Here is a 72,089-nt window from a genome sequence, read left to right as displayed (position 1 = left end):
ACCACAGCAAGTTGTGAAGCCCAGTAATAAGTTTGAAGGTGGGGCACCCCTATCCCGCCCTCCCAGATCGATCTTTGGAGCGTGGTCAGTGCTATACGTGGTTGGCCTCCCCCCCATATGAGTTCCCTGAGGAGGGTCTCTACCCGGTCAAATTCGGAGTGTGGGATCTTGAGTGGGGCATTCTAAAAGACATAAAGGAATCTTGGAAGGGTCATCTTAAAGAGTGCAGCTCTACCCAGGAGTGTCAGGGGGAGAAGTTTCCAGTGATGAGCATCTCTGACGAAACGGTCTATGACCGGTTGGAGATTGTGCGTTACATAGTTGGTGAGGTCTGCTGTTATCCAGATTCCCAGATACCGAAAGCCATGTTGCTCCACTCAGTACGGGCAGTCCTGTGGGTTAACCAGCCCTCCACCCTTCACCGGAAAAAAGACGGATTTCCCCCAGTTAATTCCTAGTCCGCTGAACTCACCAGCGGGTGAGCATCTGTGTTACTATAGGGGTAGTCCGGGCTGGGTCGCCCAGGTATATCAGGAGATCGTCTGCATATAGGGAAGTTCCTCATGCCCCTCGGGCCATCTAAATCCCATCCAGGCTGTGCCCTGGCAGAGCCAAAGGGCAAGTGGCTCAATCGCGAGGACGAAGAGGAGGGGAGAGAGAGGACATCCCTGCCACGTACCCCTGCCAAGAGGGGAGGGCCACCCGTTAACCTTGACTTCTGCCCGGATGTTCATGTAGAGTAATTTTACCCATCCCAGGAAGCCGTCCCCGAAACCCTATGCGTCTCATGACTTCCAGAGGCTGTCCCACCGGATTGAGTCGAAGGCCTTTTCAAAATAAATTGCCAAAAGGGAAAGTGGTGTGTCTATGACGGGAGCGTGTTCCAGTGCCAGGTGAAGCCGACGCAGATTCATTCGAGTTGACTTGTATGGCATAAAGCCACATTGGTCTGGGTGGATCAGGGTGTGAGCAACCGGTTGCAGTCGGTTAGCTTGGAGCTTGGCAAGGATCTTGGCTTCACCATTAATTAGCGAGATCAGCCTATAGGAGGCACATCTCTCTGGGGGTTTGTCAGGTTTAGGGATAACTACGATGGTAGCCTTGCACAGGTCTGGTGGGAGGGTGCCCTCTTCACGGGCAACAGAGAGCATTTTATAGAGGGGGGGCCGCCAGATTGTTCCCGCCTAATTTTTGCCAAACTTCGTCCGGGAACCCGCTAGGGCCTGGTGTTTTCCCTGCCTGCAGTTGTGTTAGGGCTTCAACTATTTCTGCTTCTGAGAGATCAGAGTCTAGTTGTGCTTTCTGTTGTGCTGACAGAGATGGGAGTGTTATATCATCTAACAGGGTTGGGTCCCGTGACGAGGTTGGAGCTTGACATAATTCGGCATAGAGTTGGACGAAGGCTTCCACTATCTCGGCGTCCGATTGGCACCTCTCATTCTGCAAGGTGACAATCTCCCGGACACAGCGTCGTCCCCCAGCCCTCCTCTCCAGCCAAGCTAACATTGTCCCCGCTTTGTCCCCAAGCTCGTATATTCTCACTCTGGAATCCCAATGGGCTTGTTTGGCGTTGTCCAGCGTCAAGTTTCGGAGGCGCTCAGTGGCTTGTTTAAGGGACCCCTGAGTCTGAGGGGTTGTGCTAGTGTATCTTGACAAATCTGAGGGGATTCAACAATCAGAGACTGTGAAATTTTTGGGGGTGCATGATGGCCTATTCCCTTCCCTGACTCGGACTCATTCTACAAGAATTCATGGCCGATCGACTAGGGCAATAGCCACTTCTTGGTGGTCCCCATACAGGACACAATAGATTGTACTTGCATGCACACAACTCTGATGGCTTTCATATTGGGGCTGAATGCAGGGTTATGAACACTTTTCTGCATGCCAGTCACAATAAATTGATATTGGCAGGTGTGCATTACATTTGTTTAGTGTGTTGCTGTCTTTGCTCGCCCTACCATTCTTAAGTTGGTATTTCTCACACCCAGGTACTGTGACGTGGAAGAGAAAGGTGAAGGTAATGCCCAGATTACTCACTGTTAAGTTTCACTATTTCTAGTCATGCTCTACCTCGTCATAGTCAGAGTACTCATGTTCCCCCTTCGCCAGCCAGGCATGGATGGAATGGGCCATAGGAGTGGTCAGTAACTGTTGGATGCCAGGGTATTGTACTCCCAAGGGAGGGGCGGTGCATACAGCAAAACAGAAAGTGAGAAGGGGTTCGTGCAGGAAAGGTGGGTCACTCACACAGACATTCTGTGACCAGGAAGAGCATGACTACGAGTAATGAAGATTATCAGCAAGTAATCCGGACATCAGCCCTGCCTCAAACACAAGTTGCCTGCTGGAGTACATTAAAATATCAAAAGGCCACATCTAAATCAAAATACATGAAAATAGACACTGCAACAAACTAGTTCAGCCACATATCAATAACAATTATGATGTCCTTTAAAAGGGAAATTTTCGAGGTAGACATCATTGAGTAAACTCCAGCACGCAGTAAGAAAATACGCTGAGGCGAGTGAACAGTTGCATAGTGCTGTGCTGAAAAATGGAACTGAGGCAACGGGCGCGGTGCGTGCCATTTATACTCAACGCTGATGTCATAGTCGAGAGCGGACAGAGGCCGGCAATGATGCACAGCGCCCACTGCTGTGAAAGGTTTCTCAAGCTGCAAACAGGATATCGGAGTACACCAAAGATGAGCAATACATGAGAGGAAACAATGCATTCAAAATGTACCTTCGCGTGGGATTCCTGGTAGATACTGTGGCGCATCGGAGCAGCTCCACCGCAAAACTGACAAACGTTGGTTATGAAACATCTGCTATCAAGGCAAAACATGGCATACAGTTACTACATTAGATACTTTGCATGCAAGGACATCGTTTCACAGCACTTAACTTTCCTCATGAAAATGATTATCACATTACCTTTTGACAATGCCCCAATAGCGATTGCATATGGTGCTCATCAAGAAAGGGCTGCAGCATGAACCCCAAGTCAGTTCAACACCAACTCTCCTATGGGGATCATGTTGCCGATTTGGAGACAGTTGATTGACTGGGTAAAGGAGGGGTGAGCGTGCGGTTGGGGGCCCCCAGGTAAGCAAGGGTTCAGTCTTCTTTCCTGGAACATGAGAGGGGTGAGCTGACTGTTGGAAGACCTGATGTGGAGTGGCTTTATTCAAGGTTACAATGTAATTGTCGGAAAGCGGCTGAGAGCATTCTGAGATTCAGTGCAGCTTGACACACGTTAATCTGCATTCACTGTGCCTTTCCTCTAGTGCTTTTTGTGCCTGACCAGAAGTCCGCTGAGCATGGCTGAAAAAACCTGCATGGCTGGAAAAACCCGGGGCTCGGGTCGAGGGCTTAATCTGGCGGTACTGACCTCTTTGGTTCAGGGGGACCAGGAGCCTGGCGATGTGGAAGCGTCCTGAGAGACGATCAGGAGAGTTATAAGCTGATATTCGCCCCGGGTTCCCTGCGTAGGAAGGCCCAGCCCCCCGGTATTTCAATGAGCACTCTGACACAGGTCTGCTTGCTACGAGTTCCTGGCGGCTACTGCCGAGCACGGGCTCCCCTTTATTGAACGCGCATGCGTGACCCTCGACCAGGCGTCGCACATGCATACATAACACTTCACTCGTAACATACCTCCTTTTTCATAACAAACAAACATAGTCATAACTTAACTTAACGTGAGATGTCAATGTGACATGCAAATCAGTACACAGTATATAGCTTAATATAGAGCCCAAAGTGGGTGGTTACCGTCCCATCTGGCCCTCAGGGATTTGGGTCCAGAATGTAGTCCTTGAACCTGGTTGGACATCTTCGGCCTTCGCTGGGGGGTAGCGCCCCTCCTCTCTGCCCAAGTCACGGTGAGATTCCTCTGGTGCGGGGTCCCCAGGGTCTTCTTCGAGCCCCGGTGCTGCGCTGGAGGTGTGAGTCGGTGTCCCCACTTGCGAGGTTCATCACGGGTATCCCGGGTGTCGACCTTCTTAAAGAGACAAGAGTTGCTCGTGATCATTCCTCTTCTGTCGGACACTGTCACCATCGACCCGTTGACATGAGTCACGCCCATGGGGGTGGGCTCATAGTTGAGGAACAGCTTCCCTTTGGGGTGCCGGTTGTGTACAAGGACAGTGTCCCTCCACTGTGATGCTTGTCGGCTTAGGATGTCCCCGGGTGTTTTCACACTCATTGCTCACTCGCCTTTGTTCCAGGGTCCTTTGGTCCTCAATGACCCCGGGAGGTCGTCCCTCGGTTTTCGGTATCAAACCTCTCGGGCACTGGTTAAACAGGGCCTCCGCTGGGGCCACCCCTGTGGACTGATGGGGTGTGGATCGATACTCGTGGAGGAATTGGTACAGATTTCTTCTCAATTCCCCCCCTTGCCCAGAGTGATCCGGAACACCTTATTGAGAGTCTGTATGAAGCGGTCCACCTCCCCATTGGCTCTTGGCCAACCTGGAGTTACCTTCCTGTGTGTGATCCCACATTTTTCCATGAAGGCGGCAAACTGGCAGCCATGAAATGGGGGACCATTGTCCAAACACAACTCCCGGGGAAACCGATGGGTTGCGAAGATCTTGTCCATCGCCTGAATGGTTGGGTCACTGGATGTGGACTCCACCAGCTCCATCTCTGGGTAGCAGGACCACTGGTCAATGAGGATTAGAAAGTACATGCCCCTACCGATGGATCCAAAGTTTGCATGTACAGTACCCCAGGGCCTGTCGCTCCTTTCCATAGACTCGATGCATGGTTCTTTGACCACTGGTGCGGCTGCTTGACACCAGAGGCAGCAGTGTACATACTAGTCGACCCTCCTTTCGAGATCTGGGAACCAGACTTTGGCTCTCATATGCGCCTTCGTCTTGGTCGTGCCCTGATGGCCGCTGTGGGCAAGTTCCAACACCATCTCCACCAGTGCTCGCAGGATCACGATCTGCCTCCCCCTCAGTAACAGGCCCCCGTCGGACACGTACAGCTTGTGAAACGCACGCCACAGCGCCTGTAGGCCCTGCTGAGCGTCTTTTCCTTTCCGGGACATGTCCGCCAGGGCCGACTTCCAGTACCGCTGCCCATGGCGGTTTGGATCAGCTGAAGGCACCCATGGGCCTCTGAGGCTTTGGCCAATTCCTCCAGGTTTAGACCTATCGGCATGGCTGCCTCCACCACACGCCGAATGACCACGGCACAGTCCTCTCCCGACTGCCCTGACTGCGAGCTGCTGCCCCTGGGATGGCGGGACAGGTAGTCCGCCGGGTTGTGTGTACCCGGCCTGTACTGCACTTCACCCCATATTCCATGAGAGTGAGCATGCACCTCTCTATCCTCGGTGGTGGTTTGGAGGATGCCCCTGTCATGATGGGGATGAGAGGCTTGTGGTCCGTGATGACTGAGACTGGTTTGCCTAGGATGTAAATTCAAAAGCGCTTGCAGCCCCACAGTATGACCAGTGCTTCCCTTTCAATTTGAGAATACCTTGGCTCGGTGTCCATTAGAGCTTTACTGGCATATGCGATGGGCCGCATCTGTCCTTGGAGATCAGGTTGGAGTAGCACCGCACTGAGTCCCATAGGGCTGGCATCTACGACCAGCTCAGACTCCTTCTTTGGGTCCACAAAGGCCATGGTTTCATCACTGGTGAGTGTGGCCTCGATGGTATCAAAGGCAATCTGCTCCTCTGCTGACCATGTCCAGGCGGCGTCCTTTTTCGTGAGAGACCTGAGTGGTTCTGAGAAGGAGGCCAGGTTCTTGATTAACCTCCCACAGTAATTCACCATTCCCAGGAAGCTGCGCACCTCAGAGGGAGTGTCTGAAGGCCTGGCGTCCCGAATGTCTTTCACTTTCTGTGGGTATGGTGAGATCCCTCCGGAGTGGAAAATGAATCCAAAGAACTCAATGCTCCCCTTCAGAAATTCGGATTTCTCACGATGCAGGGTCAACCCCAGATCATGGATCCTCTCCAATGCCTTCATCAGACTGATCATGTTTTCCGTTTCAGAGGTGGCATAAACCAGGATGTCATTGCTTAGGTTGATTACTCCTTTCAGTCCAGCGAGGGCACCCCTGATCACATTCTGAAACACCTCTTAGCCTTTTGTACTGGTACAGGCCGTTATGCGTGGTAAAAGTGGTGATGTACCGGGAGTCCGATGCAGCTCCAGCTGGTGGTACCCCGAGCGCAGGTCTAGCTTCGAGAATACTTTGGCACCCTGCACCTCCCCTAACACATCAACTAGCGTTGGCGTCAGGTGGTGTTCCCTCTTGATGGACAGGTTGGGCAGCTTCATGTCTATGCAAATGCGTAAAGCCCCCGGCTACTTGGGTTTGGTTGCCACAACTATGGGAGATACCCACAGAGTAGGGCCCTCCACTCTCTCGATAATGTCTAGATCTACAAGGTTTTGAAGTTCTTGCTCCACCTGCGCCCGTAGGTGAAAGGGTATGCGTCGGTGCTTCAATGCCGTTGGTCTCACCGACTCGATATGTAGGTGGATGGGTCCCCCTTTCAGCTTGCCCACTCCTTCGAAAAGGTCCGCAAATCATTTGGTGATGCCTTGGATGTCGGCTTGGCACATGAGAGTGCAAAGTGTACTATGTCCAGTGCCTCAGACGCGGCGCAACACAGGAGCAAATGCGGGCTGACATTGGTCACAAAGAACGTCACCTTGATTGAGCAGTTGGCGTGTGTGATGGATGTTGTGAACACACCTTGGAGTAGAAGTGGATGATCACCCCCTAATGAGTATATTCTAGCTTCGGTTTCAGCTAGTGCTGGTGTAACGCTCACCTGGTATCCACGGGGACGCCACCCAATCTGGCTGGACTGCTTCCGACCTTGGACCCACTCCCATGGAATCTTGTTCGGCTGAGGACCAGGTTTGAAAACACAGGAGTTTAGGTTTTAGCTTATAGTCTCTTTAGCCCAGAGCCCACCTCCCTTGCAGGCCCAACAACCCCTTAGTGCTCTACTCACCTTGGTTTTTGGTATGGTGTGCTCTCCGTCCTGCTGTTCTGTGCAGGGGTGCATTGTGGATGGGTGAATCGCAACCTAGTTGCTTCATTGGTGCGGGCCCCTCAGAGTCCAGACCTGCTGCGACTCAGTTCGTCAGGAAAGTCTGCTGTTTTGACAGCTTGTCCTTTATTTGTAACTGCCCCTATTAATGTCTTTCCTACTTTTTTAGGTGCGGGAGGAGTTCTGGTGATGCCATGCTGGCTGGGGCTGTGCACGAGATGGTAAGTGAAAGCACGGAGTGTGGCGCTATGTGCTTTTCTTGTGCTAACCTGTTTGTTGTCCCTTCCTTTCAGGCCACCGTGAAGTTCCGGACTGTATGTTGCCGAGAAGATGGAGAGAGGTGAGTAAGGTGTTGTTCGAACCGCCTTTTAGCACTTATGCATGTTGAACAGCCTTGTCTTTCTTCTTCCAATGGCTCCAGGACTGACTCTAAGAGTCTCGGGGGACATGATGGGGCCCTTTGGGCCATGATGGAAGACCGTGGTGCAGCCCAGATGGCCTGACTGCCAGGGCCAGGGGCAGGGGTCATGACAGCTGGTGGTCCGGGCAGTGCCTCGTAGTGTTACGTTGCCATTACACACACCGAGGCACCCGTATCGATTAATACCGGGGTGGGGGTCTCACAGATGTCCACCACACACGTGGGCTGCCTGCACTTCTTGGAGATGGAATTGATGTTCAATATGAAAAATACTTCCTCCTCCTCTTCAGCAATGTCTAGCTCCTGGAGGTCCTGTTTCATGGCGGCCACACTTTTCTGTTTGCGCAGGCCACTACTGTTGGATCTGCTCGGATCTCGTGAGATGGTTACTGGATTTGCCGCCCGGCACATTCTGGCAAAATGGCCTGCGGTCCCACAGCGCCCACATACTCTCGCTTTTGCGGGGCAGTCGCTGGCGTGCAGCATGTCGTACCCACATTTCTGACATTGCTGTGGCGAGTCCGTTTTCTGTGGTGAGTCCGTTTTTCTTTGGGTCCATCTCGGGCGTTGGGGCCCATTGTTCGCTGTCTGCCTAACAGCATAGTCCTCCTCACTCTTCCCTGACCTAGCTGCTGCATCCATTCTGGTGGCACGGCTGTCAGCCAGTTCATAAAACCTGCCCATATCGAGGATCTGTGTCGGTGTAAGCCCTGGATTGCGGAGTACATGGCGGCAGAGCTTCCCCAAACTGCAGCCTTGGATGAGCTGGTTCTGGACCATCCCCTCTTCATTCGCCCACTGGTATGTGCTCGCCAGGTGTCTCAGTCTCCCACAGAAATTATCAAGTGACTCGTCCTCATGTTGCCTCTCGCTGCACATGACGAAGCAATCAAAGTCCTGGTTGGCCAAGGGAAGGAACCGTTCCTTGAGGGTGTCCTTCACAGCCTGGTACATGATAGCAGGAGAGTTCAACGATCCAAACCCCCGTTGGGCTTCAGAGCCAGCTGCATATAGCAGCGTTGCTACCTTCGCCTCGTCTTCCGTCTCCCCAGTGGCCCAGAAGTACATCTCCAGCTTCTTGACCCACAAGAGCCACTTCAGGCCCAGTTTCGATGAAGGGCCCGACATATCAAATTCTGACATGGGAGCCAGCATGCACTGCTGCCTGGGAATCAGCCTGACAGGAGGCTGCGCAACAACTGGAGGTGGGGCCCCAACCCCTTGGGCGCCACCAGCATTGTAAACCATGGCTGCGGAGCACACAGGCTCCTCACACGTCCTCAGAGGCCGCAAGTCAGCAGCGGCGAAGGTGTCCAGAAGCAGCAGCAAGTCCTGGCGTAGTTGTCCGCACTAGGCCCAGTGCGAGGCATGCCTCACCCTTGACTTGGCGCACAAGGATGATGACGCAGAAAAATATCCCTATACCAGGGAAAAGGACATTCACAGGCCTCCCCCCACCATCTAGGCCTGCAGATGACCCAACTCGCCCAGGAAGACAATGGACAAACGTGAAAAGAGAGCACCAAATTGTCATTTGTATCCTGGTGGTATATGAAATTCACAAGTACCAATGAACTTGCTGAAAACCCCTTCAAGGACTCGACAATGTCAGAGTGAAGGGAAAAATTGCCCTTTTCCACTTGAATCTGCACAAAGTACACGAAAATGTTAATTAAATGCCTGCAAAGGCTCCAAAAATTGCCCTAGATGGCGCACGAGCACCCCGTGAGGGGCCGCAACCGTCAGGCTCACAAGATGGCGGTCACACGTGCATCGCGCAGGTGACGCATCTAGTGGGAGCTGAGAAAATGCTCAGGAATCGAGTCGTTCAACTCTGAGCATCTCTCCCCACTCAGCGGCGTCCTCGTCACCACTGTTATAAGGTGATATTCGCCCCGGGTCCCCTCCATAGTAAGGCCCAGCACCCCGTACCTCAATGAGCACTCGGACACAAGTCTGCTTGCTACGGGTTCCCGGTGGCTACTGTCGAGCACAGGCTTGCCTTTATTGAACGCGCATGCGCGACCCTCGCCCAGGCGTCGCGCATGCGTCCTTAACACTTGTTGAGGGTCAGCTGCCGTTGTAACGTCGAATTCTGCTCATCGTCGAAAAATGCTTAGGCTGCTACTGCGCATGCGTGAATTTCGATGGCAAAGCAAAATCCGACAGTACTGTAACATCAGATTTTGCTTACCCGTCAGAAAATGCTTTCTGGTCTACGGGGCAGCGGGGCAGGGGCAGGTGCAGCGGGGCAAGGGGCAGGGGCAGCTGTACATTAACGCTATTAACCCTATGTTTCCACAGGGCATATTATTTATTTTAACCCTATGTTGTGCAGGGCAGTGCATTAACCCGTCAGAAAATGCTTTCTGCTGTCAGAAAATGCTTTCTGGTCTACGGGGCAGCGGGGCAAGGGGCAGCTGTACATTAACCCTATTAACCCTATGTTTCCACAGGGCATATTATTTATTTTAACCCTATGTTGTGCAGGGCAGTGCATTAACCCGTCAGAAAATGCTTTCTGCTGTCAGAAAATGCTTTCTGGTCTACGGGGCAGCGGGGCAAGGGGCAGGGGCAGCTGTACATTAACCCTATTAACCCTGTTTCCACAGGGCATATTATTTATTTTAACCCTATGTTGTGCAGGGCAGTGCATTAACCAGTCAGAAAATGCTTTCTGCTGTCAGAAAATGCTTTCTGGTCTACGGGGCAGCGGGGCAAGAGGCAGGGGCAGCTGTACATTAACCCTATTAACCCTATGTTTCCACAGGGCATATTATTTATTTTAACCCTATGTTGTGCAGGGCAGCGCATTAACCCATCAGAAAATGCTTTCTGCTCTCAGAAAATGCTTTCTGGTCTACCGGGCAGGGGCAGCGGGGCAAGGGGCAGGGGCAGCTGTTCATTAACCCTATTAACCCTATGTTTCCACAGGGCATATTATTTATTTTAACCCTATGTTGTGCAGGGCAGTGCATTAACCCGTCAGAAAATGCTTTCTGCTGTCAGAAAATGCTTTCTGGTCTACGGGGCAGGGGCAGCGGGGCAAGAGGCAGGGGCAGCTGTACATTAACCCTATTAACCCTATGTTTCCACAGGGCATATTATTTATTTTAACCCTATGTTGTGCAGGGCAGTGCATTAACCCGTCAGAAAATGCTTTCTGCTTTCAGAAAATGCTTTCTGGACTACGGGGCAGGGACAGCGGGGCAAGGGGCAGGGGCAGCTGTACATTAACCCTATTAACCCTATGTTTCCACAGGGCATATTATTTATTTTAACCCTATGTTGTGCAGGGCAGTGCATTAACCCGTCAGAAAATGCTTTCTGCCGTCAGAAAATGCTTTCTGGTCTACGGGGCAAGGGGCAAGGGGCAGGGGGCAGGGGCAGCTGTACATTAACCCTATGTTTCCACAGGGCATATTATTTATTTTAACCCTATGTTGTGCAGGGCAGTGCATTAACCCGTCATAAAATGCTTTCTGTTGTCAGAAAATGCTTTCTGGACTACGGGGCAGGGGCAGCGGGGCAAGGGACAGGGGCAGCTGTACATTAACCCTATTAAGCCTATGTTTATGTTTCCACAGGGCATATTATTTATTTTAACCCTATGTTGTGCATGGCAGTGCATTAACCTGTCAGAAAATGCTTTCTGCTGTCAGAAAATGCTTTCTGGTCTACGGGGCAGGGGCTGGGGCAGCAGGGCAAGGGGCAGGGGCAGCTGTACATTAACCCTATTAACCCTATGTTTCCGCAGGGCATATTATTTATTTTAACCCTATGTTGTGCAGGGCAGTGCATTAACCCGTCAGAAAATGCTTTCTGCTTTCAGAAAATGCTTTCTGGACTACGGGGCAGGGGCAGCGGGGCAAGGGGCAGGGGCAGCTGTACATTAACCCTATTAACCCTATGTTTCCACAGGGCATATTATTTATTTTAACCCTATGTTGTGCAGGGCAGTGCATTAACCCGTCAGAAAATGCTTTCTGCTGTCAGAAAATGCTTTCTGGTCTACGGGGCAGGGGCAGCGGGGCAAGGGGCAGGGACAGCTGTACATTAACCCTATTAACCCTATGTTTCCACAGGGCATATTATTTATTTTAACCCTATGTTGTGCAGGGCAGTGCATTAACCCGTCAGAAAATGCTTTCTGCTGTCAGAAAATGCTTTCTGGTCTACGGGGCAGGGGCAGCGGGGCAAGGGGCAGGGGCAGCTGTACATTAACCCTATTAACCCTATGTTTCCACAGGGCATATTATTTATTTTAACCCTATGTTGTGCAGGGCAGTGCATTAACCCGTCAGAAAATGCTTTCCGCTTTCAGAAAATGCTTTCTGGACTACGGGGCAGGGGCAGCGGGGCAAGGGGCAGGGGCAGCTGTACATTAACCCTATTAACCCTATGTTTCCACAGGGCATATTATTTATTTTAACCCTATGTTGTGCAGGGCAGTGCATTAACCCGTCAGAAAATGCTTTCTGCCGTCAGAAAATGCTTTCTGGTCTACGGGGCAGGGGCAGCGGGGACAGAGGTAGGGGCAGCTGTACATTAACCCTATTAACCCTATGTTTCCACAGGGCATATTATTTATTTTAACCCTATGTTGTGTTGGGCAGTGCATTAACCCATCAGAAAATGCTTTCTGCTGTCAGAAAATGCTTTCTGGTCTACGGGGCAGGGGCAGCGGGGCAAGGGGCAGGGGCAGCTGTACATTAACCCTATTAACCCTATGTTTCCACAGGGCATATTATTTATTTTAACCCTATGTTGTGCAGGGCAGTGCATTAACCCATCAGAAAATGCTTTCTGGTCTACGGGGCAAGGGGCAGGGGCAGCTGTACATTAACCCTATTAACCCTATGTTTCCACAGGGCATATTATTTATTTTAACCCTATGTTGTGCATGGCAGTGCATTAACCCGTCAGAAAATGCTTTCTGCTGTCAGAAAATGCTTTCTGGTCTACGGGGCAGGGGCAGCGGGGCAAGGGGCAGGGGCAGCTGTACATTAACCCTATTAACCCTATGTTTCCACAGGGCATATTATTTATTTTAACCCTATGTTGTGCAGGGCAGTGCATTAACCCGTCAGAAAATGCTTTCTGCTGTCAGAAAATGCTTTCTGGACTACGGGGCAGGGGCAGCAGGGCAAGGGGCAGGGGCAGCTGTACATTAACCCTATTAACCCTATGCTTATGTTTCCACAGGGCATATTTATTTTAACCCTATGTTGTGCAGGGCAGTGCATTAACCCGTCAGAAAATGCTTTCTGCTATCAGAAAATGCTTTCTGGTCTACGGGGCAGGGGCAGGGGCAGCGGGACAAGGGGCAGGGGCAGCTGTACATTAACCCTATTAACCCTATGTTTCCACAGGGCATATTATTTATTTTAACCCTATGTTGTGCAGGGCAGTGCATTAACCCGTCAGAAAATGCTTTCTGCTGTCAGAAAATGCTTTCTGGTCTACGGGGCAGGGGCAGCGGGGCAAGGGGCAGGGGCAGCTGTACATTAACCCTATTAACCCTATGTTTCCACAGGGCATATTATTTATTTTAACCCTATGTTGTGCAGGGTAGTGCATTAACCCGTCAGAAAATGCTTTCTGGTCTACGGGGCAAGGGGCAGGGGCAGCTGTACATTAACCCTATGTTTCCACAGGGCATATTATTTATTTTAACCCTATGTTGTGCAGGGCAGTGCATTAACCCGTCAGAAAATGCTTTCTGCTGTCAGAAAATGCTTTCTGGTATACGGGGCAGGGGCAGCGGGGCAAGGGGCAGGGGCAGCTGTACATTAACGCTATGTTTCCACAGGGCATATTTATTTTAACCCTATGTTGTGCAGGGCAGTGCATTAACCCGTCAGAAAATGCTTTCTGCTGTCAGAAAATGCTTTCTGGACTACGGGGCAGCGGGGCAAGGGGCAGGGGCAGCTGTACATTAACCCTATTAACCATATGTTTATGTTTCCACAGGGCATATTATTTAGTTTAACCCTATGTTGTGCATGGCAGTGCATTAACCCGTCAGAAAATGCTTTCTGCTGTCAGAAAATGCTTTCTGGTCTACGGGGCAGGGGCTGGGGCAGCGGGGCAAGGGACAGGGGCAGCTGTACATTAACCCTATTAACCCTATGTTTCCACAGGGCATATTATTTATTTTAACCCTATGTTGTGCAGGGCAGTGCATTAACCCGTCAGAAAATGCTTTCTGCTGTCAGAAAATGCTTTCTGGACTACGGGGCAGGGGCAGCGGGGCAAGGGGCAGGGGCAGCTGTACATTAACCCTATTAACCCTATGTTTATGTTTCCACAGGGTATATTATTTATTTTAACCCTATGTTGTGCATGGCAGTGCATTAACCCGTCAGAAAATGCTTTCTGCTGTCAGAAAATGCTTTCTGGTCTACGGGGCAGGGGCAGCGGGGCAAGGGGCAGGGGCAGCTGTACATTAACCCTATTAACCCTATGTTTCCACAGGGCACATTTATTTATTTTAACCCTATGTTGTGCAGGGCAGTGCATTAACCCGTCAGAAAATGCTTTCTGCTGTCAGAAAATGCTTTCTGGACTACGGGGCAGGGGCAGCAGGGCAAGGGGCAGGGGCAGCTGTACATTAACCCTATTAACCCTATGCTTATGTTTCCACAGGGCATATTATTTATTTTAACCCTATGTTGTGCATGGCAGTGCATTAACCCGTCAGAAAATGCTTTCTGCTGTCAGAAAATGCTTTCTAGTCTACGGGGCAGGGGCAGCGGGGCAAGGGGCAGGGGCAACTGTACATTAACCCTATTAACCCTATGTTTCCACAGGGCATATTATTTATTTTAACCCTATGTTGTGCAGGGCAGTGCATTAACCCGTCAGAAAATGCTTTCTGCTGTCAGAAAATGCTTTCTGGTCTACGGCGCAGGGGCAGCGGGGCAAGGGGCAGGGGCAGCTGTACATTAACCCTATTAACCCTATGTTTCCACAGGGCATATTATTTATTTTAACCCTATGTTGTGCAGGGCAGTGCATTAACCCATCAGAAAATGCTTTCTGCTGTCAGAAAATGCTTTCTGGTCTACGGGGCAGGGGCAGCGGGGCAAGGGGCAGGGGCAGCTGTACATTAACCCTATTAACCCTATGTTTCCCAGGGCATATTATTTATTTTAACCCTATGTTGTGCAGGGCAGTGCATTAACCCGTCAGAAAATGCTTTCTGCTTTCAGAAAATGCTTTCTGGACTACGGGGCAGGGGCAGCGGGGCAAGGGGCAGGGGCAGCTGTACATTAACCCTATTAACCCTATGTTTCCACAGGGCATATTATTTATTTTAACCCTATGTTGTGCAGGGCAGTGCATTAACCCGTCAGAAAATGCTTTCTGCCATAAGAAAATGCTTTCTGGTCTACGGGGCAGGGGCAGGGGCAGCGGGGACAGGGGCAGGGGCAGCTGTACATTAACCCTATTAACCCTATGTTTTGGTTCCACAGGGCATATTATTTATTTTAACCCTATGTTGTGCAGGGCAGTGCATTAACCCGTCAGAAAATGCTTTCTGCCGTCAGAAAATGCTTTCTGGTCTACGGGGCAGGGGCAGCGGGGCAAGGGGCAGGGGCAGCTGTACATTAACCCTATTAACCCTATGTTTCCGCAGGGCATATTATCTATTTTAACCCTATGTTGTGCAGGGCAGTGCAGCATAGCATTAACCCGTCAGAAAATGCGTTCTGATCTACGGGGCAGGGGCAGTGATAAAGTAACCCTATGTTTCCACAGGGCATATTATCTATTTTAATCCTATTTTGTGCAGGGCAGGGCAGCCTAGCATTAACCCGTCAGAAAATGCTTGCAATGGCATTTTTTGACAGTGTTTTTTGTAGCCAACCATATGTTGTACGGAGCAGTCAGCATTAACCCTATGTTAGCAATTTGTGTTATCAATTTTAAACCTGTGTTGTACAGGGCAGTGCAGCATTAACCCTATGGTGGCAATTTTGTACCATATGTTACATCATTTATGGTGAGATTGCAAAATCAGACGGCAGCCTAAGCAAATTCTGACGGCACATAAGATGCAATTTTCTGCTGCCCTGCAAAGCCGCCTGTGAGGAATTGTGCCAATATAACCCTATGGTGGCTTGGCGCCGTCCTTCCCGGGCAACTGGAGCTGTGCCTCAGCATTTTTAACCCCATGTTGCATCGTTTCGCCAGTTTAAACAAATTCTGGTGGCGAATCCGCTGTGGAATCGCGGGTATTGAGTCCTTTCATTTTTTCTTTTGTTCTTTTAGAGTATTAAGGCTGTTTTTGCTTAGATTAGAAGTTTACACATTTTACTGTTAATGTGATGATTGTTTGCAAAGGTAAATTTTAACCAAACACAATAAAAAATGTTTTTTTTAAAAAAAATTGAGTCTTTTCCTTTCCCCAGCTGTACAACCTGCAGGCTTGTCTGGGCCCATTTTTAATTCCAAGGCCCCCCCCCACCCCTTTTGGTGTTATCTATTGTGGCGGTTGCCCTCCCCGGGCTTTCATTTTGCCTTAAAGTTTAGCCTCCCTGGTGATTTTATTCTGGTTCTGGGCCTCTCGGACCCCTCTAGCCTCATGGGGGGGAGGGGGGAAAACCCCTTTATGTAATGTCTTTGAGGCCCGGTCTTGTGGTGATGAGGTGCTGGTGGGTCCCACTCCTTCTCAACCGGGCCTCCTTTTGTGGGACCTATTTTCTGCAGCTACTTGGGGATTCTCTCCTCGTGGAGGTCATGGGGCTATACCTGGCGGGTTGTCTCTCCTGGACCAGGTCTGCAGGGCCCCTAGTCCTTTACATCCCCCGCTTTTAGGGGGAAATGTCTCCCAGCGACCCCCCTGCCTGAGGTGTCCGCTTTGCCCCTCTTGATATTAGAGGCTTCATCTCCTGTGGTTGCCACAGTTTGTCTGGTTAGGCATGCCTGCCCCCACCCGCCTCCCCCCGGAAGCTCCACCTTAGCTCCTTTATCCTGCTCTGGGGAACCGTGGTGTCTGGCATCACTCTTGTGGGCCCTTGACCGGATTTCGCCAGGGCCTCCACGGTGCGGTGCCTTGGCCCTTCCTGGCCTCAATCTTCTCCTGGATGGTTGGTGTGGTGGAGGTTGTGAGGTAGTCCTCTTTGTATAGCTGACTGCTCTGTGGTCCGGAGCCTCCTCCCTCCCTTGCTATGTCCTACGGTATCTTCCTCTGTGTGTTTGCATTAATAGAGGTGCCTCACCTGTTGCACTCGTCAGGGTTGCACTTGTCGGGATCCTTATGAGGCTCCACGGGTGCTCCTGCTATCCCCCTGTTGCTCTCCTCTATGCTTGCCCCTTCAAGGCTCCTGCTGTCCCCCTGCTGCTTTCCTCTACGCTGGCCCCTTTAAGGCTTCTGCTGTCCCCGTGTTGCTCTCCTCTAAGCTTGCCCATTCAAGGCTCCTGCTGTCCCCCTGTTCTCCTCTACGCTTGCCCCTTCAAGGCTCCTGCTGTCCCCCTGTTGCTCTTATCTACGCTTGCCCCTTCCAGGCTCCTGCTGTCCCCCTGCTGCTTTCCTCTACGCTGGCCCCTTTAAGGCTTCTGCTGTCCCCCTGTTGCTCTCCTCTATGCTTGCCCCTTCAAGGCTCCTGCTATCCCCCTGTTGCTTTCCTCTATGCTTGTCCCTTCAAGGCTCAGGGCTGGCTCCGGCTGCTTTCCCACTCATAAGGCACTGGATGGACAGAGAGGCTATTTGCAACAAAACTAGCTGCTTGGGTGCTGTAGGCAGATGAAAGTGTCTGAATTGCCTGGGCCTCCCTTTCACGGCCCGACAGAGGAGATGAGTAGTGCCTTTGAAGGGTTAGTCTTGCCCAAACTATGTAATGGGATGCTAATGAACCTGCTAATAAAACAACTATCCTTTTGTGAGGGTCCAATAATAAATGATATTGAGCATTGATTTCTAATACTTTAAGGAATGAAGCAAGCACACTGTGTTGTGATATGCACTTAGTTAGCAGGCCACACCATTTTTAAAATGTTCGTAGGTAGGCCACCCCCATCAGGTAGTAGACCATGGCCATCATGCAAGACACCCCCCCAAATGAGCCCCCACCACCTTACTTTCTTACCCCACTTAACGCCCTGGGAGTACTTGAAGCATATATGGGTAACATATAAAACATTCTTGCAGAGGGCTGGTTGTGGGTTCTCCGGATTCGAAGCACCAAACTCAACGCGGGTCTTGGATAGTCTTTCACTGAAGGAAAATCGTAAAGTACATGTACCCATAGTAAGTCTGCATAGCACCATGGATGACACGGTGACTGTGTAGACCTCTAATGATCTACCATCGCCAAAGCCTGAGATACCCATAACCTTACCTGCCATTGCCCCTCAAGGTAGGGGTATATTCAATCTTGCCCCACAAGGGAGGAGTACACCCAATTTTGATCAATCCAAGCATTCGGCTCTCCTCCAAATGGCCCGACCTTATGGCCAACATTGCTAAAGAGCTACTACTTTCTAAGGACCCATTTGACCATGGCTTTTTGTCGGGTGCATTAAACGATTGGGTAGCAGACCTATGGGTGCCGAAATTGAACTCTGCATCCCAGACACATGGGCATGCTAGCGCTGATGCTACAGGCAGCAAGGGTAAACAATGCCAGCCAAACTCTTTCACAAAGGGAAAGGACAGATCAAGCCACTCAAACTGACCTCTGTATTGAGGAATCCCTGAGTTCTATCGGGCCAATATTGGCATGCGATGAAAAGGCAAAAATCCCTAGTGTAGACTTATTACAGGAAACTGTTCCTTCCTTATCTCTGCATGAGCTGAGTGCTGGCCATAAAGAGGTTAAACATCCCACAGTCATGAATGCCAAATTGAAAAGCACTTCCCTATGAAATCTGCCAGTAAAAAAAAAAAAAAAAAAAAAATCACATATGCCTAAGATAATGGACTCGAACACTCATGACTTTGTAATGGATCAAAGATATTTCATTATAACGAACATTCAGAAAACTAAAGAAAAAGAGCCCAAAGAAGCCCTGCGCAATAAGGTTCTCGCTTGGTTGTGCCACAGAACTGTCCCAGGAGTAGTCGGACTCAAGGACTTAATGATCATTCGGAGGATAGATCTGAGTGACTGGTGTCTGCTACCCAATTGTGACTGCATTTTGGTGGGCTGTGGGGCCAGCACCTTGCCTGCTTTTCTCAGACGATGCAAATATCTACCCAAAGGGACCTCAAACTGTAACATTATTCTTAGAATTTAGATCTTCAGAGAGTTTCTTATGGTTCTTCCTCTTCCTGATTATTGTTAACATGCTTACTCTGATTTTCTCAATACTTGAATTGCAGTTACTAAGTGGATGGTGATTGTTATGTTTTGCCCATTTTGCTCTTATCTTGTTATCGACCCTTATATGTATTTATGTTGTTTGTCTTGTCTGCGCCCTTAAGCCTCCGGGTTCTCAGGTGCGCAATACAAATTCAATAAAGTAAAGTAAAAGTGCTCAAACACCGCCTGGGGACTGTATGGGAACCTGACGCATAAAGTGTTGCTAAGTATCACACACCAGGTGAAAAGTGCGGCTTCTCTCTCGTGCAATTATCACACCATTGACGAGAAGTCCTGTCCCGCCTCCCCTCACTGAAACAATTACACTCATTCTGAAAACAACACTACAACTGACTGCACACTACACATCCCATCTCGAAAAACCGCAGCTATCTGGACAATTGGAGACACTCTCTGTTACGCTCACCTGACTCCCACGGAGGCGCTGGCCAGGATCGTGCTGCTGTGACCTCTTCTAAGGTGTTGCGCGGGGCTCAGAAGATGGACTGGACCGGACTCCCAACTCCTGCTTGTCCGGCTTGCAAAAGTATCCTTCTGTAGGCGAGAATAAGGGATTAACTGTCTGCGGGGAATGCTACCAGCCTCCCCCTTTCCCCTCTCACCCTCCTCAAAACCCTTCTGTGCTTCCCGTGGCGTCTCACCTTAGGGTCTTGAAGGGCGAGCTCTCCTTCCTGCTTCTGATGCAGGGGCGCGTTGGTATCCAGTTACTTCCCTGGATTCTTGGTTTTATGAGAACCAAACTTGCTTGGCTTCCAGGTAAGTTCCTGAAAGGTTCCCCTTTTGTCCTTGCATCAATATGCTAATGTCAATGTCTTTTTCCCCATAGGGGCCGGGGTACGGAATGCCGGGGAAAAGGCACCGACCCGAGATGCGAGGTGCAATCCCTGTAGAAATCAGGTAAGTCTTGATGAGCGTTTTTGGGTAATGTCTTTTCATTCGCTCATTGACGCTAATGTCTTTTTCCCCATAGGGGGCAGGGTCCGGAAACGCCGGGATGCGGCACGAACCCGAAATGAAGAGGGAATGACCCAACAGGTAAGTCTTAACATGGAGGTTTAGGTTTCCTCCTTCCCTTCTCTCTCTCACCTTTACTCTTGTCTTTTTCTCCCTAGGCGTGGAAGCGTGGCTGCGAATCCGGGTGATCGCTGCTGAACATGGAGGCGCCCTGTGAAGGTGAGTGGAATGCGGCGCTGCGGCGGTCGATGCGATGTGCTTTTAAATTAAGTGTCTTCCTTTGCAGGATCGTCGGCGAGCTGACTCCGGAATGCGGATCTTGCAGGTAAAGTCTTTTCCTTCTCCTATTCTCTCTTTCTCTTCCTTTGTAGGTGATCAGGATGCTGGCAGGCGTGGCAGAAGTCCGAATGCAGGAGCAAACACGGCGAGCGTCCAGCTGCTAGATGCAGAACAACGCGAAGCATGTGCTGCTCTTCGGGTGTGGTTTAAATAGCCTGTAAAGTAGTTCCAGGTATGTATCCTTCCACTCAGGTATGTATTCTTCCTCAGACCACACCCAAGTGATAAAGTAGTCCAAAAGATAAAGTAGTCCCATTCAGTCCTCAAGAGGGCCTGGATGTAGCAGCACGGTCTGCTTCAGGTAAGTGCACATTAAAACACTTACACACATGTCTTGCTTTATGAGCCTGGCGCCTAAGGCGCCAGGACTGGGGTCCAGAATGAGCCTGGCGCCGAAGGCGCCAGGACTGCGTCCAAAAGGCCCCAACTTGGGCCCGCTGAGACGTCCTTGGGGAAAATGATGTCTGCCTCTGTGGTTGCTGGGCTGGGCCTGGCTCCTTGGAGGTAGGCATCATGACAGTACCCCCCCACAAGGCCCCTCCCAAAGTTGTTTCCTCCGGGGGTTTTGGCTTGTTCGGGAATCTACGGTGGAACCTTCGTATTAATCGAGGTGCGTGAATATGGTTACTAGGCTCCCACGATCTCTCATGAGGTCCATAACCCTTCCAGTCAACAAAATAGAAGAGTTTTGACTTTAACATTTTGGAGTCTAAAATGTCTTTCACTTCGAATTCTAATTCCCCATCAATTTGAATAGGATCTGGAGGCTTGGACAGTTGGGTTCCTGGTTGTACCGGTTTCAAAAGTGATGCGTGAAAAACGGGATGAATACGCATGTTGGAAGGCAAATCCAGTTTAAAGGCCACTGGGTTGATTATGGCTTTGATGGGGTAAGGCCCAATGAATCTGGGATTGAAAGTTCGTGGGCCCTTGAGAGATAAATGTCTAGTTGCTAGCCAAACCTGGTCTCCTACTTGGTAAGGAGGTGTTTTACTTCGGTGCAAATCAGCGTTTTCCTTGTACTTTTTCTTGGCTTGCTGTAAATGAGTTGTAGCTTCTTTGAAGGCTCGGGTTATTGTGGAATGCAGATGATTTACTGCGGGCATTTCCAGGGTCAGAGGTGGATCTAGGTCAGAGGTTCGAGGATGGTGACCATACAAAGTATAAAAAAGGAGTTTGACCGGTTCCGGAATGCATAGAATTGTTGTATGCATATTCTGCGATCCAAAGAATGTCTTTCCAATTGTACTCGGATTGGTGCAACATGCACCGAAGATATTGCTCGAGAGTCTGATTTGTCCTCTCGGTTTGTCCGTCGTTCTGGGGGTGGTGGCTGGTGGATAATCGCACATCTATTTGTGCTAGTTGGCAACACTTCCTCCAAAAATGGGAAATGAATTGACTTCCACGATCTGAGACTAGTACGGAAGGGAAACCATGTATTCGAACTGTATTCTCCAGGAATTCCTTGGCCAGGATGGAAGCTGAAGGCAATCCTTTTAGAGGGATAAAGTGGGCCATTTTGGAGAACAGAGCCACGATTACTAGGATAGTGTTGTAACCACCACACGGAGGCAGGTCCGTAATGAAATCCATAGACAAGGTGTGCCAAGGTGCCGGTGGAATCTCCAAGGGTTGAAGTAGGCCGGCTGGCCTGTTCCTTTGACCTTTATTTTGGGCGCAAACTCCGCAAGACATCACAAAAGACTTTATGTCTTTTCTCCAAGAAGGCCACCAGAATTGGCGTTTGATCTTTTCTTCCGTTTTAGCGATACCAGGGTGTCCTTCCATTAACGATTCATGATAATGAGCAATAACTAGTTCTTGCAATTCCTTACTTGGCAGAAATAACCGCTCTTGGAAGTACGGTAAGTTATCCTTAACGGTGAAGTGGGGACCCTTTTGCGTCCATTCCAGTAAGGCTGAAGGGTCGAAAAGTAGTTTGACTCGAGTTTCAACGTCCTCGATGGTTTGCAATGAAGTCAAACCTAAGATTCTTTGTTCAGGTATTATCGGCGCAGGTTCTAAACACGAATTGCGTTCTTCCATGCCAATCCGGGATAAGGCGTCCGCTTTGCCATTCTTGCAGCCAGGGCGATAGGTAATTACAAAATCAAATTCTGCAAAGAATAAAGCCCATCAGAGTTGTCGTGAAGATTGGGCTTTGGCCGTCTTTAAATACTGCAAATTTCTGTGATCCGTAATTACAGTGATGGTGTGTCTTGCACCGAGGAGGTAATGACGCCAAGCCTTAAAAGCAGATTTAATGGCCAGTAACTCTTTGTCGGTAATTGCGTAATTAATTTCAGGAGCTGAGAATTTCCTGGACCAAAAGGCTACAGGGTGTAGCTGGTTAGTTTTCGAATCCCTTTGCGACAGGACAGCGCCCATGGCTAAACTGGATGCGTCAGTTTCAACAATATACGGGAGATCAGGACGCGGGTGCTTCAACACAGGTGCGGAAGTGAATTTGGTCTTTAGGTCTTGAAAGGCTTGTTCGGCCTCTGGAGTCCATTCAAAATGTTTATTCTTACGTAAAAGAGCAGTGATGGGTTGGACTATTCGTGAAAACACCGGGATGAATCTTCGATAGAAGTTGGCAAAGCCAAGCATACTCTGAACCCCTTTCACTGAACCGGGAGATGGCCATTTGAGGATGGCGTCCACCTTTCGTGAATCCATTCGAATTCCTTTAGGAGTCAGAATAAATCCGAGGAATTCAACCTCAGTGGTATGAAAGACACACTTTTCCAGCTTGGCAAATAGTTTGTGCTGGCGCAATTTCTCTAGAACTGCTCGAACATGTTTTCGATGATCTGACTCAGAAGATGAGTACACCAGGATGTCGTCGATGTATACGATGACACAAACATCGATAAGTTCTTGCAGAACATCGTTCATGAAGAATTGAAAAGCTGCAGGCGCGTTGCACAAACCGAAGGGCATAACCTGATATTCGAAGAGCCCGTATTTGGTGCGGAAAGCTGTCTTCCACTCGTCACCTTCTTTTATTCGCACTAGGTGATAAGCTCCCCGGAGATCTAACTTGGTGTATATACGAGCATCTTTTACTTGATCAAGAAGTTCAGGGATCAGAGGCAGGGGATAACGATTCTTTATCGTTATCTGATTTAAAGCGCGGTAGTCAATACAAGTTCTAAGGTCTCCTTCTTTTTTAGGCACGAAGAACAAAGCGGAAGAGACCGGGGACTTTGATGGGCGAATAAAGCCATTGACAAGGTACTGATCCAAATACTGACGCAAATGCTGGTTTTCAGGTTCAGTGAGAGCGTAAATCCTACTACACGGCGGTTGAGCATTGGGAACTAGATCGATCTGGCAATCGTAAGAACGATGAGGGGGTAGCGTGTTAGCCTGTTCTTTCTGAAAAACGTCCTGGTATTCAAGGTATTCTGCCGGTAGTTGAACAGTGGCGGGGGTTACTGTGGCTAAACCAATAGCTGGATTTCTAGGATAACAAGTGGGACCACAATCTGGAAAAGTTATTCTCTTTGCTCGCCAGTCTATTCGAGGATTGTGTGTTTCTAACCAAGGAATTCCGAGGATTACTTGAAATTGTGGAGCCTTGATTATATCAAACACTATTGCTTCCCGATGTCCATCCTGACTCACAAGTGTCACTTCTGTGGTGGAATGCGTTACCGGCCCAGAGACTATTTCGGTACCATCAACCGTAGTAATGACATCCTGGTTTATTTTTGGATGCAGAGGAAGGTTCATCCTGGAGGCCAATTCGCGGTCCACATAGTTTCCGATAGCTCCGCTGTCGACGTATGCTTTGATGGCATGCAACCGTTGGGGCTTTTTTGGATCCACGAGCACCATTGGCAAGACAAAATGCAAGGTCAGAGAGTTCGTTTTCAAGCTCGGCAAGCGGACCTCTACGCTTGTCGAGCCAGGTCGTTTCCCGAAACAGGTTCCATTAAGTTGTTGTCAGAGGCACCAACCACCTTCCTAGGAGGTTTTACCGGACAATCACGAAGAAAGTGACCGGAAGCCCCGCAATAGAGGCATAGTTGCTTTTGTCGCCTTCTCTCACGTTCCTTCTGAGTTAACGGCCCCTTAACTCCCCCTATTTGCATAGGTTCCGAAGCTTCGGTATTCCTGGGGTTTACGAGGGTTCTGATCGGTACTCGGGTTTCAAACTTAGACCGATCTGCTTTCCTATTCTGAAGTCTGTGATCCAGTTGTACCACAAAGTCAATATATTCTGCGCAGCCTTGGGGTGGATTCACTACTTGGGCCAGAATGTCTTTTAGCTCTCCGCGCAGACCCCGGTGAAATAAAGTGATCCTTTTATTTTCAGGCCATCTGGTTTCCACCACTAGTCTGTTAAAGGAGGCTATATAAGACAAAAGATCTTGACTACCTTGTCGTAGAGATAGCAGTTCGTTGTCAAGGGCCTGTCCCTGCGAGTGTCAAGCGAACAACCTTTCCATGCTGGCCTGAAAGCCCTGAAAATCCTGGAGAATTGGATCGTTCTGGTTCACCAAGGGAACAGACCAATCGGCAGCACAGCCACTTAGGTACGATAACACGAAGGCCACTTTGGTCCTATCATCAGGGAAGGCTCCTGGTCTGCATATAAAATGTAAGCGACATTGGTTCATAAAAATGGCATATTTCTTTGGGTCCCCCGCAAAACGTTCAGACGGTGCTAAAGGCATGGATCCCGGCAGACTGATCTGATTTGGGTTACTCGAACCCAACGAAGTGGAAATTCCCCCGGGACTAGGTAAAGGAATTTGTCCAGCCTGACTCTGTAGCAATCGTTTGGCCAGGTCATCAGTTTGTTCCTTGGAGAGAATGAGTTCTCTTTTGAGGGCATTAGTCTCTTGGCGAGCTGAGTGTACCTCTGCCCTTAATTCCCCCAACAGCTGGGCCAGCTGGTCTATCTCAGAAGTCTCCATAGCGCCCGGGTGGGAAATTGTGGGTAGGCTTCGCGTTCTGTTACGCTCACCTGACTCCCACGGAGGCGCTGGCCAGGATCGTGCTGCTGTGACCTCTTCTAAGGTGTTGCGCGGGGCTCAGAAGATGGACTGGACCGGACTCCCAACTCCTGCTTGTCCAGCTTGCAAAAGTATCCTTCTGTAGGCGAGAATAAGGGATTAACTGTCTGCGGGGAATGCTACCAGCCTCCCCCTTTCCCCTCTCACCCTCCTCAAAACCCTTCTGTGCTTCCCGTGGCGTCTCACCTTAGGGTCTTGAAGGGCAAGCTCTCCTTCCTGCTTCTGATGCAGGGGCGCGTTGGTATCCAGTTACTTCACTGGATTCTTGGTTTTATGAGAACCAAACTTGCTTGGCTTCCAGGTAAGTTCCTGAAAGGTTCCCCTTTTGTCCTTGCATCAATATGCTAATGTCAATGTCTTATCCCCATAGGGGCCGGGGTACGGAATGCCGGGGAAAAGGCACCGACCCGAGATGCGAGGGGCAATCCCTGTAGAAATCAGGTAAGTCTTGATGAGCGTTTTTGGGTAATGTCTTTTCATTTGCTCATTGACGCTAATGTCTTTTTCCCCATAGGGGGCGGGGTCCGGAAACGCCTGGATGCGGCGCGAACCCGAAATGAAGAGGGAATGACCCAACAGGTAAGTCTTAACATGGAGGTTTAGGTTTCCTCATTCCCTTCTCTCTCTCACCTTTGCTCTTGTCTTTTTCTCCCTAGGCGTGGAAGCGTGGCTGCGAATCCGGGTGATCGCTGCTGAACATGGAGGCGCCCTGTGAAGGTGAGTGGAATGCGGCGCTGCGGCGGTCGATGCGATGTGCTTTTAAATTAAGTGTCTTCCTTTGCAGGATCGTCGGCGAGCTGACTCCGGAATGCGGATCTTGCAGGTAAAGTCTTTTCCTTCTCCTATTCTCTCTTTCTCTTCCTTTGTAGGTGATCAGGATGCTGGCAGGCGTGGCAGAAGTCCGAATGCAGGAGCAAAAACGGTGAGCGTCCAGCTGCTAGATGCAGAACAACTCGAAGCATGTGCTGCTCTTCGGGTGTGGTTTAAATAGCCTGTAAAGTAGTTCCAGGTATGTATTCTTCCTCAGACCACACCCGAGTGATAAAGTAGTCCCATCAGTCCTCAAGAGGGCCTGGATGTAGCAGCACGGTCTGCTTCAGGTAAGTGCACATTAAAACACTTACACACATGTCTTGCTTTATGAGCCTGGCGCCTAAGGCGCCAGGACTGGGGTCCAGAATGAGCCTGGCGCCAAAGGCGCCAGGACTGCGTCCAAAAGGCCCCAACTTGGGCCCGCTGAGACGTCCTTGGGGAAAATGATGTCTGCCTCTGTGGTTGCTGGGCTGGGCCTGGCTCCTTGGAGGTAGGCATCATGACACTCACTGCCATCCTTGCATCCTTCAAGGACACATTATATGTGCCTGGCTGCTTCTGTACTCGAAACTCTTTAAACTGAAGCACTCCTCCTTTACCTGACAATCATTAACTGCTCACAGCAGGACACAACTGTATTAGTTCCGGAGGCAAGTGGCCTTCATAGAATCATAGTTGGCTAGCCCAACCCTCCGATTGGGTTTATAGCTCTTTGGTGACTATTAGCCAATTAGGAGGGCCGTTCTGTTTGGGATATGAGGCACACTGTGGCAAATCAACTTCCGGTGCACCAGTGGTGCAGAGATGAATATCGGTTTCTAAACCATCAAACAACCCCACAACCTCTAGTATACCATAAGGGATCTTAATAGATTGGAAACATAAGCAAATTATAAAACTTGTTCAATTTTGGTAACATGGACGGAGCGGCATGCTTATCTGTGAATAGTCGTGGATCGTTGGTTAGTTGCAACACAGCGATAATACAATTATTACCCAATGTCTTTGCTTTGAGTAATAATCGCTTCGTGAAAGCGAGGCGAGTGGAAAGCATCTAAAAGTTCCTCCGAGCCTGTTTTTGCCATTTAATTGTATTTATCTGTGCTCAGTGCCTCAGTGAATCCCTCTCCCTGCCTTCCCCACTAGCTTCCTCTTCCTGATCCCCGCCCGTCTCCCAGCCCGCCCACCTCCCTGATTGGTCAGATCACTAGTCTTAACGGATATGAGTTTCTTGACCTACTATCCGCCAGTTGTCGCTGGTACCCCCGCCCTTATTTGCCTCGTCATCACTGTGTGCCCACAACCCCTTAGGTCCCAACGTTTCACTGTGTGCCCAGACTCCCTGGTTCACATCTCGTCACTGCCCCTCCAACAACCTCCGGTTCAGTGTGATGCTGCCAGCTTCTCGCCTGGTCCCCTAAGATATCGCCAACTACCCCATGCCCCTCTCGTGTCCCATGTTGTCGCTGTATACCCCCAGCCCCTCTGGTACTGTGATTTCTCTCTGTACCCTCTGGTCCCCTGCATGCTGTTGCGGTTTGCCCCCACCCCCGGTCCCCTGCGATGCCCCTGTGTACCCAACCCCTCCGGTCCTCGTTTACAGTTCCCAGGCATGCCCTCCTGTCTGTGCCCTAGCACCTGCACTGTCTAGGTGTCTCTAGACCGAGTGCAGTAGCTAGTCTCCACATTTGTGCTGTTCATGCCCTGTGGGAGCGTCTTTGCTTTCGCCCTCTTTCCCTCCCTTGTCATCGAATGCCTTTGAAGCGTATTGCGCTTAATCGCCGTGTGGATGGAACATCATATCATATCACTATGCTTACTCTCTACTCTACACATTACACAATTAGAGTGCACCTATACCCCTCAATCAATTCGGCCAAGCTGCTCACATATGACCACTACCCCACAAACATGTCATCACTCTAATAAAAAGCAGCTATATCCCATTACAAACCGGCCTAGCTGCACATATAAGCATCCTACAGGCCTAACGCAGCCCGAACCCCGTCTGGGTGTACACCCACCAGACTGCACACATATCATCAACACCTCATACACCCCAGTCAAAAATGTCATAAAACGGATGCAAATTATATATACTGTATAGTTTATGAATTATATGTTCTTTAGCACTACCAAGGAGTTCTCCAGGATGAAGTTTCAAGGCACAGCCAAATAGTTCCTACTGGATAGTATGTGATGTTCCATCCCACTCTGTTGCTCCTGTCAGCAAGCATAGATGTATAAGCCCCCATTTGCTTTATTGGCCCACATTCTGTATAGTTGAAGGCCATTTGAAGTTATGCTGATTTGAACAATGTTAACACAAAGAAGCAAAGTAGTAGAGAAGCAATCAAGTTTTACGCTGATCATTTTATTCTTTACAATGAAATATGTATTAACAGAAAATAAATTGCAAAAACCAGCAAGAACATTTATTTTTGGACAACTTCGAAACAATGGCACTCAGGAGGTTGGTGCGAAATTCAGGTCACCCACACAAGCCAACGCGGAATGCTCCAATGAGGATGACTTCTCTCTAAGTGTAAAGAGATAAAAAAGTAAGGCTCAAAGATTGGGATGCATGCAATAGCCACCAAAATGTAACGTATGACAGCATGAACATATTAATCAATAATTTATTGGGTATTTATAATGCCCCTATACAGCAAATGGTGCATCAAGGTACATATATTTATAATAGTAATGTGAAATTCAAAATTACAATGTACATGTCATCAGAGTGAACTGGACCTTCCAGCCCTCTAAGATGAGATAGCAATACCCTTGAGATAGATGGGGATGCAGAATTGTATTCAAACATCAATAATCGAAACAACTCAGGTAGTTGGCAAAAGGATAAGTGTTTTAATATCAATTATCTAAAACAGGAATGATAACGGACATCAGCAGATGTCTCTCATCACTATCTCAAAGCGTTTCATTAAACAAATGACACCTTTATAGTAAATATTCGTCATTGATGACATTAACCTGTGTATCACTCATGTCATCCTACGTAGGAAAACTTAAATACCTACGGGTGAATGCGATAGGGTCTAAACTAATCATCTAGGTATACTATCCATACTCGTTTGGGCAGTGATATAAAGTGATAGGCTTCTTAACATCAGGTGGGGCAACTAAGCCCTTCCCTAAAATGTCACTATAAATGTCACTAAATATACGACGTCTAATTGGCTACACAACTATAGGACCCTTGATCATGCGGTCCTTTATCATCGGTAACTTTCCAACCTCTGTCAGTACCCTCCCAACCTATGTTAGCAGCTCTCAGGCTGAGCGTCCAGGTGCAGATAAGCTAGTCTTAACCACAGCTTCCCAACAATTAACAAGATCATCCATCATCACCTCAGTGGTCTGCTGTCAATTAGGGCGTTGAACTCGTCCTTGGAAATGTTCCTTGCTACTGAAGAATTCAGGGGAGTGAAGGCACACTCTGCCTTTGTGCGTAGGTGTGACCATCATGCTCTTCCGACTTCTTCTCCCCACGTGACTAAAGACCACGAAATTGAGCTTTCAGAATTCAGATTTTCCAGACTAATGTCCAGGAAAGTCATAATTGTATAAAAAAATGTATATTTTATGCGGCTAGTAGTTTTGACCATTGTTCCTAAATACATATTCCTAAATTTCGCAATTTGCATCACATTGTTTCAAAAAACTCCCACTTGTGTACAATTCAACCAGTCTGTTACAAAAGGAATGAATTGCCATTTGCAACTGTGGGTCACTTTTTCATTGGTGCCTGAGACAATTTTATGCCCCAGGCCAACCTGGTGGCCAACCATGCTTGGATAGTGTCATACATTCTGTTGATGTAGCTGTAGTCTTGGTCATAAATCCCTGAGAGGGGAATGAGGATTTGGGTATCATCGGCATAGTTGGTATAAAATATGTCCAGAGCGTGGTTTTGTATAAATGTTGTAAAATGTCGTGGAGACGCATGAGCCTTGAGGGACCCCGCAGGGAACTTGAGTTGGATGGGCAGCAGTGCTTCCAGCATAGACACTGTGTGCCTGCAAGAAATTAGGCAATCCATTTGGTGGACTTGGGTGAAATGTTGGCAGCTAAAGTGAGGTGGTGGCAGAGTGTTTGGTGGTTGACCAGGTCAAACGCTGCCGATGGATCGAGAAGGAGGAGGGCTAGGTTGCCAGTGTCGTGGATATCGTCGAGTTGGTTTTTCAGGTCAAGGAGGAAGTATTCTGTGCCATGGACAGGTCTGAAGCCTGACTGGTGAGGGCTGAGGATGTTGTGTTGTTTCAGGTAGGCTTGTATTTTAATGTATGATATGGAATTTATAACGCGCCTATACACAAGTGTTTCTAGGCCAGACAAGACAAGGATGGGGAAACAGAGGGAGGACGAAACAACGATCTTACTAGGCCTTGTCATTTAGATCACGCAAGTGCAGGGAAGGGGATGTAATCAAAGGTGCAGCCAGCGGGTGGCTCAGTGCAGTTAATCAAAAGTGCAGCAAACGGGTGGCTCATAAGTGCAGAGCGAAGAGGATGTAGGGTTACAGATACAGACCCCAAGTGCTGGGGCAGCCAAAAGGCAGTGCAAGGTGCAACTGGACAGGCAGGGACCTGGGCCCAACTTCAGAGGGTGACCAGTGCGTGGACCAGACGGGTCATCAGCAGGGGAGAGGAAGAGAGAAAGCAGAAGCAAAGAGGAAGGTCTTGAGTTGCTTCTGGGACCAGAGGTAGTTCTGCTCAAGTTTGAGAGAGGCAGGGAGGCTGTTCCAGAGGGAGGCCCCAGCCGAAGAAAGAGATCTGCCCTCAACTTTCTGCTTTGAAAAGCGACTGACCCTCAGAGAGTTGGAGGTGGATGAGCGGAGAGCTCGAGAAGGGACAGGTTTAGGAAGAGAGAGTTGTAAGTAGTGCGGTCCCAGTCCCCAGAAAGACTTGTGGACAATGCAGAGGGTCTTGAACTTGATCCTTGCCACCATTGTGGGCAATGTAGGCAGCAATGGTAGATGAGTGTTCAAAATGGCTGCGCATCGACGCCATGTTATCCTGGCTCACATTTTACACACTAGCATTACAAAGCCGTGTCTCCAGGTGTCACAGGTCCTCTGTCTGTTACGCAGGGGCAGCACAAACTTGTGCATCCCCATAGGGTTAGGGCACCTGCACTATAGTAGTACACAGGACACAGTAACCCCTCAGGGATAGAGGGTTAGGGTCTGTTGGATTGGATAGGCACAGGGAGGTAGGGTAACCGGAAAGAGAGTTAGGTAGAGGGTGTGGAAAGCAAGGGGGAAGTAGGGTAAGGAACAAGTTACTTACCTGTAACTGTTGTTCTCTAGCATGGGTCTGGCACGGAATCACATGCTCATGAATATTCCCTGTCGTCGGGCTGGGAATCCTCGGTATAAGAAAAAAAAGTTTCACTTTTGTTTATAAACTGTCTTTCTCCTATAAACCAATGTCTGAGCTATGGGTCATACTGCCACCAGCCAATGACTGCCCTCTCCCTAAGCACCTCCTCTGGCAGCCATCCTCAGATTTGGTAGAACGTAAAGTGGCAGTATGACCAAGAAGAGCCCCAGAGGGGCAGGAGGGTTCACATGTGATTCCATGCCAGACCCATGCTGGAGAACAACAGTTACAGGTAAGTAACTCGTTCCTTCTCCAGCATGGGGTCTAGCATGCATTCACATGCACATGAATAAAGAATACATAGCCCGGGAGGATAGCTCAGCGGCAACGTGCGCGCCTTGGAAGCAAGACGACACGAAGCAACACAGGTTCGATTCCCGGGTCCGCGCTTAGAAACCTCTGGGTGTTTAAGCGCGTTATAAATACGCAACTAAGACAAAAAAGAAAAACAATTATGCAACCAAAAAAAAACAATTCCTGTAACAGCGCCTCGATGCCCGTGGGCTGTGTGAGCGCTTTAAAAATGGAAATAAATAAAATAGCAGTACATACATACACGCCCACGGGAGGTGGCAAGGCTCAACAGAAGGAATTACTCTTACCTCCTCACCTTCAAGCAACCAGGTTGCGTAGCACTGCTTGGCCAACTCTGTACTCCTCTCTGAAATCCCTGTCAATGCAGTAGAATTTCGTGAAGGTGTGGGTAGACCTCCACGTAGCAGCCCTGCAGAGGTCTAACAGAGGCACAAAAGACAGGAACGCAGTCGTCGCAGCGATCGCTCTGGTGGAGTGGGCTCTCGGACGGCCAGCCAGCGGTTGGTTTGCCAACTAGTGACAATGGGAGATGGAAGCCTTGGACAAGGCCTTCCCATGGTTCACAGGACCAAAGTTAACAAAAGCCGAGAAGCCTTCTGGAAACTCTTCGTGCGGGCCACATATAACTTCAGCCCTCGAGCCACATCCAGCGAGTGCAAAGTCTTTTAAGCCGGCAACGAAGGCGTCAGAAAAAACACAGGCAACACCAAGGGTTCGTTCACATGAAATTCGGATGGAAACTTGGCCATGAAGTAGGGGTGCGTCCGCAGCACCACCCTTGTCTCGTGGAAAGTGAAATAAGGCTGCTTGCAGGACAGGGCATGGATCTCACCTACTCTCCTGGCACAGGTAATGGCCACGAGGAAACCGGTCTTCAAAGAAGGAACTTGAGCAGAGCTTTATGCATAGGCTAGAAAGGGGCCCCGTGAGCCTAGTCTGCACCACGTTGTGTTCCCACACCGGGGCAGCGCCTTCACCGGCGGGAGCGATCGGAACAGTTCCCTAATGATCTCCATGACTAGATGGTGCGACCAAAGCAAAGACTGTCCTGGAGCCCTGGTGTAGCGGGAGATAGCCGCCAGATGCACCAGGATGGCGACGTGCGCCAGCCCTGACGTAGCCAACGACAAGTTGGAAGGACTTGTGGGCCGTGACCCTCAGAGGGTTAATCTTCTGTGATCGGCACCAGGTCGCGAAACGCTTCCATTTGTGTCTGTAACACTTCAGAGTCCACGACTCCCTGGCCTTGGCAAGGACCTCCCTGCAGTCCGCAGGCAGCTCCTAACCACCAAACTCGAATGCTGCAGAAGCCAGGGCTTCAGGTCCAGCGATCTTGGGTCGTGGTGCAGTATTGCGCCTCCTACCCTGGCGAGAAGATCCACGACCACTGGTAGCTTGACTGGAGGGGACGCGGACATGCTGAGAAGGTCCGGGTACCAGATTTGCTTCGGCCACACTGGTGCGACGAGGATCATCCTGAACCAGCACTGTTTGAGTTGACCGATGACTTGTAGTAGCAGCAGCAATGGAGGGAACGCATACAGGAACAGGCCTTCCCAGAGGGAAGGTGAATGCCTTCCCCATGCTCCCCGGCTGGGGGAAGCTGATGGTGAACCTCCGGCACTCGGTGTTCATCGCCGTCGATAACAGATTGATGTGAGGACTGCCCCACCTTAGGAAGAAGTTGTCCACTTCACCCTGCAGAAGCTCCCACTCGTGGCAAGAGCGCAGCTCCCTGCTGAGGGAGTCGTCAATGTTTTTGACTCCCGCCAGGTGAAAAGGAAGGAATAAGTTACTTACCTGTAACTGTTGTTCTCCAGCATGGGTCTGGCATGGATTCACATGCTCATGAATATTCCCTGTCGTCAGGCTGGGAATCCTCGGTAAAGAAAAAACCAGTATCAGTTTCGTTTCTGATCTGTCTTTCGTAGTAATAACCAATCACTGATCTCTGTGTCATACTGACCACAGCCAATGACTGCCCTCTCCCTAAGCCCTGCCTCTGGCAGCCGTCCTCAGATTTGGTAGCACGTAAAGTGGCAGTATGACCAAGTGAAGAGCCGCAGAGGGGAAGGCGGGAGGGTTCGCATGTGAATCCATGCCAGACCCATGCTGGAGAACAACAGTTACAGGTAAGTAACTTGTTCCTTCTCCAGCATGGGGTCTGGTATGGATTCACATGCTCATGAATAAAGAATACATAGCAGTACACATGCACAACCACGGGAGGTGGCAAAAAAGGCTCAACATTAAGCAATACAACTCAACATTAAGCATCTCTTACCTCCTCACAAGGCTCACCTCAGGCGAACAGGTTGCGCAGCACTGCTTGGCCAACCCTGGACTCCTCCCTGGAATCCCGATCAACGCAGTAGAATCTTGTGAAGGTGTGCGTCGACCTCCACGTAGCAGCCCTGCAGATGTCCAGCAGGGGCACACCAGACAGGAACGCCGTGGTAACAGCGATCGCTCTGGTCGAATGGGCTCTCGGACGGCCTGGCAGCGGTCGGTTTGCCAACTGGTGGCAGTGCATGATGCAGCCGGAGAGCCATCTGGAAATGGAAGACTTCGAGAGAGCCTTCCCCTGGTTCACAGTCCCAAAATTCACAAACAGCTGTGACGTCTTCCGAAAACTCTTCGTGCGGTCCACATAGAACTTCAGCGCTCTAGCCACATCTAGCGAGTGCAAAGTCCTCTCAGCCGGCGACGAAGGCGACAGGAAGAACACTGGCAACACCAAGGGCTCGTTGAGGTGGAAGTCCGACGGCACATTGGGCATGAAGGAGGGGTGCGTCCGCAGCACCACCCACGTGTCGTGAAAAGTTAAGTATGGAGGCTTGCAGGATAGGGCCTGGATCTCTCCCACTCATCGTGCAGAGGTGATGGCCACGAGAAAAGCAGTTTTCCACGACAGGAACTTCAGCGGTGCCGAATGCATAGGTTCAAATGGGGCACCCATGAGCCTAGCCAGCACTACATTAAGCTCCCAAGCCGGGGATCTGAAAAGTCCTTTCATAAATTCCTTTACAAGACGATGCGACCATAGGGACGCCCGTCCCGTCGTCCTGGTATATCTTGAGATGGCAGCCAGGTATATTTTGATAGAGGCGTGGGCCAATCCCGCCTTGGCCAACGACAGCAGGTACGGCAGCACTTGAGGGGCCATAATCCGTAGAGGGTTGATCTTCTGTGCCCGGCACCAGACAGAGAACCTCTTCCACTTATGTCCGTAACACTTGAAAGTTGAGGACGCCCTGGCTTTTGTGAGAACCTCTCTGCAGTCAGCCGGGATATCGTACCGCCCAAACTCTAGTGCAGCAGGAGCCAGGCCTGCAAGTTCAGAGACGCCGGGTCGTGGTGTAGGATGGCGCCTCCTTCTCTGGAGAGAAGATCCGGGTCCGCCGGTAGCTTGATGGACGGGGACGTTGACAAGTCCAGAAGTTCCCGGAACCAGATCTGCCTCGGCCACGCCGGTGCGACGAGGATCATCCTGCACCGGGACCTCTTGAGCTGGTTGATTAGTCGAAGCAGCAACGGAAACGGAGGGAACGCGTACAGGCATAATCCGTCCCAGGGGAACGAGAACGCATCGCCCATGCTTCTCGGCTGGGGGAACCTGCTGGCGAACCTCTGACACTTTGAGTTCGTCGCTGTTGCGAACAGGTAGATCTGGGGTTTGCCCCATCGTTGGAAGAGTCAGTCCACCCGATCCTGGCGCAGTTCCCACTCGTGACACGCGCGCAGCTCCCTGCTGAGCGAGTCGGCGATGGTGTTTCTTTCTCCCGCCAGGTGGAAGGGAACCAGGAACATCCCCTGGGCGACCGCCCAGTGCCACAGATCCTGTGCTTCCTTGGAAAGGGCTGGGGATCTGGTGCCTCCCTGCTTCCGTATGTAAAACATCGTCGTGGTGTTGTCCGTGAAGATCCTCACCGCCTTGCCTTTGAGGGACGGGAGGAACGATCTGAGAGCCCAGAACACGGCTCGAAGCTCCAGGATGTTGATGTGCAGAGACTTCTCCTCCGGAAGCCAGAGGCCTCTTGCGTGGAGATCTCCTGTGTGGGCGCCCCAGCCTTCCAGTGAGGCGTCCGTAGTCACCGTCACCTGGTACGACGGTGTCTGGAAGTCCGTGCCCGCCGTGAGGTGAGCTTGAGAGCCCCACCATTGAATCGCCCACCGGAACGCATCGTTGAGAGGGATCCTGTCTTCGAAGGTGCCCGTCGCCTGCATCCAACGGGCGTCGAGGAATTCTTGAAGCGGGCGCATCCGTAGTCTGCAAAGGCGCACGAGATAGATGCAAGAGGACATCATCCCCAGGAGAGACTTGATGGACCTCACCCTGGCCACGTCCGTGGCTAACAGGCGTTGCACCTTGCCCAGAATGGTCTTCGTCCGTTCCTCCGACGGTGCCGCCAGGCGACTTACTGTATCGAGCTTCGCTCCCAGAAACAGGGCCACCTGCGACGGAATCAGGTGAGACTTCGGGTAATTTATGGCGAATCCCAGTTCTGTGAGTAGCCGGACGGTGCTCGCAGTGTGTCCGACGGCGAGTTCCCTTGTCTTTGCGCGGCTGAGCCAGTCGTCCAGGTAGGGGTAGATGTGAATCCCCTGCAGACGCAGCCGTGCAGCCACCGGCGCCAGGCACTTGGTAAAGACCCTGGGCGCCGACTTCAATTCGAACGGCAGAGCTTTGAATTGGTAGTGGCGTCCCTGGACGACGAACCTGAGAAACTTCCGGTGACTATTTAGGATGGAAACGTGGAAGTAGGCATCCTCCAGGTCCAGCGACGATAGGAAGTCGCCTTCCTCCAGCTGTCCCAACACGTGTTGTAGAGTGACCATCCTGAACTTTTGTGACCTGATGTATTTGTTCAAACGACGAAGGTCCAGGATGGGGCGCCAGCTGCCTGTCTTCTTTCTGACGAGGAAGTACCTTGAGTACACTCCGGAGCCCCGGAGTCTCTTGGGGATGTGCTCGATGGCGCCTTTTCTGAGCATCGCTCGTACTTCCAACAGGAGTTGTTGAACATGATTCTCCTTCCTGGCCACAGGTGGAAAATGGGGGCACTTCCTCAGGAATTCGATAGAGTGTCCTCTTGCCAGGGTATCCAGCACACAACGGTCGGTGGAGATGGTCTCCCACACGCCGACGAACTTCGTCAGCCGGCCTCCCACCGGGGTGTTTCGGTGGGGGCCCGACACCACGGCCGGTTCAATCTTGCTTGGAGGTGGTGGCCTTACCGCCCTGGCCTCCCTGCTGAAGGCGGTGGGACCCTCCCTGCTTGCCGCGACCCCTGTATGCTTCTTGAGACGAGGAGCGTGCCGCTTGGCGGTAGGACGATGAGCCGCCGCTGGATCCCTTGGAAGCCCCTTGTCTGCCTCCGGCGCTCCGAAAGGGCCGTCGCTGCTGGAGGGTTCCTAGAGCTCGGGCCGTCTCTGTGTCAGTCTTTATGGCCTGGAGTGATTCGTCCACAGCCTTGCCAAACAAGTTGTTGCCGTCGAACGGCATGTCCAAAACTCTCGTCTGGACGTCTTGACGGAAATCAGTTGCTCGGAGCCAACCTCGTCGTCGCAGGCAAACCCCGTTGCCTAGCTGGCGAAAACCGGTATCGGCGATGTCTGTCGCCACCGTTATGGCGTGGTCAGACGCCACCTCGCCTTCTTGAAGTATTTCCAGGGCCTCGGCCCTCTTGTCGTCCGGCAGGAAGTCCAAAATGGGGGCCAGCTTAAACCATAGTTCTCTGTCGTAACGGGCAACGATAGCAAGGGCTTTGGCTGCCTTGATTGTCGTCGCCGCCGAGATAATCCGTCGTCCCATGGCGTCTAATTTCTTTCCCTTGCCGTCCGGTGGGGAATTTGCTGTCGAGGCTCCTGAGCCTGCGTCCTTCTTCTTAGCCGCCGCCGAGACAACAGAGTCTGGCGTTGGCTGGGCCCTGAGACACAGGGGAGCTGTGTCGGGGACCCGATACTTTTTCTCGTATCGGTCCCGTTTGGCCGGTGCTGTGGAGGGGTTCTTCAGCACTGATAGGCCTTCCTCCCAGATGTCGTCGATCAGGGGCACCGCGATGACTGATTTTCTCTTGGCCTCCCTGTGCTGGTAAAGGAAACCTTCCTTTTTGCGTTCTTCTGGGCAGAGTTGGAACAACTCCGACGCCCTGGATATCATGGAATGGAACGAGCCAATTTTGTCGGACAGGGAGGCCCGTGGGGCGGGAGACGGAAGGTCCGTTCCGTCATCTACACTGTCGTCGTCAGAGCCCGTCGTCGTGCCTACCACATCGTCGTCACCCGGTTTGGGAGAGGATGAGGAGGGGACCGTAGGTCTTGCGGGAGCGACGGGAGGAGAGGGATGGATCCGTCGTCGCTTGTTCGGAGGGCTTTCCGACGGGCCAGGTTGGGGTTCCTCCGGCCTGGGCCGTGGTAATCTCGTTCTGATCTCAGAGCATAGGGACTGGGTCACCAACAAGATGGCCTCCGAGCTATCCTGAGGCTCGGGTTCCGGCTGCACTGGACGGGAGGGCTGTTCATCCTCGTCGTCCTCATCCTCCTCGATTATGTCCAGGGGATCCTCCTCACGGGATCGAACCTTCTCGAAGCGAGCTTCGAGGTTTTTCACGACCTCAGTCAGTTCCTCCTCCGAGGCTGATTCCGAGCTTGAGATGTCCACCGTGCCCCACCCCCTTTTTTGTCACGGGGGTCTTGACAACGGGTTGAAAAGAGGATTCCCTCCTTGGCGGCAGGGAAACTCTAGTTCCGGAGGTGGCCTCCGTCGGCGGGGTCTCTGCCGGCACGGCCAGAGACGCCGCAATCGCCTTGATAGAGGCCTTAGCTTGGTGGGTAGGGGCCTTGACCGCCCTAGGCGCGACTGGGGCCTTCTCCTTGGGGGGAGGGTCAACGCCTCGAACCCCCTCATCCGAGCTCGGACGGGGCTTCTCCCGAAGCTTACCCGGAGCCTCAGACTTTCTCTTCCCCGAACCAGAGCGCTGACTCGTGGTTGACGGTACCGGGGAGGAAGCGCCCTGCTTGGCGACCAAAGAGACCGACCTTTCGGCGCTCCCGGAGCCCGCCGACTTGCGGTGCTTGGCCTGGTGTTGGGCCCTGTAAGAGGATTCAATTCAACACTACAGCTAAGTCAATGCCTAGTCTGGGATACTGAATGGAAACCCTTATTGATATATCTTTATGTCCAGTTCATGCGTTCTGGATGACTACCCCTATATAACACCCCTCTCTTAGAATCCCCCTGACCCCACTGAGCCAAGAAGTAGGTTTGTTTTGCAAATTTAAAAGATTTATTTGAAAAAATGTAACAATGTATAGATATATCACACTTTGATAATAAATTAATAATTGGATATCACACTTAATCTGATATGATAAAGATTAACAACGGAGAATCTGGCACTAGCACACTTCTTTATAATCAATGATGAGTGGTTATAGGATGAATAAGATAGCAACAATACTTTTATGGTTTCAAATGGATGCAAGGTGGAATGAAAATGCAGTACAGAAAATACTCAATATGCGTTCAACAAAACAATGTAATCACTTTTCTCTGGCAATCCCCTCCCCCCTTTATGCAATGCAAGGAAATGGAAGGAAAGCACACAGTTCTCAGAAATGCAATCAACTGTAATTCAGTTCGCCCCAGCAAGCTTAGATTACAGATCGGAGTTTTAAACACAGGCCCCAAAATGCTTTTATATGTGCTGGCAATGAAGTGAAAAATATGCTAAAATGCTTTTAATTCCCTCTAGAGGTTCAGGGTGAGTGGTATCAAGTTAATATTAGTCCAGGCTCACTCTAGCAATGATACAGGGATGGTTCTTAAGAGGCAAACAAATTTTTTAGCAAGGAAAGCAAAGAATCTTCTGTTTTCACACGTGGAGAAATTTGCAAATCGCGGCAAAATTCGCGAGTGCGTTTTTCGCGATTACAGCAAAAGTATCGGGGGTAGGAATGCGGTTCTAGGCTCGTATGAAAGCCACGATTCTCAGCTTTCTGGGACAAACGGTCACGGAGATATGAGCGATTAAATAAAGGTCGTTTTTCAGATTTGAAATTTTAAAGTTCAAAAAGACAAGTGCAGCTTGCAACTAGAAAATGACAAGTGACAGCTTTGCAAATGACAGGTGACAGTTAGGAGGCAGTTCTACTTAGATTAAAATAGATTGAATTATATTATTTTAACTAAGAGATTGGTTCTGCACAGTTCTGCTAGGTTCTCACACTATATTCTTGAATTAGAATGGGCCTCGCCACAGATCTGGTCAGGTTTTAGACTGGACTCTGGTCTCTGCACTTCACAGTGATCTGGGTCAGCTCTCTCTCTCTCTCTCTGGATTCTGGAGATTGATGGATTTGAAGTCTGGATCTTTCTGCACAGCTTTCTCTAGAGATTGATGGAGGTAAAGTATGGATTTTCCGGCAGAGCTTCCAGCTGCAAATGGATTTGAAGGTCCCTATCTGTCCTGTCTGTCTGCTTTTATCTGTTTTTAAAATGGGTGTGTGTGCAGCATCACTAGGCTCTACCCCTCTCCACTTGTCATTGGCCAAGCTTTCATTTCTCCCCTGATTGGGGGAGCTAAGTTGTGTCAGAGTGATGTCATTTTACAGCCTGCAGAAAGTCCACTCCTCCTGTCAACTTGCACACAAATCTAGATTTGAACCAAATACATATTTGCAGAGGTACATATTGTTTAAAATTACACGCACCCTTCACATATCACAGGAGGTATCCCCTGTTCAAACTCTGCTCTTCCTGGGGGCTTGCATTCAGAAATGGCACATATTTCACTTTTTCTCTGATTTTGCAATTTCGGACATTAACCCAAATTTACACACATTGTCTTTACACACCCCTTTTTGGGATTTAAGAAAATGAATTCCCAACAGTTATGGGTTTGCTTTTGGCAATCAGCATTGCCATTCCCAATGGTTTCAGACTACTGTGTGGGTAGTCTAATGGTGGTTTTAGGCAGTGTCCTTCTGTGCCCATAACATCGGCAGAAATGAGTGGCAGCCTATTCTTCATGCATTTCCCTGTGCATTTTCTGGGAAGCTCTGGCCATCATGATGTTTTCCATGTCAGTACTGCACAGTTTTGAGGTAGGGCTTGGATGCGTGGATAAAAACATCCCACAGCCCCGTCGCCGGGGCACCTGCACAGGCCTTAGAAGCCCGCTCGGACCCTTTCTTCTTCTCTCCAGCCTTCTCCAACCAGCTGGCAAGGCGGGATCGACGGTCTTTCATGGTCCGCTCCGACATGTTCTTACAGAACTCACAGTCCTTCTCTACATGCGTCTTATCCCCTTGGAGGCAGTAGAAGCACCTCGAATGTTCGTCTTCTTTAAAGACATTTTGCAACCCGCATCCAGGGCAGTTCCGAAACAGCTTGGATCCGGGTGATGAACCCTTGTCCTGGGCCATGTCCAAGTAGGCCACAAGTCTTCTGGAATGTTCCAAGAAGTAGATTCGATGAAGTCTTCACCCTTGAGGGGCGTAGAAGTTCCGAAACGGATCCCCGTTAACGGAAGAATGAAACGGTGGAGCTTGAGGCTCGAACTGGAAAAAATGAGACAAGTCTCTTGAAAAAGCGCAAAAAACCTCGAGAGCTATGCACGAGGACTCCCAACACAAGAACGTGCGGTAAAAATCTGAGGATGGCTGCCAGAGGCGGGGCTTAGGGAGAGGGCAGTCATTGGCTGTGGTCAGTATGACACAGAGATCAGTGATTGGTTATTACTACGAAAGACAGATCAGAAACTAAACTGATACTGGTTTTTTCTTTACCGAGGATTCCCAGCCTGACGACGGGGAATATTCATGAGCATGTGAATCCATGCCAGACCCCATGCTGGAGAAGTAACTTGTTCCTTCTCCAGCATGGGGTCTGCCATGGATTCACATGCTCATGAATACAAGAATACATAGCAGTACACACATGCACAACCACGGGAGGTGGCAAGGCTCAACATTAAGCATTTCAACAACTCAACATTAAGCATCTCTTACCTCTTCACCAGGCTCACCTTCAAGCGAACAGGTTGCGCAATCCCGGTCGACGCAGTAGAATCTTGTGAAGGTGTGCCTCGACCTCCACGTAGCAGCCCTGCAGATGTACAGCAGGGGCACACCAGACGGGAAAGCCGTGGTAGCAGCGATCGCTCTGGTTGAATGGGCTCTCGCACGGCCGCGCAACGGTCGGTTTGCCAACTGGTGACAGTGCATGATGCAGCCGGAGAGCACGATCCTGTCCTTGAAGCTTCCGAACACCTGGATCCAACGGGAATCCAGTAATTCCTCAAGTGGTTGCATGGGTACACATGAATTCCCTGTAGTCACGGATGGGCCGCCAGCCAAGCTGGGCACTTCGCAAAGATTCTGGTCGTCGACTTCAGTCCGAAGGGGAGAGACGAAAAACGGATTCCCGTTAATCGGATGAAGAAATGATGGAGCACACAGGCTCGATTGAACAAAAATAGAGTTTTCTGAGTCAAAAAGCTCAAAAAAAGCAGAAGGCTCTAAGAGTGGAACACGAGGACTCCCAACACTTGAATGTGCAGTAAAAAATGTGAAGATGGCTGAGGAGGGGCTTAGGGAGAGGGCAGCCATTGGCTGGGGGCAGTATGACCCAGAGCTCAGTGAAGGGTTTATAGGAGAAAGACTGTTCATAAACGAAAGTGAAACAGTTTTTTCTTTTACCGGGGATTTCCAGCCTGATGGGGAATATTCACAAGCATCAGAATCCATGACAGATTCCATGCTGGAGAAATGCTCCTCGACAACTTCTGCTTCTCCTCCAATGATCCCATGACTGTTGATAAATCTCTGTGCTCATGAGGCTGTGCGCATCACACACACACACTTCATTACCTCGACACTATGTTGAGACAACAGACTGCCCAACACCTTACCCAGTGCGTGCTTCACTACTGTGCAGCATGCATATAACACATTAATTATGGCCATTCAGTGCACGGAGACAGTTGTGACTCATACAAGTTACATTGGTATTCACACACATTATGCATTGATGAATAAACAGAGCTACCTAGCTCTGGCTTGTAGATCTAGGTGGGATTGTCAGTTCTGTGCTTGCATGACGTTCCAAGTGCCATTTCAGTAGATGGTGAAGGCACGTTCTAAAGAAACAAAGGCTGAAATCAATATGTCAGAGTGTTAGTGCTCTGTTCATTTAGTACTGCATTCTTTTGCTATGTGTAAGCGTCTCCTAGGAAACATTTGTTGCGTAACTCACATAAGTAGATTTTACATTAAGCACATTAGATTTCTATTTTTGCTTAACAGTCTTTACATTGCTGGTTGTTCCAACACTAGCACGCAGTTTTTTTTTTAAATCACATTTTATTGTTTTTTTATTTAGACATTACCTAACACAACCTTGACTCCAATGAGTCAAACTACAATAACTCACTGGCCGTCCAGATGGCATCCGATGGGCTCTCTCTATCGAGAAGAACTTGGAGACGAGTTAGGTTCAAACATATCAGTGATCCATTGTTCCAAGAACAATTCCATGTATGGTCCCTCCGTATTTTCTGGCAAGCCTAGAATTCACTGCAGTATTGAGGGTTCCCTTACTGGGTCCGCAAACCTCTTCCGATCGAGCCGCTTCACCCATGCACTGCTGTGGACATCCAGCGTCGGGCGTCCTCGGGATATGGCAGGAGGCAGATGTAGGGTGGATGCAGCGAACTCCAGGAAAAGATTACAGGTCGGGTCTGCTTGTGGAGCCGTCTGTGCTTCAGCACGCCGCGAGCCACAATGCTTGTTCAGGCCTCTTGGATTCCCGCCGGCTAGGGCTGCTCCTTTCGCTGGTAGGTGTGAGCACTCTTGTGGACGCAGCGTGGTTGGGGTGGCCGCAGCGTGGTTGGGGTGGCCAGTCCCGCGCACATCTCACACCGTCTGACGCCCACCAGGCAGGCCCCCACCTTTGTATCCGCAGTCCCCGGACGGGCACTCTGGGCGGCAGCACTGGTGGTCCACGGTTTGGATTCCAGGGTGCTGTTGCAGGGGCAGCGTCACCCCCACCAGGTGATCGATCTTCTGTGTTCCTTCGCCCGCACTGGACTGGCTGGGCGCTCCATGCAGGTCTGCGGGTAAGGTATTTCTTTTGGATCGTTGTCCCTTCACGTGGAGCGTTGTGTGCTTCACCTAGTGCTTCTGCATCTGCCGGGCCGCCTCGGTCGGCAGATAAGTTCTGTGTTCTATGGGTCTCGGGTGCCTCCCTTTATGCGCTCGATGACCTGCTATAGTGCAACTGAGTTTCCAGACGGCTCCTCCTTTATACACTTGGTTCTCGAGGGTCGCGCTTCAGTCTGCGGCCATCTTGGCGTTCCTACCTCGAATACACGCTGATTTCTTCCGCGGCTTGTATATTGCTGGCGGGTCTGATTTTTTATTCCGTTTTTCGCCCAAATGTTCCCCACTCATTTGTCGCTCCACAGGGATGGTTTTCCCCTCAGGGTTTACAAGAATAGCAGGCTATTTTACAGGATGTTTGTCGGCGGTTGAGAGAGCTCAGAGACTCACGTCTTCATCCCTCTGCTGCTAGCCACGCCCTTCCAACACTAGCACGCAGTTTAGTCTTCACACCAGGTAGACAGAGTAATGACAAGCTAGCCCAAAGACGCTGCAATCCCTTTAGTGAGCCTAATGAGTTTCTTGTTCCCCTGGGCATAGAGTAAGAGCCCAGGAGTGTGTGAGGGCCAGGAGGTGAGAACCTGACCTCAGCCAGAAGAAACAGAACACAAACAAAGCAACAGCATGAACAGTGACATTCAATCAGTGGAAGAACTAATTGTATATCACTTACAATGCCAATTATCCTAAAAGGGGATTTTAACATACCATAGGACCCCTCTAAGGACAGAACCAAAATAGCACAGGGGGCACAAGGGAAACCCTGGCCTTGGTAGACGCGTGGAGGGCGTTTGAAGGGATACCAGGAGGGGTACACCTTCTACTGGCATGCTCACCACAAGCACTCGAGGATAGATTACGTGTGGCTCTCCAGAAGTCTGCTGGGCCACACTACAGGGATCTCGGTCGAGACTATCATGAACTCAGATCACGCACCCATAACCCCAAACCTGAAAAGAAACCGACGACCTGCTGCCAAAATCGGTCGAACAACTGTATCAAGCAAATTATCCGCCCCTCTTAGAAAGGATCAGAACGAAAATTATGGGGGCCCCTACCCATAACACTGCTAGGCCAAATAAATGTTATAAAAATGGTCATCCTACCCCAACTGTTATACTACTTCTCAGCCCTCCCTATCCAGGTACTGCCCGCCCTATTCAGGTCTCTGCAAAAAAATGACGAGTAGATTCCTATGGAACAATAGAGTACCGAGAGTGGCTGCTAGAGTCATGGAAATGCCTACTTGTAAAGGCAGGTTGGGGGAAACGGACCTTAAAGTCTACTATCTGGCAGCCCAGATGAGAGTTATCCGGGATCGGCAGAATGAAGATAGGGGAAAGAGATGGAGGCCAATGGACCGATCAGTAGCAGGGGAAAACTTGGAAGAGATACTATGGAAACCCAAACCAGATAAACCACCCCGAATGTACTGTAGCAAGATTCTGGCTCTAGTGGGCGACGCGTAGGATGAAGCAATGAAGAGGGGACACATCACCCCTCACCCATCACCGTTCACGCCGTTATTGGACAATCCACAATTCACCCCGGGACACAAAACCGCTGCATTCACCAAATGGCAGCAGGGGGGGATGCCAAAAGATCAGAGATATGTTTGCGCGGAACCAGGTCAAACAATTCGACCAATATACGGCAGACTTCGAACTGGGGGAGAGGGAGAGATTTCGCTATGCACAACTAAGGCACTGGTTATTCCAACCCTCCATGAAACAAGCAGGGACATGCTAGCTAACGCCCTTTGAAAAATACCTGAATATAGATCCCCGCGACAGGCGGGTGGTCACCTCCATATACGTGCACCTAAAAGTGGTTGAAGATCCCCCTCCGAGGCCATATATGAAAACATTTAAATTATCCACGGGACACTCAATAGAAAAGAGCGAATGGTCGAAACTATGGGTGAGCATTCCCAAGCTCACGAGATCCCTCCAAATTCGGGAAATCTGGGTAAAACTGCTTTTTCATTGGCACCCAACGCCCTAAAGACTCCACAAAATTGACCAGGGGGAATCGAAATTCTATTGGAGGCAATGTGGAAGGGGGGGAACGTGGAGCCACATAGGTGGGACTGCCCCAAAATAGAGAGATATTGTGAGAGCATACAAGAGGGTTCTGCACAGACTGGTCAAGGTTAGTGGAGTTCCTACAGGAAGGATCGAGGGGTGCTTGGTGTCCAAGGAACATGCGCCTCTTGGGTATAACAGGATAGCCTCTGATCGAGCACTACAGGGGAGGTGCCCCGAGGACTGAACAGAAGCACGCAGTGCAGCACTGACTCATGACACCAAGGATAACGAAGCCCGGAGATGGCACTTTAGCCCTATGGACTACGGTCAAACCAAAGGGGGTGAGGGGGCGTACACATTTACGGTTGAATGTCCATTTTGGGATGCCCAGGCCCTGTCATTGGAATCAGTGGTTTCCTGTTAGGAAACAAGATGGCCCCGGTGGCCTCTTGCTTTCTATCGCCTGTTACCTTACTTTTCCCAAAGTCACAGGAAGCCCTGACTCTGTCCCTTCTCCCTGACTGGCTGTTGGGTGGAAGTTCCATATATGGTGTTGTGGGGAAGGTCCAGGCCAGACTGGCTGGAGCCTTCCCAATCACTGTATGTTGTGGGTACGCCCTTGGGGTGGGACCTAGGTGAATGGAGTGTGTGACGAATACGCATTCTGTGTTATGGGTGTCTAGTATCTGGCGTTTGACACAATGACTGAGACAGCCCTGCCCAAAACTGGTACGAATACAGTGTGTAGTGGTGAACGGCATGGTACTTGGCCGAATCCACATTCTGTGTTGTGAGTGTCTGGATGGAGAAGAATGGCCTGAATGCACTGTGCGCCCGATTGGCTGCCTGACTGCCCTTCTGAGTGATTGGTTGCCTGGTTGTGACCCAGCAGAATGAATGGGAGATCAACAGTATATCTGGGGGCCTTTCACTACTAGAAATCGCTCAGAAGCTGAAGTAGAAACTGACATCGAAACTGACGCAGTTCAGAAGCTGAAGTTGAAACCGATGCTTACCTTTGAAGCCCACTGGAAGAAGAACTGCTGCTGCTGTCCTTCGCTAATCTGAAAGCTGCTGTGCCTTCAAGGAACTGATTCAAGAGAGGACCTGGCTAGGGGATCTCTTCCCGAGCTACAAGGGGCCATTGTGCACCAGCCGATCTTTGCCAAAGCTCCCTGGTAGAAAGACCTACGAAAGGCTGCCGACAGGAGAAGGGGACCGCCGAGGAGATCAAAGAGAAACACCGGACAGCCGTCCGCCGTCGCCGACCTGAGCCACAGAGCTCCCTTTGCCTAAGAACATTTGATCCAAGGACTGGGACTAGAAATTGGTATGCTTCAGTCTGGTCTTCTGGGTGTATTGCTGTCCATGTAGAGATCTTTCTTGTATGGCCGTCAGTGTGGTTGCTGTGGTAAAATCATTAGGCTTGCTTTTTTGGTGTGGTTTTGCATACTGCATCAGTAATGCTTAGAACGTCAATCTCTGCGGTTCACTATCCTGTTCAGGAAAGCATGGTAGCCTACTAACCCTTGATTTGCCAGCTTCTTCAGACTGTTGAATGCCCTTTGCCCTAGTGGGCTCATATTGTTGGATCTGTCCACAATGTATGAGCTGGTTGGAAAATTGGCAAAGTTCTTTGCTTCAACTGGCTGCTTTTTTGTTCTGGATTTCTATTCACCGGGTGTACGCTGATTATGCCCTAAATTTTGTTGAAGAACTTATGGAGCAACAGGTGTTTCTTCAGGGAGTGTGCAAAGCGGTCTCCTTTGTTACCCAGGATTTACTCTTCATCGCAAACTTTGTGTGGTGTACTGACTGTTGGATTATGATCAGACGACGGATGGACCAATTTATACTTTTGTTCCCTGCCCCACTCTTCAGAGGGTTGCCCTTCATCATGCTGGATGCTTGTGGGCAGGGGCTGGGGGGGCTTGCAATTTGTAAGCAAATGACAGATCTTTGACCGGTGCTTGTCTGCAGGACTTGGAATGTTAAGCTACATCCTTTTTGCGTGCCTTATTGCAATTTATCCAGCATTCTGCTTTGCAGGTAGTGAATAATGCATACGTGGTACCTCCAGCATTTGCTTTAAAATTGTGATTTTTCCCTTTTATAGTCTGTGTGTGTCTGTGTGTGTGAAGCTCAGATTCCTATTAAGGATGCAGGTGCTATCTTATACCTGTTGCTCATTCCTGGTCTGATTGGAATCAGGGGTGTTGGCGGAGGTCCTGGCCCACGCGCCACAATCCGATCAGGCATTCCCCTTCAGAAAGATGTCCTTTCGTGGCTAAAAAGTTCTGTGAGAAGCCCCAGGCCAACGCCCAGATGAACAAGAAATTGGACAGCCACTTTAGGCTACTGGATGGGGAACCAGTACTCCTGGCCTCCCACCCTCAACCACACTTCAGTTGTGGCGGCAGCCTCTTTGTATTCCAAGCCATCCTCGTTGTCGTCCACAGCAGGGGCCGCCTCTACCTGTCTATCCAAGGAGGACAGGGCCCTCGAGTCTATTCGGCAGGAGATGTTGTTATCTCAACGCTGGGCTGCACTTGCGACAGGCCAATGCTGATACCCTTCTAGCCACGGTGAACTAGAAGCTGTGGTGAGAGATCGGGGGAGTTCCTGCCCGACATAAACCCGGAGAGACAGGCCTCTATTAAAGCCAGGCTGACAGAGACCTGCGCAGTTGCGCAGGACCTCATGGGGTCTTTGGTCTCGCCCATCGACACAGCCAGTAGATGCCTCTGCCTGGAGGTCTAGAGGAGGTGGACGGCGTAGATGCTTGCCACAAGGTTCTCCTTAGATGTAAAGGAGAGGAGTCTAGACCTTCAGTTCGAAGGGACGGACCTCTTTCATTCGACCACCGATGACAAGCTGACAGTAAAGAAGACCTCAACGCAAACTGCCAAGTCCCTGGCCATCCTGACCAAACCTGGGCAGAAGTCCTTCCCTCAAACCCAGGGCAGGTCTGACTTCAAACCCTGCTCCTTCAGCAGCTTGAAGGGGTTCAGGGACCATGATACGCTGCAGCCTGACTGATCCCCCAGCGACCAGAGGAGGAAGCAGCAGAGGACCTTGCACCGCCTTTTCCGGTCCTCCTCCTCCGCTCCTACCTCGGACGCCAAGAAGCAATGACATGACGGTCAGGTAACACAGCTCGCTGGTGGGGGCCGGCTGCACTGGCTTCTGTCTCCCTCTTCTTTTTCCTCTACCCTCTTCTCTTCTGCTTCAGAGAGGGTCCCCGGCCCTGTTGCGGGAGATCCTTCTTCTTTTGGACATGCAGGTGTTGGAGCCGGTTCCTCAGTCAGATATGGGCTCCGACCTCTACTACAGGATTTTTGCAGTACCCAAGAACAACCAGGCTTGTTTGAGGGTAGTGTAAGGAACTCATGGTGTTAATAGTAAAGACAGACAAGTGCTCACAGTTCAAGGGTGTTTATTAAACTGTATGCAGGTTGGAAAAACATCTAATCTAAACCTAAATCTACAATGGGAGTAAGCGTCGACCATCAAATGAAAATAGGCAGTCCTAATGGCGTTGTGTCAAATAAAAAGGGCCTGGGCGGCGCTGTTGCGCTCGGTGAAGATGGCCACCTAAGTGAAGGCTCTGTGCTGGGAGGCATTATTCTTGTGGAAATCAGCGTTGGTGCGCCATAGTCTACCGAGGGGACATCAACAGATTACTCCCATGCACCCTGTCTAATTATCAGCCGGGTCTGGAGACGAGAGCCGGCTCCGTTACGGAGCTTTGGGCGGCTGTTGGTGGACTGGGAGTCGGCATCGGCCTGATCCGACTGACGCTTCCGTGGGAGTGTCTGCTAGGGCCGGGCATCTGCGGCCTGCTGTGGGGGAGGCGTTCTGTGGCCGTCCGATTGGATTCCCCAGCACTGATCAAGCCGGATCCTCTGCGCCCAGGGGTGGGGGGGGTGTACAGAGCTTCCCTAGGGGCTGCTACGGTTGCAGCGACATCGAACCACGACCCTTGGAACCTGCGGCTTCTGGTGTGCAGCGTGGACTGCTGCCGCACTCGACCCTTCTGGCGCTGAGCGGGTCTGCTCTGCCGCTGCTCCGGGCCGGGGTGTGCTGGTGGGGGGCGCCTGCCGCAGCCTTCTTAACATCTACACACTTGGTGGGGTGCCCCCCCCCTCCTGCGGCCCTGGACGGGTGGAGCCCGGAGCCCACGACACAGACGGTGAGTCCCTGGGGGCGGGTGGGCCTGGATCTGGCAACCACAGCTGAGGCTTCGTTTTCCCTGGGCTGGCCCTCCCCCCCCCTGGGGACACTGCGAGCCTCGCTGCGGCCTGTCCTGCCCCTGCTGTGCGGCAGGGGTGCTCATTCACTCCCCCACAATCTGTGTTTCTCCCGCGGCTGCACAGGAGTTCGAGCTCCACGAGCCGCCAACTTGGGCCATAGGGGGCACAACTGAATGGTCATTGGCCTCTGGGTGCGCTTATGGTGGGCGGCCCTATACTTACTCAACATTGAAGATCACACCCTGCTCAGGCGCTAATCAAGCCTCAACAACCCCATCCCAGTTCATGCTCCTGCGACAGTGAAGGCTCCCATCCCTCTGCAATAGCCCAGAAATAGGTGGCTCTGATAGAGCTTGTTGATAGAGGGCTCTGGATCCCTGGGCTTCTCCACCCTCGCCCACCTGCAGAATTCCTGCCTTGCGAACCTCAACAGGGGGGGCCACTCGGATGCAGTATGTGTGGAGTCTGGCCAGGTTGCACAAAGCTTAAACTATCTACACCACCCACTCGCCCTACAACCCGGTGTTACGCTCACCTGGCTCCCACAGAGGCATCGATCTGGACTGGACTGCTGTGACCTCCACCAATGTGACGCGTAGGGCCGAGATGACGGACTGGACTGGCCCACTTAGCTTTGTTTGCTTGGCCCGAAGGAATATTCTTCTGCAAATGGAGAAAGGGAATTAACCACCCGTGGAGTTGAGCGTAAATCCCCCCACCCCGCTGTTCTCCCCACTGATCACCTTGGATGTCCCCTCTTATAGTCTCGCCTGATGATTTGAAAAGATGAGCTCTCCATCCTGCATTGAGCGCAGGGGCGCGTAGATAACCAGTTACTTCACTGGCTCGAAGGAATTGGTGAGTTCCAGGACAATATTGATTCCTATATTCCTAGCAAGACGCCGTAAGTATGTAGTTCGTAAGAGTTCAAATGCCTGACTTTCACTCTTGTCCGATTCCTTGCAGGTTGCAGCTTGACCCTACTGAAGAGTTCCTCGTGGCAACCGGTAATGTTCTGGTAAGGATTTGTATTATCCAACACAGTTCGAAAAAATTATGTCCATATGTAACCTGTTGCTTTCTCCCTTGTTCAGGCGCTGAGAGAAAGTATGAAGTCTCGGGGAATAATGCCTCCGGCAGTAAAATCAGGTAAGTCTTTTGTGGTGAGGAGGGTTTCCCTTGTTAGTCCCTTGTTTCACCTTGCTGTCCTTTTGTTTCCCCTTAGGGGCCGGGGTTCGGCTAGGATGCAGTGGAAGCTGCGCCGACCCGTGAAGAAGAATAATACCCCCGGTGGTAAAATCAGGGGTAAGTCTATAGGGGGTATTCCTCTGTGTATTCCCTTGGCTCACCTTGCTGTTCTTGTCTTCTCCTTAGGTGCCGGAGTGCGGCGGGAACATGCAGGAGGATGCGGTGAAATGTGAAGATGCAGCGAAGGCCGGTGAGTTCAGCGCGGCACTGCAGCAGGCGAGGCGGCGTGCATAAAACAACTTCTTTCTTCCAGCTCGAAGGCGCGATGGATCGGGAATTCAGGTAAGGATCAAAGGTATTGCTCTTGTTCTAACCTTTTCTCCTTCTTTCTCCCTTTTTCTAGGAGCTCCAAACTCGAGGCGGGCGTGGCAGAAGACTGGATGCAGACTTGCAGGCACGGTGAGCGTTACGCTGCTGGATGCAGAATAACGCGAAGCGTGTGCTGTTCTTCGAGCGTGGTTTAAATAGCCTCCAAAGTAGTCCCAGGTAAGTATTCCTCCTCAGCCCCACCCGAGTAAAAAATAGTCCCTAGGTAAAATAGTCCCTTCCAAGCCTCGTTTGGCTTGGAGCTCAGGCAGCATGGTCTGCATCAGGTAAGTTTTAATCTATGAGCCTGGTGCCTATGGCGCCAGGACTGACTCCATATGAGCCTGGCGCCATAGGCGCCAGGACTGCACCCAAATAGCCCCTAGCGGGGGTTGTTGGGCTAGCTTGGGGGTAACTTGGTAACTTGATGCCTGCTTCCGGGGTTACTGGACATGGTCTGGGTCCCCGGGGGTAGGCATCATGACACCCGGGGAGCGGTCGCTGGTGTGGCCGAGCCACGCATACTGAGAGCTCCCACCGACCAGCAACTGTGGTGCTCTAACTGAGCTCCAGCAAGTCCTCTTCACCCTAGCCACCCAGCGACCCCTTTCCCACCTCGATCACCTGACGTCTCACAGTTGCTTACTGGGCAACCTCCCTGATACGCCAGAGTCCACAAACTCCTTGGACCATAGCGCTCCCTTGTCTACTGAGGTCCCCAGGATCTGCGCTCTAACTTGGAACATCACTGGTTGGTTCCGCCTGGGCATTCCTGTCACCGGGCTCCCTGTGCATCTACATACTTGCCAACTGGCCTGGCGACTCGGGCCGCCGACCAGGCCCGTCGCTGTATACTCTGGACACCCACAAGCTAATAAGGGGTCAAGCTCCTTCAGACCAACTGGGACCGGCTAGGCCCCATCCAGTCACCCTCACTCACCCTTGCGATCACTCTCTCCACATACTGGTCTCCCAAGTCTGCAGACTCTCCCCCAGTCCACATCATGACTAAGGGCGCAGGGAAAAAACAGAGCTCCATCAACATGTTTACTAAAACACTGTCTAAACAGGCAGAGGAGGCACCGGAGCCGGAACCCACCACTTCAACTCCTCCAGACTCCATAGAATCACAGAAAATGCTGGAATATATCTGCGAAGGGTTCACCACTTTGCACTCCAAACTGGATGACATGAATGGCTCCATATCCTCGATCACAGCGCACATTGAAAAAACCGACAACCGAGTTGCTGAAATTGAAACGAGGGTGGGCGCTACAGAGGACGACTTGGGCTCTCTCCGGGCGTAATTCTCCTCATTATCTAGACGCGTGCTGGAGGTAGCCCAAAAAAATGAGGACTTCGAATCGCGCTCTAGACGCAATCACCTCCGCATAATTGGGGTCCCCGAGGACGGCATCAAGGAATCCATGGAAGCCTACATAGAGCGCACTCTACTCACACTTCTTGATTCTCCCAGGCTCTCGACACAGTTCGCAATTGAAAGAGCCCATCAAGCTTTATCAGCAAAACCCAGACCTGGCACGCCCCCGCGCACCATCATAGCCAGGGTGCTAAACTTTCGGGATTGTGACGCCTTCCTTAGGGTAGCGAGAGCCAAATGGGATCTTTTCTTGGGGTCCTCTAGGATCCACTTATACTCAGACTTCTCAGTGGCGGTTCAACAGGAACGCAAAACCTTCCTGGCAGTCAAGAAGAGGCTGCGTGACCTGGAGGTTAAATATTCCATGCTGTATCCCACCAAGCTACGAAATGAACACTCTAACCAGGTTTTCTTTTTCACAATCCCGGAAGAAGCCTCCAAATTCATAGACAATCACTTTCCAGGTTGAAAGTTCATGGCCTCATCACTTTGTTGACGTTTGATCACCTATCGGGAGGGGCGCCCCCGTCCCATGGGCGCAGGAGATCCATCCTTCTGTCATGTGTCTACAGTTCACTCTGGCTCTACGATGTCTTGATCTCCCCGTCATTAGTAACCTCTTAAACTACATGTTAACGGTTTTTGATGCACCTCTCTATCCTTCATGAGCCCCCAGCCCAGAGTATCGCCGCCGGGCCAGCACACAGGCCCTCAGGCGTTGATGCCATTGGTTTGGATTTGGTTATGGGGTTGTCATTCCTCTGATTGGGGGAGGGATGTGGGTGGGGGTTGGTTGGGATGGGTGTTATGGTAAAAAAAGGCTTGATGTTCATGAAGAAGGCGGAGTGCGGGCCAATGCCAGGTCAGTCGCGTACTGAGAGGGGGCTCGCTCATCTAGCCCGGCCTTCAGGCCCTAGGTTATCACCTCTCCGAACTTCAAAACCTATGCAGTGCTCTTATTCCAATGGGCGACAATAATGTGATACTCATGAGTTGGAATGTGCGGGGGCTGGGGAATTATAGGAAAATGCGACAGTTACAATTGCACGCCATGAAGTGAAAATCCTTCTTTTACAAGGAACACACGCATATGCTGAACACTGGAAAATTCACCAAAGGGTGGGGTCCCCAAAGATATTACAACAACTATTCTGACCAGAGTCGGGGGGTTATGACACTGATCTATAAAAGCCTCAAATTTACTGGTATGTCTTCGCAGGTCGACCCACTGGGTAGATATGTATTGCTTCATGGTGTCCTACAAAATAAAGAACTGGTGTTATTGAACATCTATGGTCCCAATGTAGACGACCCCGAATTTTACCTCCACTTAGCCTCCCTCATAGGCAGCTTCCCTATGGTCCCGATACTGTGGGGGGCGACTTCAATACAATACTAGACGTGGACCTGGACAGATCGGGCTCCAGACCCCGCCAACTCTCAAAAGCAGCCTACACCATTCTATCATCGCTTCCCCGACTGGCTGTAGTAGACGTATGGAGACTTATACCCTGACTCCCAAACATACTCCTTCTATTCCCCGGTTCACGACTCACATTCTAGGACTGACAGATGGCTGATATCAGACATGCTGATAAGAAACGTTTCACAGCAATCGATTCTCCCTAGAACTCTTTCCGACCACTCCCCGGTGACTCTCTCTCCCTCTCTGCTGGGGTCCAGACTACGATGGAACTCGGCAGTGGAAAATGAAACCACACTCCTTGCGCGATACAGCCTTTAGCTCAGAGCTAGAGACTGCCATTGAAGACTTTTTGAAAACAACACTAATTCGGTCACTACACAATCCACCCTTTGGGAGGCATTTAAAGCCTACATCAGGGGTATCGCCATCTCCAAGGAAAGTGGTATTCTGAAAGCGATCTGAGGAGATATCCGGAAAAGTGAGTCGGCCCTCGCGTCCCTCGAGTCCCAATACGCTCTCCTTCCATCTCCTGAGATCCTCGCGTCTTTAGGTACGGAACTTGATGCGTCTCATACTCATGCGGAACGCAAGGTGAAATTCCTTGACAACCCCCAGCTCGTGAGAAAATACGGGGAGGGCGAACGGCCAAGCCGACTCTTAGCCAGACTCATCCGTCGAGAGTTTGGATCCCCCAACATCCCCGCTATCGAGAGAGCCGACGGCACTCTAGCCACACTCCCACAGGATATTAACACTGAGTTCCTGGTATTCTATGAAGCCCTTTACTCAGAGGATGAGAGCGTCCCAACAGCGGAGATCGATGCTTACCTAGACGGCCTTCCCCTTTCGGTCCTCTCCTCTGAAACTAATAGCTCTCTCGAGAGGCCGTTTACTGCGGAGGAGCTCTCAGATGAAATCGATTCGCTGTCATCTGGTTATTCCCCGGGCTCGGACAGCCTTCCAGTAGATTTTTACAAACACTTCAAATCCCTCCCAATACCTCACTTGATGGCCCTATGGGAAGAAGCATGCATAGTGGGTAGGCTCCCCCCTTCTCTCCGGGAAGCCATAATAACGGTTCTACTTAAACCTAGCAAGGCCCCCACCCCTGTGGCTCGTACCGTCCCCTCTCACTAATCAACTGCGATGTCAACATTTTTGCCAAATTGCTAGCCTTACGCTTGGCCCCCTTCATGTCACACATCATTCACCCCGATAAAGCAGGATTTATTCTCTCTGAACTTGATATTGTTAGTAGAATTAACCCGAACGTGCAAGCTGTAGTTGCTACACTGGACATGCAAAAAGCATTCGACTCCGTGTCCTGGAAGTACCTTGGGCCCAGTTTTCGTTCATGGGTCGGGCTACTTTACTCAGATCCGGTGGCTAGGGTCCGTACTGAGGACAGATGCTCATCCCTATTTCGAATTGCCAGAGGTACGAGGCAGAGCTGCCCCTTTTCCCCCTTAATCTTTGCTATAGCTATGGAACCGTTTGCTGATAAGATGTGCCAGTGCCACGCTCGCAGAGGGTTACGAACAGCAGGCCAAGCGGATATCATCTCTTTATATGCAGACGATGCCCAGCTCTATATCTGGTCTCCCGCTATCAACCTTGCCCCGACACTGGAAGACGTTGTCCACTTTGGGCGTGTTTCTGGACTCAAAGTAAACTGCTCCAAATCCACCCTGTTCCCACTCACTGAATGCACACGTTCCCCTCCCGATCTTATGGGGTTCACTTGGTCCCAATTGAAATTTACTTACCTCGGTATAGAGGTGACTCGCCGTCCTGAGACATTGCTCCAGGAGAACTATCAGTAACTCACGAAACTCTCTGAAAAGGCTTCTGGCTGGGTGAGAGTTCCAATTTCCCTGGCTGGTCGAATTGGGGGGTTCTAAAGATGGTCGTACTCCAACTTTTATATAAGTTCATCAATCTGCCCATGTTGCCGGGGAGACTGCTTTTTCCAAGCGTTGACCCGCACTATTAACACTTTTCTGTGGCATTCTGGGGCAGTCCGACTAAAGCTTGCAACATTGTCCACCCCCATGTAAAGCGGCGGATTCAGTGCCCCAGATTTTCTCAAATACTGGCAGGTGGCGCAGGCCCACTTCGCCTCGCACTGGTTTAACACACAGGATCCCCCTCCGCATGTTAGACTCGAGAGAATGGCAGTCAGTGGCCGAGACGTCCGCTCCTTGATTCTCTCCCCATTGCCGATCATGTTAGAGTCACTAGACCCTGTTAGTTTCCAGATTTTAGAGTGGGCTAGGGATTTGCTATCAGGCACATCCTATCCATTCCACGGCGATCTACCACTGTGGAATTTCCTCCAAGGGGTCCCATACTTACTATCATCCATCATACACCGGTGGGCTGAAACAGGCTACGAGGCAATCCGGGACATCTTTGAGAGTGGTGGTTTAGTTGAGTGGTCGGATCTTCCACCCATCCTCAGACAGAAACCATCCGCGTGGCTCCAATACTCCTCCCTCCGCAGAGTTCTTAAAATCACATACGCTGACTTCCGTGCGCTACCTCCCAACGACCCAGTAGTTGCGGAGCTATGCAGCTTCAACTCCTTTAGGGGGAAGGTATCCAGACTGTATGCCCTCTACAGGCCAGATCGACCCCCGCCCCCTGCGACAAACAAACATAAATGGGCAGAGGACTTGGGGGTGGTGATGTCCGACCAACGCTGGAATCTCATGTGTGCGCGCACCCACAATGTGTCCTTTAACTCCTGATTCAAATTAATCCAGTTCAAAGTCCTGCACAGGTATCACCTCACTCCGATTCAGTTGCACCGCATGTCCAAGGACCACTCCCCCAGATGCCCCAGGTGCGGAACCGACAGCGCCACATACATACACATGATCTGGTCCTGTCCTAAACTAGCGCAGTACTGGGAGGAGATATGTACTACTATGACTGTCATTTTGGACTGCACAGTCGCTCCATCCCCTGCATTGTGTCTCTTTCATGACTTCCCGGACTTGAGTCGCGACTCCAAAAAGCTGGCGGGCCTCTGTATGTTACTCACTGTCCACTGCATCTTACTATGCTGGCTCCCCCCTGGTCCACCCTCACACTCACAATGGCTTAGGGCAGTCACCTGGGCAATTAACACGGAAGAGGTCTGGGCTAATCAACAGCCGACGCATTCCATGCCCAGGAACATATGGCTGAGATTCTGCTCTTATATGGCCTCCATAGCTACAGACTGATGGTGCATCTCGTACTTCATCTTCTCCCACCTCCACCATGGCCTGAACTTTTGATTACCCAAATTGCTCCTGTGTTGTTGCGCCCCTCTGCTCATACCCGCAAAGCAATGTACAATGTTGAAATCGGACTGTATGCACTGCAATTGTCACGTCTGCCCCTGTTGGGCTTCTGCCTCTTCTGTGTTGTCAAGCTAAATAAATAAAGTTTAATAAAATAAAAAGGGCCTATACTAAGAAACCTATTGCCAAACCTTACAACTAATACAAAAAGGGTGTGGGATAGTTCTCAAGAAAAGAAAGAAGTGCAATGTGGCAGTGGGAGCCCCGTTCACCCAGCCAGAGCCCACTCTGGTAGTGACGGATTCCTCCCTCTCGGGCTGGGGGCTACCCTAGATGGCCATTTGATTCATGGCGCATGGTCCAGAACGGAGGCCCTCCTGCATATCAATCTGCTGCATCTCAAAGTGGTAAGCCTGGCTTTTCTACTGGTCATCAGGGGCGACACGGTTCTGGTCAGGACCGACAATTCCATGACGATGTTCTACTTGAACAAGCAGGGCGTCACCCCCTCTCCCTTCCTGTGCATGGAGGCAGTGTCAATCTGGGAGGGACCCAGTTGGAGGGGACATGGATATCTGCGGTCCATCTCCCGGGGGACAACAATGCGGAAGCTGAACATCTCCGCCGCCTGGGGCTAAACACCTACGAATGGAAATTACACATCAACTGTTTGTTGCCCCTATTCCAGAAATGGAGGTTCCCAGATCTGGACTTATTTGCATCTCCTCTGAATTCCAAGTGCCCCCTCTTCGCTTCATGGGCGGGGTGGGGCCACGGGTCTCTGGGCGACACGTTCCAACTCTGCTGGCAGTTGCTATCCGTTTCCTCCTCCATTGCTCCAGCGGACCCTCTGCACATTTTGAGCCTCAGTAGACTGCAGCCTCCTCCTAATCGCCCCCCCCACTGGCTGTCGAGGGCTTGGTTCTCCGACCTGCTGCAGTTGCGCTCCCAGGGGCCTGTCCATTTCCCACACCCCTGAAGGGGCTTCCTGACGCAGCAGGGCGTTGGGAGCACCCGGACCCAGCCAGCTGGCCCGCTTGGCCTGGCTCCTGATCAGCGGAGACTGCCCCACTCCCAGTTTTCGTACGACAACTGGGAAATCATCCAGGAGGCCCTCCACGTGTTCTCAGTACAAGAGTAGGTGGACCAGGTTCTGCCACTGGGCTCATGACAAGGGGCTGGACCCCACTCACCTGCACCCTGGACGACGTACTGGCCTTTTCTACACATCTGGCTCGCTATGGAGACCAGGTTGATACCTGTCGCACCTATTTGGTGGCCATTGGGGCATACAAGAACTCTGCAGAGCGCATTTTTTTGGCGGCCACCCCTGTGCTTAAGGCTCATCTCAAGGGGTTGTCCAGACGGTTTCCTCTGGTTCATGGGCACACACCCGGTCTGGGACCTCAGCGTGGTTCTGGCGGCTTTACAGCGTAAACCTTTCAAGCCAATGGCCTTGGTCAACATCAGGCTGGTGACGCTCAAGGCAATACTGTTGGTAGCGCTCACGTCTGCAAGCAGAGTCGGCGAGCTGCAGGCTCTGTCATGCAAGCCCTTCACCACCTTCCACAATGACAAGGTAATCTTGGGCACTCATCCAAACTTCTTGGCCAAGGTGGTCTCTCCGTTCCATTTGAACCAGGAAATCTGCCGGCCAGCGTTCTTTCCAAACCCGCCGTCGGTGCTGAAAGGGTATTGCATTCTTTAGACTTGGAGAGCGCTGAAGATGTATCTCTCCCGGACGAGGTCTTTCCAGAAGTCATTAGCAAGGCGGCTACTTGAGCCACTTCGTCTGCTTTCTGTAAGCACTATTTCCTTGATACCAGTTCCAGGTGGGATGCAGCGTTCGGTCAGGCGGTTCTGGTGAACATTCTTGCTTCTTCTTAATCTTGAGGCAGGTTGTCACAGCACCACCCGGTTGTCTTGATCGGTGGAATCACCCACAAGGATGGAGGAAAGGGGACAGGACATATGAGTAATTCAAGTTACTCTACTTAGTGACTGGATGTCAGGTTTCTTGGTCTTGGGCGAAGGTAGCACGTACACCTGCCTCCCGGTTGGATCTTGGTGCCTGGATTGTACACAATCTCAGGCCCCCGTGACCCGCCGCGGAAAGGGGGTTAGGGTCTGCTGGATTGGATAGGTAGGGGTGATTATGGAAACCGGATAGAGGATCAGGAAGAGGTAATGGATGGGTAAGGGGATTCAGGGAAAAGGTTTGACTTGTTGCCCCCCTACTGGGGTTCCTGAAATCGCTGATGCTCCGCCCACCCACTCCTGCACACTAGCACACTATGCCCCCCAAAGCCCTGCCTAGTCTGGCCTTCTCCGGCCCTAGTAATTCTGCTTTGATACCTGGCACATTGTATTTTAGGATTCTCTGGTGCGTTACTGGTATGCACTCACATTGTGCTGATTGTTTGAACTCACAACCGGCACACCTTAAACAGGTTCACTAGTACATTGCAATCATATACCCACTGGTTACATGCAATGCGTTGGTTGTTGGAACTCACAACCAACACACATTAACTAAAGAAACAAGATGGCACTTAGCTTTGTGTCGTGCAGCGGGGTACGTCTGCCATGAGCAGCGGTCCCAATGTTCAAGCCGTTTTGATCCAGCGGAGCGCCGCTACAAAGAAATCAAAAGCACGTGTGAGCTTGTGTTGCGGAACAGTATAACAGAACACTTGACAAGCTACCAAAACTGCCCACTGGCGGTCTACAGCATGCAAATGCAGTCGATTTGTGGTGCCGGTTCTCCGCCACTCATGCTACTGTGCATCGGAAGTTGCTATCAGCTGTGAGCACCTCTGTACTCCATACACTTCCCAATGCCTTTAAGAGTTACATTGCCCAAACACTGCTTGCGTTCTATTCAGTTACTCCCCAAACACAATGCTCCTCCCGAGAGCGCTGCCTTGCCTGAACGCTGCTTGCGTTCTATCCAAATAAACACTCCGGAATTAACCGATAGTCTGACTTGTTAGATAAAAGCACTTATCTGTTGCTGAATGCAGGGCCTGTAGTATTCGCAGGCGGGGAATGGCCCTGCGGTTCGCAGCCTGCAGGAGCCCTCCGAACACATGTACTCTCTCTCTCGTGTGCTGGTATATATAATACAATGGCCCCATTTTATATAAGCCTATACTTAATCATGAGAGGGGGTAGGGGGGGGGAACAATGTGAAAACACTTCAGCAGCAGCAGTCCCGTGGAAATGATCAATGACTCACTGGTGCCTGCAGTCTAGCACAAAAAAAACATTGTCACAAGCTAACAACACCAGGGAAAGAAACTAAAATACATGCAGACATGAAACAGGAGGAAAGGAAAACAAACACGAGCAGTAGACAAATGCAATAGGCTCCCCCAGGCCCCACTTGACTCCATAAGGAAAGCCTGAGTCAAAATATGCATAGAAAGTATGAAATCCCCACAGATTGTGTTGCAGATGGCGATTCTGTGCACATGTTGAAGCAGTGCTTTCTTTCATCCCTTCGTGCGGTAGCTGCACTAACATTCTCCAGAATCCCTAAATGTGAACATAGAGCAGCCCAATGTTTACTGAAGGCTGATGCCCCTTTTCACTTAGCTGCACTGCGTTGCTCCAAACTGTTTGCCATACTGGAGAGATAAAGGGCTAATGTGGGTTCAATCGCAGGGTGAAAGGTAGCCGTTTACAGCCTTCCCATTGATATACAGGATCTTTTCATGAACATCTTTTTCCTAATTCTGGACGTGAGATGCTGATCAGGTAGGTGCCCCCTGACCGCGCCATCTTGTGGCCTCCAAAATCGTTTTTGCACCTGTGCTTAAAAGCACGATGAGCGCATTCGGCGCGTGGTCCCTCTCCCCTTCCCAACCCGCTTCCTGAACATCCCTCTACCCGCCTCCCTCAATGCCCCCCCGCCCTGATTGGCGCACCACGCCCTCATCAAGGACACCGCAGAGCAGCCCCCTACCCGTGCAGCCCCTTCGGCTAAGGGCCCCAAGGACAAGGGCGGCTCCTACAATGGCGGCTCCAAGACATGTCTGCAGGTGTCAGCAGGGGAAGCCAATGAAGCTAGCAGTCAACAGACACCAACTAAAACTGTAATTGTGGCTTGGGTAGGGTGTATAGCAATTACTCTACCCCAGAAAGCCCCCGCCACTCTACCATACCTCTCCCTAAAGTACACCGCCATAGGCTTACACCATGCACATTTAGAGAAATGTATGACCTCCGACCTAAATCTACACATGACTGGACTGTAAATGTTGTTTTGCATTACTTACGAACATAATTCCCAATGTTAGCATATACCACACTTATATGGAATTCTTAACCTCAGCCTGCATCACATAGAGATAGAAAAAGTGAATGTTAGCACGTGCCACACCTAGATGGAACTTGAATGTTACCATGTGCCACACTTAGAAAGGAGATCATCATCCTGCCCTACATTGAGATAACTATTGGGAAGATTAGCAAGTGCCACACTTGGACGGAATATGTAGATTAGCAAGTACTACACTTAAACAGAACCGTGAATGTTAGCATGTTAAATTTCATATAACCCACTAACCAATATAAGCTCAAATTCTCTGCATACGTATCTTTCTAAAAAAACTCACACAACCATCTCTCGCACAAGTCGCACACACTTCACCACACTGCAACAACACATAAGCCGCACCTACAGCACACGCGGACTGACTGATACCCGCACCAAAGCTCAGCACCCGGTGTATACCGAGTTGAAGCTGCCAACAGTACACCACTCCTCTCACTATCCTAGTCCCTCTTCACCTTACTAACCCATCCCACCTTCTCATTTGCAGATCTGCCAGAGCACCTGGGGACCAATTCCGTTGGTGACGGTGCGCTATATAAGTACCTTTAACAAAGTTCGTATCACATAGTAGTGCCCTTTTGAGGTCACTGGGGGTCTTAAATGGCTATGATGTTAGTATAAGTGTAAATGACATAGTTTCACTTCTAAAAGCCATCGGCGATGGCCAGTTTATTATTTTATGTGAGTCTGCCAGCCCCCCTCTGAGGAAACAGTTATGTGGCATTGCTCATGTAGAGAGCCTATAATTATGTGCACGGGGAGAGGAAAGTTAAACATCACCTTGCTTACCCTCACCTGGGAAGTAGAACCCTCAACGTGACAGCATATTGATTGATTGATTATTTGTATAGCGCCTATACACAATGTGTTTCAAAGCACTTCAAGGAGGGTGGGAACATGGGAGAATACAATTACATTCAAACAGGTCCTTGAAACAGGTCAGAATGTGAAAAATAACTATCAAATCATAACAGATAGTACAAGTGCATGGAACAATAAGGGAGAGGTGAGGGGGGAAAAAAGGAGACAAAACTAGCAGTAACATTACTATGCCCGACGACAATTGTTGCAGTGCAAGAGTGACAAGAGGAGGGGGGGAGGAGGGGAGGTAAGGGGGGGAAATGGAAAGCGGTAAGGAGGGGAACAAAACAAGTGACTATCTACAAGATAGTGCAGGGGAGCGAGTGGGAGGAGAAGACAAGAAGGGAAACAAGGAAGACACTGGCGGGGGCAGGGTGGACAGGAAGACACTGGCGGGGGCAGGGGGGACAAGGAGACACTCGCGGCGGCAGGGGGGACAGGGAGACACTTGCGGGGGCAGTAGGTCAAGGCGACACTGGCGGGGGGCAGGGGGGACAGGAAGACACTGGCGGGGGCAGGAAGACACTGGCGGGGGCAGGGGGGACAGGAAGACACTGGCGGGGGCAGGGGGAAAGGAAGACACTGGCGGGGGGCAGAGGGGAAAGGAAGACACTGGCGGGGGGCAGAGGGGAAAGGAAGACACTGGCAGGGGGCAGGGGGGACAAGGCGACACTGGCGGGGGGCCGGGGAGGGACTGGAAGACACCAGAGGGGGGACAAGGAGATACTGGCGGGGGCAGGGGGGACAGGGAGACACTTGCGGGGGCAGTAGGTCAAGGCGACACTGGCGGGGGCAGGGGGGACAAGGAGACACTGGCGGGGGGCAGGGGGGACAAGGAGACACTGGCGGGGGGCAGGGGGGACAGGAAGACACTGGCAGGGGGACAAGGAGATACTGGCGGGGGCAGGGGGGACAGGAAGACACTGGCGGGAGGCAGGGGGGACAAGGTGACACTGGCAGGGGGGACAAGGTGACACTGGCGGGGGACAAGGAGACACTGGCGGGGGGACAAGGAGACAGGAAGACACTGGCGGGGGCGGGGGGACAAGGAGACACTGGCGGGGGGAGTGGGGACAAGGAGACACTGGCTTTGGGACAGGAAGACACTGGCGGGGGCAGGAAGTCACTGGCAGGCGACAAGGGAGACACTGGCGTTGGGACAGGAAGACACTGGCAGGGGGCAGGGTGACAGGAAGACACTGGCGGGGGGACACTGACAGGGGGCACAGGGAGACACTGGCAGGGGGCAGGGGGGACAAGGAGACACTGGCGTTGAGACAAGGAGACACTGGCGGGGGGCAGAGGGGACAGGGAGACACTGGCAGGGGGCACAGGGATACACTGGCAGGGGGAAGGAGGGAGAGGGAGACACTGGCAGGGGGCACAGGGAGACACTGGCAGAGGGAAGGGGGGACAGGGAGACACTGGCAGGGGGCACAGGGAGACACTGGCAGGGGGAAGGGGGGACAGGGAGACACTGGCAGGGGGAAGGGGGGACAGGGCGGCACTGGCAGGGGGAAGGGGGGACAGGGCGACACTGGCAGGGGGAAGGGGGTTAGGGAGACACTGGCGAGGGGAAGGGGGGACAGGGAGACACTGGCAGGGGGACAAGGCGACACTGGCGGGGGGCAGGGGGGACAACAAACCAGAACGGGACTCGAGTTTAAAAGCACCCGAATGCTCTGCATAACCACTCCCCCATCCTCAGGTGCTCCTTTTCCTACCTGTCAGCTGAAGGGGAAAAGGGAGGGGATCAAACGGCATCGCCTCTGCAGAGTGTAAACATAGGCGGTGAACCAGCTTCCTCCGTGTAGAGACATCGCGAGAGCCCGCGCTCTCGCGAGATCTCGCGGCAGGCTCAAGCTCCGCCCCCGCGCGCTTCGCGCGCATTACGGGACAAGAGGAGGACGCGATAAGGAGCGTCCTGCTTAGCCCTCCTGCTACGGGGCCCGCTCCTTACAGATCTTGGACAGAGACTCTGTCATACATTCTCCCAGCCACCTTAGGCCCGTTGGCCCTTAGCATTAAGGCACACACGTTGTGTGCACGCTGCATAAAGCTTGTGAGTTAATAAATACAACGTCACAAGATCAGAGGCTCCTGTCTTCATTGAAAGCATTATACTACATAAATTGGCGACGAGGATCACCACCAGGACCCACAGAGGAACATGCAAGGAGCAACGCCACCGCCACCATTTCTCCAAACTCCAGGTAGGCCTGCCATTCCATGGCCACAATGGCAGCCCCTATTCACGACATAGGTGGAGGCCCTAGGTGGGGCGGGGTTTTCAGCGGCGAGGCGCAGGGCCATGCTACTAAATGCCCTGGGAGTGGAAGGACAGAGAATATTCGAGAGTCTCACCCCGATACCGATGGCTGGCGACAATGACGATGTTTTCAAGGAGGCTGTCAGGAGAATCATAAAAAGGTTTGCCAGTAAAGAGAACACAGTGCTCCACCGAATACGCTTTTACACACGAAGGCAAGAAATATCTGAACCAGTTGACGATTACGTTACCAAGCTGAGGGAATTAGCGGCGCTGTGTAATTTTGGCAACAACGTGGAGAGTCTCATATGTGACATGTTGGTCGTCCATACTAACAGCCGGAAAGTCCAAGATAAGTTTATTGTCGAAAAGGAACTGCAGTTGGAGAAAGCGATTGAGATCGCCAGGGCAGTCGAGGAAACGGCGGGAAGACGTAAGGAGCTTACTGGGGCCCAGAGTTCTGCAGAAATACAAGCAGTGGGTTTCCATGCAAGAAAAGAGAGGCTGGCTGCTGACACGAAAGAAGGGAGAGGGAACAGAAAAGAACCCCTAAAGTGTCACAGGTGCACCAGCATGAAACACCTGGCGTTTGACAGGGAGTGCCCGGCCAGAGACAAGGAGTGCTCCATTTGCAAACGCATTGGCCATTTCTCCATTGTGTGTCGGTGGAGGAACAAGAAAGTCTCCAGCCTCAATGCACATCGCAATACGGAGAAAGAGTCATCCTCAGAAGATGAAGGTAGACCCACTGTCATCATGGTTAACAGCACAAGAGCGAGGAGAGAGAAGCCTCATTGCGTGATCAAGATTGATGGCATGGAAACTAAGGTCATGGCAGATTCAGGGTCCGATCTAACGATCATTCCCCTTCGCACGTATAAGGACATGGTGGGAAAGGAAAAGGTGCAAGTGCTAATAACGAAGCACAAACCCACGGTGTTTGGAGGGGCGTCAGTCGAACTGCTAGGATATATCAAAGCCAAAGTTGAATTCAAAGGAAGGGAAACCACGACCAGGGTCTATTTCAGTCACGAAGGCCCAGCAGTGCTAGGGTGGGACGACCAAGACAAGCTGAAAATCAGACTGGATCCCAGCACCGAAGAACAAGTCCTGTCGGTCAGGGTGACGGGAGGACCTGTTGTCAAAAGCGACTACCCAACACTTTTCTCCGAGGAGCCGGGGCACATCAAGGGTTTTCTGCACAAAATAATACTCAAAAGGAATGCGGTCCCTGTAAAGCACCGAGTGAGGCCAGTACCAGCCACGGCAAGGGACATCCTTAGAAGTCAGTTGGAAAAGATGAAAATGGAGGGCGTCATAGAAGAAATCGAAGCATCTGAATGGCTGAGCCCTGTCGTGCTCATAAAGAAACCCCAATCACAGGAACTCAGGGTATGCATAGACCTACGCAGCTTAAACTTGGAAGTCATCACAGATAACTACCCCCTTCCAAGCATAAATGAACTCATTCTGTTAATGAAAGAAGCCAGGATATTTTCAAAACTGGACATGAGGAATGCATATCACCAAATACAGCTACATGACGAATCGAAACCCCTCACGGCATTCATCACTCCATTTGGCACAAACCAATTCACCAAAATGCCATTCGGGTTGTCATCAGCAGCGTCGGCGCTCCAACGCATGATGGATGTCTTGCTGAAGAAAGTTAAAAACGTGGTGTACTTCCAGGATGACATCCTCGTGTATGCGGAGGATGAACAAACGCACGACGCCACGTTAAGAATTGTCCTAAACAAGCTACAAGAAGCAGGGGTGCGGTTACGCTATGAGAAATGCCTTTTCAGAGTGAAAAAAGTGGAATACTTAGGATATAAGATTTCAGAAAAAGGGATCAGTCCCAAACAGAATCTCATGCAAGCAATCATTAAAGCACCGGAACCAATCAGCAAAGAGGAAGTAAGGTCATTTCTGGGGCTGGCTGAGTACTATGCGAAGTTCATACCGAAGTTTTCCGAAACCACGGCACCCCTTCGCAATGTACTCAAAAAGGGCTCGGAATTTGTATGGCAAGAACCCCAAAAGACAGCGATGGTGAAGATGAAACAGCATATCATAGATGCAAAATGCCTTCAACCGTTTAATCCGGCGTGGGTAACAGTCGTCACCACCGACGCCAGTGCTTACGGACTGGGAGCAGTGCTAACACAAAAGAAAGGCGACACTGAACACGTTGTGGCCTTTGCATCGAAGGCATTATCGGAGGCGGAACAGAACTATTCCACCATTGAAAAAGAAATGTTGGCCTGCGCATGGGCGGTGGAACATTTCAGGACCTATGTATGGGGGCACCAAATTCAAGTTGGTGACTGATCATAAGCCCCTTATCCATATGCTTAGCCCGGGAGGCACAAAAGTATCCACGCCCAGATTGGCACGCATTGCAGCCAAGCTGCAAGAGTACACGTTTGAGATCCAGCATATCTCAGGCTGGAAAAATTCACAAGCCGACTGCATGTCGAGACTGCCGGAGGGTAAGGATAAAGCCACCACGTTCCTCCACGGAGAATGCATAGTTGCATCCATTATGGACTTGAGAGCGCCAGATTACCTGGAACTCAGTGAGAGACACTGGGAAGCGGAAGATGGGAGAGACCCCACCATGGCCATGATCCGCAAATGGACCAAGGAAGGCTGGCCAAGTGAAAAGGCGTTACCCGAGGGCATGAGACCCTACTGGAAGGTGTCGGACGAACTATCAGAAACGGAGGGGATAATCATGAAGTCAGACCAGATTATTCCTCCCACAGGAATGAGAAGAATCATCCTGGGTAGAGCCCACGCGGGCCACTTGGGAAACACCATGACCCGTCGCAGAGTGAGAGAAGCCTACTGGTGGCCATCCATGGACCAAGAAATTCGATCCATGATAGAACGTTGCCATGAATGCCTCAACAGCGACAAGAGACTCAAGGTCCGCCAAGCACCCCTAATACCCACAGAAATTCCAGAAGCTGTGTGGTCAAAGGTCGGCATTGACTTCATAGGGCCTTTGGAAGCAATGGCACCCGAACACCGGTACGGCATAGTACTGGTCGATTACCTATCCAAGTGGGTGGAGGCCGCGTTCGTCCCGAACATAACCACGGCAACCGTTATAGAAGTACTTACAGAAATTTTTCAGAGGGAAGGCCTCTCCAAGGAGGTAGTCACAGACAACGGGGTGCAACTAGTCTCAAAAGACATGGAGGAATTCTTAAAAAGGAATCACATAAAACAAAAGAAAGCGGCCCTGTATCACCCCCAAGCAAATGGGCTTGTTGAGAGGGCAAACAGGTTCATAAAAGGCGCCATCTAATTGGCAACAGCTTTGGGCATGGACCCGCTCAAAACCACCAAGGAGGCCATAGCAGCCCACAGACTCACACCAAATGGGATCACCCAAATATCCCCGTTCAAAATGTTAAGAGGGAGGAGTGCGGCATCCACGCTGATCCCACCATGGTTGTCGAAAATACGAGAAGATGAAGCGGTGGACATGGCAGAAGTAGTCTGGAGAATCGAAAGCGATAAGGCACGCATGAAATCATGGAGTGATCGGAGAAGAAGAACCAAGCAGACGTCAGACATCGGAAAGGGAGACTTGGTTAAAATCCAGTTACCGAAGAAAGATCAAAGCACAGGGTCTCGGTTTAGCCGACCCATCAAAGTGATTCACAAAGGAGCAAACCACATCCGCACGGAAGATAGGCGAGCGTGGAATCTTGAAAGAGTGGCACTATACCAGAAGAATCGAGGAAGAGCGAAGACCCCGGAGAGATCACAAACGGAAACCGAAAGAGACTATGGAGCAAGCGAAGAAAGAGAACCAGAAAGAGACGACAGAGAGAGGGTTGAAACCGAGGTTGAACCGGAAGCACTGGGTGCAGATCCCGATCAGGAGCAACAAGAGAATTGCACCCAAACTGATGATCGTCCCAGAAGGGAACACAGAAGACCGGTGAGATATAATGACTATGTTTTACAATGAGTTCGGTGTGCGTTGAAAAAGGGAGATGTGTAGAGACATCGCGAGAGCCCGTGCTCTGGCGAGATCTCGCGGCAGGCTCAAGCTCCGCCCCCGTGCACTTCGCGCGCATTACGGGACGAGAGGAGGACGCGATAAGGAGCGTCCTGCTTAGCCCTCCTGCTACGGGGCCCGCTCCTTACAGATCTTGGACAGAGACTCTGTCATACATTCTCCCAGCCACCTTAGGCCCGTTGGCCCTTAGCATTAAGGCACACACGTTGTGTGCATGCTGCATAAAGCTTGTGAGTTAATAAATACAACGTCACAAGATCAGAGGCTCCTGTCTTCATTGAAAGCATTATACTACACTCCGGCTATCTGCCAGTTCGCTTCCCCTCGGATTTGCCTCCCTCTCACTCTGCATCTCCCTGGGAGGGAGGGAGATCTCTTAACAGGCCCGTGTAACGTCGGAAAATGGGCTATCAATGCGCTATCTTGGGCGAAATTGCCCGTCGAAAAATGCTTTCCTGACAGTCGTTACTGCGCATGCGCACCAACACAGCACATGCGCAGTAGCACCCTAAGCATTTTTCGACGGCTGAGCAGATTTCGACGTTACACCGGTATTGTCTGCAATTTATATCGAAGAGATGTCATTCTCTGTATTTCAACAGTAGACACATATGAGTGAAAGCTCCAACAGAAAGCATGCTCGTCCAGTGACTTAACTTGCCGTGCATTTACAAATGATTTCTCGTTACATGGAACAATCAACACTCTATGCAACCCTAAATTATATTCTTTGTTGTTTTGTGCTAAATGCTTAATACTCCCGAAATTCGACAAAGGAACTCATTAATGTGATTTGTGCTTGCTTTGTAAAACAAAACTTTCTGTATTCACAGGGACGACTGTGGGCATTTTTACCTTTGAGTCCCTAGCTGAATTCTACTAATATTCCTTCAACCGCAGAATTCAAATAAGCGAACGCATACTCTGTTCTCCACTCATACATCTTGTAGCTGCTCAGACCGCAGGCAGGTGAATGCTGGCGAATCTAGCAATTGAAGCCCTTCATTCATTTGGTGAAAATAATAGCGCTTGCAAATTACCTCTATAAATCACTAATCATTGACAATACTAGGCCATCACGGCTTCGTGCCTATTCAGTGAGGGTGACTGTTGGCACTAGCTGCCTTTGAACCCCCTACTGTTATTGAACGTGAGAGTTAGGCATGGAGTTAGAAGGAGTTAAAAGGAGTTGCAAAAGGAGGCACCAGGCCCATGTCTAATTATGGCCCCCAGATGCGCAATCAACAGCGGAAGCGGCTCATTTCAGAAGAGGCTATTGTGGACCTATCATCATCAGAACGCATAATCTGCCCAGATACAACTGAAGAACTATCCAATGGCGTAGGCAAAGGCCCAGCTCCATCTAATCATCAACTGAGCCTGGACCTGCCCTCACATACACCATCCATACTGTCTGCTTCACCCCCCCATTCTCGAATGCATGACCATGATGTGAATGATGGTTCACGGGGGTCCAATCTCAATTCTATTCAAGATTCCAAATCACTGATCAGTCTTTGTTGCTCGCACAGCTTCAGCATAGAAAATTCATCCTATTGACCCCATCATGCAGAAACTGAGCTTGAATACTCTATTATTGACATTAAAGGGTGGCATATGAAATTTGTCACCTCACCGGAACATAATAACATTTAACCCACGCTCCCTGAGTCCTCTAGGAACTCAACAGTAAGACAGTATAACGCTGAACCGGCTGCATGAAAGATCCAGAGTAAACCTGGGAAATTGCCGTCGATTATAACTACTCCAACCTCCAGGTGCCTCACAACGCCTCTGACAGAGAATGAAACATCATTAATTCACTCGCTGGGAGATTTGAATAAATCGAGATTGAAGGCAGAGCGACTTTCATCAGACATTATTGAAATAAAAGCGCTGATGCAAAATATGGAAAAGAAGAAATCCGTATTCTGTAGTCCGATCCATAAGAATTCAACAAAAAATGTGCTATGGGCCGTGGCTCCAATCTTATCAATGCAAAAGGAAATAGTGAACGTGCCTGCATTTGATGGCTTGTACTCTCCTCCACCTGATCTGAACAACGTGCCATCTTGTTAGGCGATCCTCTGCACACCAGGCCACGACACATCAGAACACTGCTCACATTCCCCCAACACCTCCTCCCAAGCTTCGAGGCTCAAGTGATTCGGTGAAGCCACAGAACCGAAAACTCCGTACCGTTGTACGGGCTCGATTGCAACCCTTTCTGCATTGGCAACTGCCTTGGAGAACGTATAGCAGAAAGGGCGGCCTTACGTCTCCACGCCGGTCACGTGATACGCTATGGCGTTCCCCATGTGATCTTGGTGGACGTCACATGATCCAGAGAAGTCACGTGACCCAGGGGCGATCAGTATAAAGTTCTGAGAGACAGAACGCTCATTGCTTCTCAGCTGGCTTCGGACACTGTTTGGCGTTACAACTTGCTCCTTGTTACCTTGATCACGGAACTCTATCTCGGACTCCCTTGGACACCCCTTGGTACTTTTGCTTGGAACTGTTTACCTGTTGCCGGATTTTTGGACTGCACCTCGACTTGTATTTGGATCATCCCTTGGTACCTTGCTGATCTTCTACGCCTTTTCCCTACTGGGGATTCAAGTCAAGCCCTGACTTCCACAGGTGGCTACCCTTCATCCACGCTAACCTGCGGTTCTACTATTCCAGGGACCGCCGCATCTAATGAGCCTCGAACCTCCCTACTAGGTTACCTGGGTCTCCCTTACACCAGATAGGTAAGACACTTTAGATTATTTTGTTTACCTGCCTGTATTGTGATTGCCTGGTGCTTAACCTCCTTCCTTCTTGACAGCAGCATC

The 72,089-nt window shown here is 50.8% G+C and overlaps 1 long non-coding RNA gene across 1 annotated transcript; it reads right to left on the bottom strand.

The window, feature by feature from the left end:
• Positions 1 to 28,275: 28,275 nt before the first annotated feature.
• On the bottom strand, positions 28,276 to 64,742 carry LOC138567013 (uncharacterized). Its single transcript, XR_011302084.1, has 2 exons — positions 64,663 to 64,742; positions 28,276 to 28,461 (listed from the first exon to the last, which is right to left on the bottom strand). It is a non-coding gene; the product is annotated as an uncharacterized lncRNA (long non-coding RNA).
• Between the last annotated feature and the right edge of the window lie 7,347 nt (positions 64,743 to 72,089).

Source organism: Ambystoma mexicanum, chromosome 2p (genome assembly GCF_040938575.1).
Source record: "Ambystoma mexicanum isolate Mex_15411 chromosome 2p, UKY_AmexF1_1, whole genome shotgun sequence".
Taxonomy (NCBI): domain Eukaryota; kingdom Metazoa; phylum Chordata; class Amphibia; order Caudata; family Ambystomatidae; genus Ambystoma; species Ambystoma mexicanum.
The sequence above is the reverse complement of the archived record's forward strand: the minus strand, read 5'-3'. Positions and strand labels throughout refer to the sequence as shown.